General features: G+C 37.9%; 1 protein-coding gene across 1 annotated transcript; it reads left to right on the top strand.

Annotated features, from left to right (window-relative positions):
• Window positions 1–43,852: 43,852 nt before the first annotated feature.
• LOC111917495 (vacuolar-sorting receptor 6) lies at window positions 43,853–51,533 on the top strand. Its single transcript, XM_023913176.3, has 12 exons — window positions 43,853–44,465; window positions 48,338–49,033; window positions 49,391–49,479; window positions 49,684–49,753; window positions 49,827–49,910; window positions 50,036–50,112; window positions 50,191–50,272; window positions 50,455–50,537; window positions 50,634–50,697; window positions 50,774–50,902; window positions 50,995–51,098; window positions 51,406–51,533. Exons 1-12 carry the CDS (start codon window positions 44,144–44,146, stop codon window positions 51,523–51,525), a joined length of 1,920 nt encoding a protein of 639 aa, XP_023768944.1. The 5' UTR covers window positions 43,853–44,143; the 3' UTR covers window positions 51,526–51,533.
• The last annotated feature ends 20,556 nt before the right edge of the window (window positions 51,534–72,089 follow it).

The raw sequence follows: 72,089 nt of genomic DNA, 5'->3' as shown, positions 1-72,089 counted from the left end.
TGGAATTTCTCTTCTCATCGGGCCTTGCCGATCCTTCAAATTTCCTCTTTTCGCTAACCTTAACCTTGCTGGAAGCTCTTCCCTTAATCATGTCCTCCACAGATTTGGCAGCCCAGATAGTTGCTTCCAGAGTAGGTGCCTGACGCACTGGCACCACGTACTCCCATGGAAGTCCTTTTGCGTACTTGTCGATTTTCGTCAGCTCATCCGGAACAAGACGGAAGGCGAACTCCATATTCTCTATGAAGTTGTTGGTGTATTCATCAATAGACATGCTTCCTTTCTTCAAGGTAAGGAATTGGTTTTCTAGCTCGAGCAGATTTTTGGCTGAGCAGTACTTACGTTTGAATTGCACCAAAAACTAAACCCATGTCAGTTGCAGGGGCTCATTGGGGTTCAGAGTCTTCCCCAATGTATTCCACCAAGGTACAGCGCCTCCTCAGAACTGACACACTGCATAGGTGGTTTACAGCTTGCCTCTGCAACCGCACGTCATAAAGGCTAACTTCATTTCTAAGATCCAATCCATGACTCCGATTGGATTTTCCTTTCCAGTGAAAGTCGATGGCTTGCAAGTCAAAAAATCCTTGTACTTGCATCCGTTTCTCTCAACTACATCATCTTGGCCATTTCTCCTATTAACTAAAGGATCAGCTTGGCCCACTAACCTACTGTAGTTTCCTTCCTCCGATTGTTCGGGAATCGGCTCCTGTTGCACAATGGGCACGGTGGCTTCATCCCTATTCTCTTGCATCATCCACCTCATTTCTTCCATTTGTTCAGCTAACATAGCCCGCATCGTGGCTTGTACTCCAGCCATGGTGATTGGCTCAGGTGAATCTTCTACTACGACTGGTATTTGCTGTATCACTGGGGGTTGATCTCGGTTCCCATTTGCATTCACGTTTCCGCTACGGGTCCTTGCCATCTTGATCTATACACCGAATAAGGTGAATCTAGATCTTTATTTAGGATTGACATTTAAATCATCCTTATCACTCTGAAACGTTTATATGTTAGTTCTAATATCGTAGTTAAACACTTAGAAGCCTAAACACATAAGGTTTCGAGATCCGGTCGGCAATACACCATAGATCCGAACAAATAACAGCATATCAGGCACAAACATTTAACACATAGGCACAATTCCTAAAATAAGCTAGTGCTCACACCTCATAATCATCTCTTAGCACTCTAAGTTTAAGTCTAGAAATAAATCCATATTCCTAGCTCGCTTAAACTAATTCTCTGATACCAACTGTGACATCCTCATTTTCACGGCCATAAAAGACCGATATTTTTTTTATGCTTTATAAAAATTAGAGTGCTTTTTTTAATAAAAATGTTGCAGAGTTTGTTCCCAGTAAAACATGATAAATACATTATCAAAGCATTTCCGAAGAAATGTATTATTATTCATTTTAAAACATTTGGGATGTCATCGTCAATACAGAAACATAAGCATAAACAGAACTTACATTCATTATCACTAGTGATTTATATCTCCTTTAATCTCTCAGTGTAATGTGACTTCATATCAACACCTATGATATAAATAAACATAGTGGATCATGTTGGGAAACCTGGTGAGTACATAGGGTTTTCAACCCACAATAATATAATTATTATGTTTAATCGTCAAATAGTTAACCCAATTACCCATCCCCATTATCTTCTTTACTCTTAAGGGTCTACCCTAAGAATCAACTACTCCTCGTTCATTCATTCCTAAGGATCATCCTAAGGAATCAGCACGAAATCCATCGTTGCCAGGGTTTACTCAACGAACACTAAATCCATAGCTGCCAGGGTTTGCTCAATGGGCACTAAATCCATAGCTTCCAGGGCTATTTCGTTTATTGACAGTATCCACTCGCAATACATGTCAATGGGTTTTTAGATGTAACGCCCGCGTTTCCTGGATAGGCATTTTCGTTGATGTAATAGTCTAGGTTAACCCTTGTAATTCTTTTTGAAGTATTAATGATGAAATATTTGAGTATTATGTGAATTATGTGTTTATTTTCTTAATTAGTATAATTTAATGAATTAAGAATAAAATGAGCGTTAAAATTTAAGTGTAAAATAAACTCGATATCTTTGCATAAGGTTGTAGTGGCCGAAACGAGGTTTCCGAATATATATAGAGCGCCCAAATCTGACTTCGTATGAGGAAGTTATGATTTTCTGAAGTTTCGACTTGGCAGTATGCAGCCCGAATACTCGATTTGAGATCGAGCGGTTTTTAGCCGAAACAATCTAAACGAGAATCGAAGATCTCGTTGTTAGTAGCGAAACGATGAAAAGTTAGGCGAGAACAGACGTCAGACGAAGAAGTTATGAATTTATAACGAAGTTTTCCTGTCCGGGCCTACTAAAAATAAATAATAAAAAATAAAATTCAAAATTAGCCGATGGATTCTAAATGAAAGTTATAGAGTATGGTCTCACCTACGCGTGGATATAAAGAACGTCCAAAACGGAGCTCGTATGCGAAAGTTACGCAATTTAGAAGTTTGACGAGTCAAATTACGCTTACGCCGAGCGTAATTTGACTACGCCCAGCGTACTCAGAAGGGTGCAAGTTGCCTGACCAATACTCGAGTGCCACCAAATGACGCATGCAATGACGTCGAAGTACGCCCAGCATAATTGGAAATTACGCCCAGCGTAATCCCAGACCCAGCAGCCTATAAATAGAAATCGAGATCAGCCATTTTCTCTTGTTCAAACTCTTTCTTCTCTCTAGTTTTTGCCTCAATTTGCTTGCCAATCATATCCCGAAGCCCCGGTATACGAGTAATCACATCGTCATGTGAACAAACTTAGAACCCAGTACGACTCCCGAAAACAGATCACCCTATAGTTTAAACACCCACGGAGATGCAAGAACAATACGAACAACTTAGCAAACTACACAGAAATAGAATTAGAAGACTAGGTTTCTCACCTTCGAGAACCCCGGTCAGATTCTTCCAGAGATCGATGGATCGCATCGTATGTGCCTCGGATATCGAGGATTCCGTCAAGATTTTCATAGAAATCGTTATCTCTGCCTCGCATAGACAAAATGAGTGATCACACGTAAGGAAAGAATCTACTTTCAGGAATGGACCTGAGATCCGAATATCACCAGTTCGATGTGTTAGGGAAGGATGTCTGGAAGACTATCTTCCGAATTCGATGCAGACGCTTCGAGTCCGTAGTGATACCTTTCGGATAGGACCAGTACGCTCATGGTTTTCATGAGAGAAATGATTAGGGTTACGTCTTTCTTACTTGGATCGATTCGTTATTTCTCCATGAAATGACTTACTTATCTACCCTCGTAGTAAGAAGAAACCCCATGAAAACATTTCCTATAGAGGAACTTTTAGCAAAGTTCTCTAGGCACGAGATTTGGAAATTGAAGAGTCAAATTTCTAGGACACACTGTTAGTAATGTGGGAAATTTTGAGTACTCTTTGAATTTGCCAAAACAATTGAGCATTCATCGACACCAGAGAAGCCGACAGCTTTCACCAAATTCTAGGTCTTACCGACCTACCGCCTTAGTTCATTTAGAACTCCTCGCAAGCTACAGAAACTCGTACGACTTTGACCCAACAAGGGGTGGCCTTTGACTGGGAAGTTACGCAAGAAAAGGAACCTTTGAGATTCCGAGTGGGTGACCAAGTTCTTTAGGCTAACTCACTCTGAGAATGGCTTAATACGCTTCGTAAAGCATGGAAAGCTAAGTCCAAATTTGACAGGACCTCCGAGATTCTTATCAGAATCTGTCCTGTGCCTCGCACAAACTAGACCTACTCCGCGAACTCAGTAACGTACTTTCTACTCTTTGCATCTCGATCGAGAAACCATACCTTTCCGTTAGGACTCTTACAAGTCCACTCCTCGAGATCCTTGCCTTCGTATCAGAACCGTAGTGACCCTCGACCGAGAGGTCAGGCGGACGAAGCAACGCCGTCGCCAGTTAGTGAAGGTTCGTTGGCATGCCAACCGAGAGCCCGATTTCACTTAGGTGCGCTAGAACAAATCGATTAGGAAGTTCCTCCTCACGACTCGATCATTCGTGCATACTTCCTTGCCTAAATTCTAATTTCGGGACGAAATTCCCTTTAACAGGGGGATGATGTGACAACCCGAAAATTTCCATTCTAATCAAACCATTTCAATCCAATAGAAGTAGAGCAGTTACAGTGAAAATTCAGACTTATGGAATAAGTTTGGCAGTTTTCAGGGTTTTACACCTAAGGAGTTATTAGGAGAGTGGTTGCACTAGGATTTTGTGCAACACTGTAATTCCATTACTCTAGGTCATTAGAATCCATTCCGAGAATAGAAATATTTTCTGCCAAAAATCTCAGGACTATAAATAGAATTCTGAACCAAATTGGTTCATTAGTTGAATTCCATTTAGAGAAAAGCCAATTTCTCTCTCACGGATCTTCAGGTTTTTATCCCAGATTGTGAGTCTACTTCCCTAAATGTGTTTTAATACTTGTTATAGGCTTTATAACATTGTTTACATGTCCAAAACACAAGATCCGGGAGTTTACCGCCCAAGAACGTTCTTGGGGAGTAAACTCCAAATCAAAGCCTAAAGGCCACCTACTCCCATTTCCGTGTTAGGCATCTAACTAAGGACTTTATGAATGATCATTTGAGGCTAGAAGCAAATCAAAACCAAGTAGTTTGAGGAGTTTACGGCCAAGGAACCACCTCTTGGGCCGTAAACTCCAAGTAAAGGGCACAAATGAGTGCCTAGTGTTCCTTTAGCCTTAGAACAAGAACCTAGAAGCCTTAAACTCATGTTTTAGACCCACAAAACATTTAGAAACCAACTTTGGAAGGGAGTTTACGGCCAAGATGCTCCTTAGGCCGTAAACTCCAAGATTTAGGGTCAAAATCCCTTCAAACTCTTCCTAAGGCTTAGTCTTCATGTTAGGAAAATACCTTAATGTGTTTAGGACCTAGAAAACTCATGAAAAGCATAAGTGTTGAAGAGTTTACGGCCAAGAGTATTTCTTGGGCCGTAAACTCCTTTAAAGGGGTTAAAGGACACCCTAGACACTTCCTTAGGCCAAGAGACTTTTAGGGCAAGTACCTAGATGAGTTTTGGGCTAGTTAAAATTCTTATAACCTCATGTGTGAGGGAGTTTACGGCCCAAAGAGTTCTATGGCCGTAAACTCCATCAAATGGTCCCATTTAGTGCCATAAACCTTCCTTAAGCCAATGGTTGAACCTAGACTTATTCCTAGAAATGTTGGAGACTTGACAGAACAATAAGAACCCTCCCAAGGGAGTTTACGGCCGTAAACTCCAAGGGAAAAGGGTCTTTGGGCCGTAAACTCCCCAAAGGAGTCAATGTGGTGCCCAAACACTTGTATAGCCTTGAAACAATTCCCCTCTAAGGTTGTAGTACTTCCAAACTCCATTTCATGGCTTGGTTGAGAGTTTACGGCCAGGAGCTTACTCCCCTGGGCCATAAACTCTAATGAATATGGTCTTTTGACCTTAAACTTCCGTTAGGGGCATTGCACTTCTTTGTTGCAACCCATTAGCCTCCTAGCACTTGACCAAAAGTGTTGTCCTCGCGCTTAAATGTTTATACTTGTATAATTAGTGATTTAATCTCTAATTATTTATATACATATGTCTTCATATGTAATTAGGATCATTGTGTGTGTCTAAGTCATCACTTGACACCAAGCACTTGTCCGATCCTTCCGTACGATAACAGCCCGTTCAATTCCAGTCACATACTGCAGGTGAGTTCATACCCCTTAACTAATGTTTTAAACTATTTTAAATGTTTTATGGGGGGGATACAAGTAGAATCATGCTACTTTTTATGTCAATCACATGTGATTAGTAAGTAGGATTATATTACTTATTACATCAATCACATGTGATTAATATACAACATTCAATAGTTTTGGCTACTCATTAGCCGTTTTACCAAACAGTTTCCTTCAAATGATTTTTATAAACATTTTATATGTTTCAAACTACTTATTACACTGTACATCTTACTCTGTACATTTCCTTTCAAACTTATTTACAACTGTGTTTCAAACTACTTATTACACTGTACTTCTTACTTTGTTTATCATATTTCAGACTCATTTACAACTGTGTTTCAAACAAATGTTGCCTTATACTTATATTGTTTTATCAAACTTATGCCTTCAATTGTTTTATAGATTGACACCAAGTCGATCTTTCCTTAAACTAATATTTGTGTTTCAAATGTTTTACCAAACTTATTTATGCTTTTATATTATAAATTGCATGCCTCTATATGTATAGTTATATAAGAAATGTTTAAAAGACTTAGGAAGACTATCCACCCTATTTCCTTTTCGCGCCTTGAGATGTGGTCTGGTGGGACATTGGGTATTCGTCCGAAAGTCGTTTAAAGATTAGTTATATATCATGTGTACATATAAAGTCATAAAAGGTCCTTCCAGTTCATCTTATGCCCTTGGGTAGCAAGGGTATACATCCACGTCCATACGTACCACTTAGATTGCTAGTAAGCTACCACATGGGTAGTTCAGGAAGATACTAGAACCATTACTAGAGCGAGATATCATACAATGAGTCAGTTCATTCATGAGTCAATACTTTCTAGAACATTACTGTACATTACATGTACAACTATACTAGGACGAGAACACATACATCTATACTAGAACGTTTACATTACTATACTTGCTAGATAGAGAGAACACACATTACAGCTAGCACACGTTGAACATTATAGTAAACTTACTATACTTGCTAGATAGGGAGAACACACATTACAGCTAGCACACGTAGAACCTTACCGTACTCTACTATAATATTTACATTATTATACTTATAGGAGTACTTGTGCATAGATATATCAGTAGGAGTCCTATTACATTTTATATGTATCGACTCTGTTATCAAATCCTCATTCCTACCTTTAACTTGTGATACAATCACATATTCGACGAGATAGAATGGATTTATTATCCTAGTGCCATAGGATACGAGTTGGGGGATTGACCATTCCTAAAATCTCTGTTAGCTACAGAGGTAAAAGCATATCCACGGATGTCAAATGGTTGGTACCATTACAGGTATACGATTAAGGGATTAACTATTCCTATACCCAGCTGTTAGCAACAGAGGTAAGAGTACGTCTACGGATGGCTTAAAGTTAACGTTAACAGTTACCCTAGTACCAAAGGGTATGATTCAGGTTAGTTATATTATTACCTATATTTTGTGACTCATTCACATAACCAATGAGGTAAAATTATATTTAGGTATCCTATTACCAAAGGATACAATTTCTTATAATGATAATAATAGTAACGCAATTAGGTCTTGGTAGAAGACCACAAAGAGCACAGTTAAGTCTTAGTAGAAGACTCCTTTTGTTACTAATAGGAATCATAGGGATTTCTAGGGATTTTCAAACATTTTCAGTTGATCTACAAACATTTTCATACTTATATGAGCTTTTTTTCAAAACAATGTCAAGTCTTAAAAATTATAAGTTTTACAAATTAAGACACATTAATACTTATGATCTCACCAGCTTTAAAGCTGATACTCGCTTTCAAAATTACTTGTATCCTCAGGTCATCATAGACAGGTACCGATGCAAGGAGAAAGGAAGATGGAGCTTATTCATGACTTATCTTTCATTTTGATTTATGCTTTAGTGTATATCAAAATTTGACAGAATACAATTGTATAATAATTATTTTATTAATGCAATGGATGATGTTGTTGCTTGTTTACTACTTTACATTGTTGTTGATATTATACATGACGTCCTCCACCCCAGAACGTTTCCGCCGTTCTTGGTTTTGGGGTGTGACAGATTGGTATCAGAGCATTGTTTATAGTGAATTAAGTATATCAACCCATAAAAGATATAGTAACTATAAATACATAAGGGATTTAAAATACTCTGACCAAGAGTTTATACTTTAAATAGTAAAATATTTAAGTAAGTATACGTGCTGCATTCATACTAAAATCAATGTCATTAGGACAGTACAAAAGAATTACGATTGTTGGGCAACACAAGTGGGCTTAGAGACATATGGTCAAAACTGGGAAGATATAGCCTGATCACCTATATTGTCCGAGGGTTGACTAGCATGTGGCTAAGTTTAAGTGTGTGGTTGCAACAATGCTAAAATCTTACCAACCCTACCACAATGAGAACAATAGAACATAACAATAAATTTAAAATACTATAGGTGTATTTTGGTGTTACTATAAGTACCTTGTACTTGAGAATTAAAATGGGATCTTCATTACTAAGTTAATAGTTGCTAAGTGGATACACTGAATCTACATGTAATTAGGGTGTTATAGACTCAGAATTTGTGATAATTTTGCCTTACCCCTATTCTGTGTGAATAAGGAGTTAAGGTCACTTATTCGAAGGTCTATCCTGTTTAGATTACACATAGCTGGTATGCACTTCACAAATAGCGATGTAACTAATGAAGGTTTTCTACATAATTATCTAGATAGTTCGTCTAATAATTATCTTCTTACCCTAAATTCTCGCATAGAAATCATAACTGGACTCCATCCCCTTGACAACCAGTATCTTCCGAATGAAGTCATAGCTGGTTGGTTTGGAGAAGAACCAGAGAATGATCATCCTATTCCCTGGATGATCACCGTGATGAAGACTTTTCATATGATACTAACCCCGAGCCAGAGGTTGAGAACCTACCCCGAGCAGCTCCCGTTTCAATTCCTAACCCTCTTCCGGCTTTTCATGGCCCGACCCTGAGTAAGTGGAATGCTTGGAAACATAGAGCCAAGGACAAGATCAACCTATGCCATTTAATAGCGACCGAAGCTTTTATGACGTGAGCAATGTGTTGGATTAATGTCTAAGTCCATAACTATAATTGGTAAGACTTGACCCGACCCGGCATGGTCCATTTGGGTTGCATACCATCATGCACTTGAATGAGAGAAATAAGACACTTATGGTTATTAATATATTATAAGTTCTAGTATATTAATAATAAGAATAATAAGATTATTTAATTAGTATTGATCAAGAATTAATCTAGGATTAATTAAGTGATCAAAAGAAGACTAATTAAATATATGGGTTGATTGTGTAAATCATCCATACTTGTATAGTGGGCTAATGCTCCATGGATAATCAAGTTGGGCTAAAACCCATAGGATGGTCCATGGATGCTCCATGGTGTATTTGTACCCATGGATCCAAGGAAATGGAAAGCCATGACAATTAAGAGTTTACCCTAATTGTGTAACTATATAAGCATCTTATTATTGAGGAAAAATCGGCCACTAGTGTGTGTGAAGAAAGGGCTAGCCGATTTTGGTGAGTGTAGAATTCTCTCAAGTCATTCTAAGTGTTTTGATGATTGTGATTCCATTTGAGGTGTCACACTTGGGGCACTAAGCACTCAAACTTCATGAAGACTTTCTACATCAAGAGGTATGTATTCTATCTTGTTACATTCATTGTTTTGTATGCTAGATTAGGATAATACCTTGGAAGTTCTTATTTGCATGTATAATAGAGAAAACATAGATCCAAGGTTATTAGGGTTGCATGTACACTTAGGAAGTGTTAGAATGCTCAAAACCCAACAGTGGTATCAGAGCCACGGGTTGTTTTCTGTTATATTCATGCAGATATTTTATTTTCAAAGTTGAAAAAAAAAACCATGAAGTTTGTCAAATTTTAAGATAATTACTTGTTCTTGTGAAAAACTAATTATTTGTAAAATTTGAATAATTTGCTTTATGAGTTGAATTAGGTCAAATTTAATAAAAGATAAAATAATATGATTATTTTATTAGTTTTAAAAGTTTGATCTAAAGAGTTTTATTTTTTGAAACCTCCATAAGTTATGGATATGAAAAGGTTTTAAAAAAAATTGATTCAAAGTTTTTTTTTGGAGTTACAAAATTTGGTGTTAATGTTTTAAAGGATTCCATAACTTAAGAATAAGTTATGGATCACCAAAAGTTTTTTGTGTTACCTTGTTTTATGAGTAAATTTAGATTAATGAATAAAATTATGTGATAGTTGGTTTTAATCCAAATTAATCTAAGAATTGATTCTAAAATGTGTTTTTGTAACTTGTCCTCAAGTTATATGAAAAGTCACATTTAAGAATCACAAAACTCATAAAAATTGGCAAAGGTTACAAAAATGAAGAGTCTAGTTCTAATTAAATGGTTTTATGACTCCATAACTTGTCCTCAAGTTATGGAGGACCAAGAGTCTCTTCATTTAATAAAATAAAATAAAATAAAAAAAAAGGTGTAACCTTAATTAATTCCATAAGTTATAAAATAAAGAAAAGTTAATTCTTTTATTAGTTTAAAGTCTTCCATAACTTGTCCTCAAGTTATGGAACTTGAAGAGTTTTTGGATTAAAACTACTTTAAACACATAAGTTATGGAATTAATTAGTTTTGAATAGTTTCAAAACTTGCCCTCAAGTTTTGGAATTTGTAAAGTTTTCTCTTATGAATACTTTAATTCCAAGTTAGCCCTTAGAATTTTAAAAGTTAAAATTCAACCCTTATACTTTATAATATTATAAGTTAATAATATATATATATATGTATAAGAGTAAAGTCAGTCTTACCGCTAGTACGCCTCATTCACGAAGCCGGTCTATAAGGTGGGTATAAGGTTGTTGCCTATAAAATGGCAACTTAATGGGTGTCCACTCTCACCCACCGCTTGCTTGACTGGTGGAGGGTCGTTAGCCGAACGGGTTTGACAGGACTAGAATTCTCCCTTCATTAAAAGTATTAATGAAAAATACTAAGTAACTAAACTCTTAATAATACCCAATCTTAGTTACTTAGGAAAAATGTGAATAAGGTGCTAATCCATGAAATTACACTTTACACTTTGTCTAAGTCGTTAGTGGAGCGTGTGTGGTTAACCGGCACACTAACTTGGACTTAACAAGGTAGGTAAAGGGTGACTTAATATTTATCATAGTATCGATGGAGCGTGTGTGGTTAACCGACACATCGATTGAGGGGTAATTTATTAAGGGTACCAAGTGATTTGCATGGTTACTTCACACCTTGTTTTGTGATCCTCGGCATCCCAGTCACAAAACCTGAAGGGCACACTCGAGATTGAAACATGCCTTTGAAAAGTTCAATGAATCTCAAAGATCTAGGAGTTTCAAAACCAATTAAAACCTAATAATACATTTCGTTTATCTTGGTGGAAATTGGTGAATCGTCATTCACCTACCTTCAAATATTTTATAGCTTGGATTACGGCATACCTCTTCTAAGTTATAAAATAGTTTGTTGGGTCCTAGCCTTAATATTTCATATTGGGTGTCATATTAAGGACTTAAATCAACTATCTTGAATATCTCCCAAAAGATGTCTGTAATAGACACCTATGAACTTCCCAAATCTAGTGAAACAAGGTTTCCTAATGAAGATGATGTCCCATGGATATCATACTTCTTTCACCTCCTCCAACTATTCTCCCTAACCCACAAGTTCTTGAAAAGTTTAAGGTCACTCAAGCCCTATTGGCAAGGCAAGGTCTAGGTGTGGACACATCTTGGAGATGTAGTCACATATTGACACGCCGGGAGAGTTGGGTGTCAAAGTCTTGAGAAAGTTGGTGGTTCAACTACTTTCTAAGTCACATAGTGAGTTCTTTTGGAACACCTATGAAACAGACTATGACAGGACCCTTAATGATCTTATCTATTTGTTAAGATCAACTTTCTTAAAACTTGATGGACATTGACAATAGTGACACAGGAAATCCCGGAAAGCATTCTCTTCCCAATGGAAAGGGATCGGCCATAGTCAACTCGGTTGACCAAATGGTAAAGAGAAAAGCTAAGTCTGTGATAGTCCTGTGTGTCTTTATCAAAGGGTCCATATGTTTATATTGCCAAAGAAAGGGGCATTGGTTGCGAAGCTGCCAAAATTTACCTAAGGATGTTAAAGTCAATAAGTTTGACTCTACTTCAGGTAAAGTCCACTATCTAACTCTGTTAAGTTTCTATTCTGAGATTCTTGATACATGATGTGACTGGGTCACATGGTGATGTTTTAAGAATGAAAGAAAAGTGAAGAAACTTAAAGAAAGAATATGCTGAATCTGATGGCGTAGATGGATTTCTATCGCGTAGTTTGAAGATCGGATTCTTGAGCTACTTCTTAGGAGTTATGAGATATTGCTTAAGGAATAGATAACAACAAGTTTTCATATGGATTGTAAGGATAAGTTTTTCCGCAAAGTTTTAAAATAAAAAGAAAATTTTTGGTTTTATTTATTTTAAAATATCCTTACAATGGCATTTGGAAAGAAAAATTGTTGCTTATGTGATTCCATTAAGAGCAAGAGTGGAAATATGAAATTGATTCTTTCATTTGTGGTAATGTCTAAATTTACCAAATAAGGAAAGATTCTCATCATCCAAGTTTCATTTGGAACGGAACTTGGAATCATGCAAGTTGTATAGCATGATGAATGAGAACTTTCAAGTTTTGGAAAATTAAGACTAATTACTCGGCCACATGGATGTGTGAGTCAAGTAAAGGACTAAGGGATCGAGTACACATTCTTGTGCACTGATTAAGTCCACCACAAAAGATTGATAAGACTATTCGTCATAGTTTACTAAAGCTCAGTAAATACGATTATACTTACAAGCTTAAGTGTAACTCTGAGACATTGGAAAAGGTTCCAATGTATGGCAGGGCGAATAAGAAGAATCAAATTAGGCAGAAGGATAAAAGTTTCTCATATCTGAAAAGATGGGAGAGTACTTTAGTACCAGTTTTGTGATCATCTTAATGATTAAGAAACCATATCAAAATTAGTTCTCTAAGGAAATCTTAGTGCATTCTTATGACTAAGAAGAGGAACTTGAATTGTTGAAATGGTTAAATCAAGAAGATGAGTCATACTTCGTTCCAATACAAGTCTTAGAGTCATACTCCAAGATTGTCATTTGAGTGACATGTCTTAAAGAAGGTTTAAAACACTTGTCAAATGTAAGAGTAAAAGTTTTCTACTCTTGTACATTTGAAATTGGTAAGTTGTGATGTTTTGGATAAAACAAAGACCAACTTAGGCCAATTGGGTAAAGTGTTTTTCTTGATTAGAATCCGCACTATCTCTTGGATGTTTGACAAGGGAGTCTTATATGTCAAGAGGACAGTGGGAGTCTTAAAGGTCTTGAAAGTCTCAAGAAATAATCAAGAATAAAACCTGAAGTTCTTCACTAGCACACGACTTGAGGTTTATAACCTATCGTGTTGACATATCTGTGCCCATTCCAGTTAAAGTTGGCTTTGCATATGAGTTCTTAGAGTTCTCAGTTTGTTGCATAACAACTTGGAAGCAATGGCAGGCCCTTGAGCTGCCAGGTGGCAAGAAGTTAAGATTGAGTTCAATCCATATGGTTTTGGATTTGTCATTATCTTTGTCTTGTGATTATGGTTTGACAAATTCATATGGGTAGGAACTCATACACCATATAAATCTAAGTGTCATAAGGTTTCTCTCCGATTCATGAAAATGATGGTGAGGAAACGCTTTCACTAAGTAGATTTTATGAAGATATCAATTGTGTTATTTGCATTTTCAAAAGTCGTTAGTGGAGCGCGTGTGGTTAACCGGCACACTAACATGGACTTGTGAGAAATGGCAAATGCCTAAGCAATTGAGACCATGATTACGGTATCCCTTTTCATGGTTCTTGAAATTGCTTAGACACACAGGTGAGCTATCTACAGAAAGGGTGTATGAATCTAAATTTCAGACTGTCCAGCTGATTTCTGAGTACATGTCAAAGCTAGTGGGAGCATAAGTGTTATGCTAATAATCATCATGTTAGTGGGAGCATGATAATTATGATAAGTATTGCAAGTTAGCAATGTTAATTATAGAAAACAAAAGTTTCAATTGGGAAAAAGTTGTTTTGCTATAATTAAGGGAGAGGAAATTATGCTTCATCTCAAATCTATAAGCTTAGATCGTGAGGTTTTAATCATTTAGTCAAGGATATATATGAATTTCATGTTGGAATGGCTCAACATAAGGAAATTCTGTATATGGGTCCATTATTTGCGTTCTAAAATTCGATTATGATTACGGCATCCCTTTTCATAATCTGAATTATGAGAACTTGGCAAATTGAACTGGAAATATTATAGCAAAAGACTGGTTTAGTCTTTATGTAAGACATCATGAATCGTGTCCCATATGCTTCGGATATAGGATCGATTACATGTGCTATATTCATCCGTTCTAAAATTTTCCAAATGCCTGGGGCATTAAGAAGGGAAAAGGTTTAGAACTGGATATGACTAAAAGGATTAAACAATTGTCGAGGACAATCTAAGGTTTACCAAAGATTGGTTGCTCAAGGACAGTTGGAAGTATAGTGATAATTCTGGAAGGACCATATTGACATAGTCTGTAAGGAGGCAACTCCTATTTAGAAGTGATAAGTCAGAATGGAATCTGGAAATGTTTCAAAGTTAGAAATTTCAATCTGTGTAAGATTAAGGAAACTTAATGCAAGAAGGATATTTCCAAGGAGTTGATCTCCTTTGGAATGCTCTGTAATGATTGTTGTCAAGTCTTTATGACTTTGTGCATAATCATTACAAGAGTATCAATGCATATAAGTTTAGAATCTAACAGATTTCAGTAAATGGTATGAATTTGGAATTCTTGCATTTGCAGTAAGGATTTGGGAGTGTGAAAAGAGAATCATTAAAGTTATGTTCAATGGATCTAGTTCACAAAGTAAAGATCATAGACAAACATAGTATGCATACTTGGTGTGTGACATGACTAGTGTTTAAGAAAACATAGTGTACATGCTTGGAGCATGGGACAACTATTGTTTTAAATTCAAGAATAAAGTTGATAGCTGAAACAGTATACAATGAATAATGTGTAATCATATGGTGATAAATAAAAGGTGTTTTATTTATGTTCAAAGAGTTGATACCATATTGGATTCAATTATTATTGTGTTTCACTTTGCATGTTTTGACTTCCCGAATAAACTGGGTTATTCTTCCGGAATGACTAAGTTATTCAAACCATCCACAGTCGGTCATATGTTGGAAGTAGATATGAATTAAGACTGTCATGATGGGTTGTAGAGGTCTAAGGTGTTGGACAAGGCTACAACAATCATGAGTGCTCATAAGTTCTGAGTATTGGATTCAACCCGCGCTCATTGGAATCACTTCATGGATTTTATCACGAGTGATCATGAGACGATAATATCTTATATTCTTCAAACCTAGAGATATGAGTTGTTACTATGAGTTGATAGTACATTGATTGCACGAAACCGCATTTGGTAACTCTGTGCTATAAAACGTGCTTTTGTGTATGATTCAACAAGTAGTAGAACAAGACATATGAGTCGAAGTTTATCCGTTCCTTTTACCTTCGGGATAAAAGCGATATCTGTGGGCCCCTCGATGATTTGATGATGACAAATGGAAGTGCTCGGCCGGGCCAGGACTGATTTGATTTGTTCAATTAGTCAGTTGTCATAAATCGGAAATCAGGAAACAACAAATGGACAGAGAGAATGATTATAATCCATGTCTCAGTCCATATGATATCTAGAATGGAGGAATATATGATCCCTTATCTAATGGACAAGTCATTGACAAAGGTCAGAGTTCATCTACAAGGTCAGAGTTCGACAGAAGCTTTTGAGAGCTACGATTGCCAGTTGGTTCCTGAAGTCATACGCAATAATAGTTTTAGACTTATCCAAGTGGGAGACTGTTGGATTAATGTCTAAGTCCATAACTATAATTGGTAAGACTTGACCCGACCCGGCATGGTCCATTTGGGTTGCATACCATCATGCACTTGAATGAGAGAAATAAGACACTTATGGTTATTAATATATTATAAGTTCTAGTATATTAATAATAAGAATAATAAGATTATTTAATTAGTATTGATCAAGAATTAATCTAGGATTAATTAAGTGATCAAAAGAAGACTAATTAAATATATGGGTTGATTGTGTAAATCATCCATACTTGTATAGTGGGCTAATGCTCCATGGATAATCAAGTTGGGCTAAAACCCATAGGATGGTCCATGGATGCTCCATGGTGTATTTGTACCCATGGATCCAAGGAAATGGAAAGCCATGACAATTAAGAGTTTACCCTAATTGTGTAACTATATAAGCATCTTATTATTGAGGAAAAATCGGCCACTAGTGTGTGTGAAGAAAGGGCTAGCCGATTTTGGTGAGTGTAGAATTCTCTCAAGTCATTCTAAGTGTTTTGATGATTGTGATTCCATTTGAGGTGTCACACTTGGGGCACTAAGCACTCAAACTTCATGAAGACTTTCTACATCAAGAGGTATGTATTCTATCTTGTTACATTCATTGTTTTGTATGCTAGATTAGGATAATACCTTGGAAGTTCTTATTTGCATGTATAATAGAGAAAACATAGATCCAAGGTTATTAGGGTTGCATGTACACTTAGGAAGTGTTAGAATGCTCAAAACCCAACACAATGAGGGCTTAACAGATATAGTCTTGCCAATCTTGGTCCGCAGAGTGGCCTGAATTGAGATTCAAGACAGGACAGCCCTACGTCAGATTTCAGAAATAGTCGCCTAAGCTAGAATGCATACCCTCCACACCATTCATCTAGAGGATGCTCACGAGAGATCAGAGAGAAACCATGAAATCCTGCTGCAAGCACTGGCTAAATCACGAGCCGAAGTCATAGAACTCCGAGTACGCCAGATGGTGTTCGAAAGACACCTACTTGGCATGGAACGTCAATTGGTTGAACTAAGAGTTCACCAGAGGGATGACCGTCGCCCGTAGTAGACGCTTTACTTTATTTCCCTTATAAGAAGAAATCGTGTTTTTCTGTCTATGCCCGATGTGGTATTTTCTATGAAATTATCTTGTACCGTAAGTACTTTAGTTAGGTCTTTATGCTGTCAGGAACTATCTTCTGTAGATATGATGTAAGACCTTTACAAGGTCATTTTCCTGAATCTTTACATCGTGAATATCAAAGATATTGACAGCCGGCTAACTTCTGTGTCATTCTTCATTCAAGTACTTTTATCTTACTTTCATCGGAGTCTATCTGAATCATACTTTAGTCAAGACATTGGACTATGGTGATTTATCTCCAGAGGCATTTCCAAGTCTCTTTCAGTGGTTGGATCTTGTTATTCACCAACCCACGATACCTCAACTCGAACGACAAACATCTTGAGACCATTCTACGAACATACTACCATACCGTACTAGGACTGCATCATAGGGATATAGGTCAAACCTTAGCGAACATACTTTCATTCTTTACCAGGACTGCATCATAGGGATGTAGGTCAAACTTTCGAGATCATACCCTTACTCTTTTCATGAACAATCTAAGTACATCAGGGTCAACCAGAATCGCTCACAAATCCTTATCTTACGTGTTACAGGATCATGTCGTCATCCGGAAACAACCAACCAAGCAATGAGACCTCTACTTTTACCATGGACGCCGCTACCTTTCAAATGGCATTTACAGCTGTCGTAGTGGCTGCCGTAACCGCGGTCATTGCGCACCGTAGCACTATCAACACGGTCGATACTGCTGATGGGAATGAAGTTCCCAATCGTGATATCCATCCAGGGAGTCACCAAACAGTAACAGTCACAGGTTCGCAAAGCCAGAAAACAGAGAACAAGAAACGAAAGCGCCAAGCCCGGAAAGAACGCAAGAGAGCTCAAAAGCTGACTATACAACAGCAGCAAGTGGAAACCCCTGCCGTTCCCGTACCGTGCAGATCATATGAGGGAAAACTCCCGAAATGTGATAAGTGTAGTTTCCATCATCATGGGGCTTGCCATGAGATGCAATGTTGCAATTGCCTAAACATAGGACATCATGCTCGTGACTGTGGAGCACCGAAAAGACCCGTCACTCAAGTCCCTTTCATCGAGACTAACCATGCGCACAAGACGAGTTATAGCGCAGAACAATTCAAGAAGCAATTTTCGAGGGGGAGTAACGAGGAAGGCACTCGTGTCCACATAACACTAGCTAAGCACCGTAATCCCGTCACCAAAGCTAGTACTAGCCAGTCATGCCACCAATGTGGTGAGACAGGGCACTTCAAGAGAGATTGCCCGACAACGCAGAATTGTGGCGCAGATGGGAAGATTCTCAGGATCACAGCTGCAGGAGAGCCTGCTTCGGAACCACGTCAAATGTAACTTAGGCATTTTCGTTGTAACAGACTTATAAACTATCTAAGACTAATGCAACTAGAGTCTTACCTTTTGCGAGATCCTGTCTGTATAGGAATTCTCGTGCTGCGTATACTTGTCTTTTGTAATATATCTTATTCGCAGCAATAGTCTGGTGGTAAATCTAAAGTATTGTAACTCTGTTCATGGTTGCACGGTTGTCTCTTGTCTGTAAACGTCTTATGTTCAAATCTAATGTCTTTAAATTTCAGTATGATCCCGACATTATCATACGACTCGATTAAATTTGATCCTCGCGAAAACAGCTTCATACGTACATCCCTATCTTCTAGATCACTTTTCCAGCGAAGCCGTCATATCAGAACGCCGAAGTGCTCATTCCAGGAGTACCTCTTAGTTATTTTTTCTTTCCGAAGAAATCCCCGAAGTACTCATTCTAGGAGTACCTCTTAGTTATTTTTCTTTCCGAAGAAATCCCCGAAGTACTCATTCCAGGAGTACCTCTTAGATATTTTCTTTCCGAAGAAATCCCCGAAGTGCTCATTCCAGGAGTACCTCTTAGTTATTTTTCTTTCCGAAGAAATCCCCGAAGTACCACTCGTGCAGTACGTCAAGTTCAATCCAGGAATTCATGCGACTGATCTATCACTGAGGAAGGTATACATAAGAGTGTTATATAATCAAGGTTCTACAGGTTTAGAATTAATGATTCCGCCTTAACTCTTTTCCTCCTTGGGATGTGAGGGTAAGGAAGAATCAGTTATTGGACTACCTTTTCAATCTTAATTATATACGCCTAGTATACACGAAATTGTGATCGTGAAGCCCTGTATGAATTCTAAAATGGACTTCAGGACGGAGAAACTGCCTCAGTATACAAGTAATCACATCGTCATGTGAACAAACTTAGAACCCAGTACGACTCCCGAAAACAGATCACCCTATAGTTTAAACACCCACGGAGATGCAAGAACAATACGAACAACTTAGCGAACTACACAGAAATAGAATTAGAAGACTAGGTTTCTCACCTTCGAGAACCCCGGTCAGATTCTTCCAGAGATCGATGGATCGCATCGTATGTGCCTCGGATATCGAGGATTCCGTCAATATTTTCATAGAAATCGTTATCTCTGCCTCGCATAGACAAAATGAGTGATCACACGTAAGGAAAGAATCTACTTTCAGGAATGGACCTGAGATCCGAATATCACCAGTTCGATGTGTTAGGGAATGATGTCTGGAAGACTATCTTCCGAATTCGATGCGGACGCTTCGAGTCCGTAGTGATACCTTTCGGATAGGACCAGTACGCTCATGGTTTTCATGAGATAAATGATTAGGGTTACGTCTTTCTTACTTGGATCGATTCGTTATTTCTCCATGAAATGACTTACTTATCTACCCTCGTAGTAAGAAGAAACCACATGAAAACATTTCCTATAGAGGAACTTTTAGCAAAGTTCTCTAGGCACGAGATTTGGAAATTGAAGAGTCAAATTTCTAGGACACACTGTTAGTAATGTGGGAAATTTTGAGTACTCTTTGAATTTGCCAAAACAATTGAGCATTCATCGACACCAGAGAAGCCGACAGCTTTCACCAAATTCTAGGTCTTACCGACCTACCGCCTTAGTTCATTTAGAACTCCTCGCAAGCTACAGAAACTCGTACGACTTTGACCCAACAAGGGGTGGCCTTTGACTGGGAAGTTACGCAAGAAAAGGAACCTTTGAGATTCCGAGTGGGTGACCAAGTTCTTTAGGCTAACTCACTCTGAGAATGGCTTAATACGCTTCGTAAAGCGTGGAAAGCTAAGTCCAAATTTGACAGGACCTCCGAGATTCTTATCAGAATCTGTCCTGTGCCTCGCACAAACTAGACCTACTCCGCGAACTCAGTAACGTACTTTCTACTCTTTGCATCTCGATCGAGAAACCATACCTTTCCGTTAGGACTCTTACAAGTCCACTCGTCGAGATCCTTGCCTTCGTATCAGAACCGTAGTGACCCTCGACCGAGAGGTCAGGCGGACGAAGCAACGCCGTCGCTAGTTAGTGAAGGTTCGTTGGCATGCCAACCGAGAGCCCGATTTCACTTAGGTGCGCTAGAACAAATCGATTAGGAAGTTCCTCCTCACGACTCGATTATTCGTGCATACTTCATTGCCTAAATTCTAATTTCAGGACGAAATTCCCTTTAACAGGGGGATGATGTGACAACCCGAAAATTTCCATTCTAATCAAACCATTTCAATCCAATAGATGTAGAGCAGTTATAGTGAAAATTCAGACTTATGGAATAAGTTTGGCAGTTTTCAGGGTTTTACACCTAAGGAGTTATTAGGAGAGTGGTTGCACTAGGATTTTGTGCAACACTGTAATTCCATTACTCTAGGTCATTAGAATCCATTCCAAGAATAGAAATATTTTCTGCCAAAAATCTCAGGACTATAAATAGAATTCTGAACCAAATTGGTTCATTAGTTGAATTCCATTTAGAGAAAAGCCAATTTCTCTCTCACGGATCTTCGGGTTTTTATCCCAGATTGTGAGTCTACTTCCCTAAATGTGTTTTAATACTTGTTATAGGCTTTATAACATTGTTTACATGTCCAAAACACAAGATCCGGGAGTTTACCGCCCAAGAACGTTCTTGGGGAGTAAACTCCAAATCAAAGCCTAAAGGCCACCTAGTCCCATTTCCGTGTTAGGCATCTAACTAAGGACTTTATGAATGATCATTTGAGGCTAGAAGCAAATCAAAACCAAGTAGTTTGAGGAGTTTACGGCCAAGGAACCACCTCTTGGGCCGTAAACTCCAAGTAAAGGGCACAAATGAGTGCCTAGTGTTCCTTTAGCCTTAGAACAAGAACCTAGAAGCCTTAAACTCATGTTTTAGACCCACAAAACATTTAGAAACCAACTTTGGAAGGGAGTTTACGGCCAAGATGCTCCTTAGGCCGTAAACTCCAAGATTTAGGGTCAAAATCCCTTCAAACTCTTCCTAAGGCTTAGTCTTCATGTTAGGAAAATACCTTAATGTGTTTAGGACCTAGAAAACTCATGAAAAGCATAAGTGTTGAAGAGTTTACGGCCAAGAGTATTTCTTGGGCCGTAAACTCCTTTAAAGGGGTTAAAGGACACCCTAGACACTTCCTTAGGCCAAGAGACTTTTAGGGCAAGTACCTAGATGAGTTTTGGGCTAGTTAAACTTCTTATAACCTCATGTGTGAGGTAGTTTACGGCCCAAAGAGGTCTATGGCCGTAAACTCCATCAAATGGTCCCATTTAGTGCCATAAACCTTCCTTAAGCCAATGGTTGAATCCTAGACTTATTCCTAGAAATGTTGGAGACTTGACAGAACAATAAGAACCCTCCCAAGGGAGTTTACGGCCGTAAACTCCAAGGGAAAAGGGTCTTTGGGCCGTAAACTCCCCAAAGGAGTCAATGTGGTGCCCAAACACTTGTATAGCCTTGAAACAATTCCCCTCTAAGGTTGTAGTACTTCCAAACTCCATTTCATGGCTTGGTTGAGAGTTTACGGCCAGGAGCTTACTCCCCTGGGCCGTAAACTCTAATGAATATGGTCTTTTGACCTTAAACTTCCATTAGGGGCATTGCACTTCTTTGTTGCAACCCATTAGCCTCCTAGCACTTGACCAAAAGTGTTGTCCTCGCGCTTAAATGTTTATACTTGTATAATTAGTGATTTAATCTCTAATTATTTATATACATATGTCTTCATATGTAATTAGGATCATTGTGTGTGTCTAAGTCATCACTTGACACCAAGCACTTGTCCGATCCTTCCGTACGATAACAGTTCGTTCAATTCCAGTCACATACTGCAGGTGAGTTCATACCCCTTAACTAATGTTTTAAACTATTTTAAATGTTTTATGGGGGGGATACAAGTAGAATCATGCTACTTTTTATGTCAATCACATGTGATTAGTAAGTAGGATTATATTACTTATTACATCAATCACATGTGATTAATATACAGCATTCAATAGTTTTGGCTACTCATTAGCCGTTTTACCAAACAGTTTCCTTCAAATGATTTTTATAAACATTTTATATGTTTCAAACTACTTATTACACTGTACATCTTACTCTGTACATTTCCTTTCAAACTTATTTACAACTGTGTTTCAAACTACTTATTACACTGTACTTCTTACTCTGTTTATCATATTTCAGACTCATTTACAACTGTGTTTCAAACAAATGTTGCCTTATACTTATATTGTTTTATCAAACTTATGCCTTCAATTGTTTTATAGATTGACACCAAGTCGATCTTTCCTTAAACTAATATTTGTGTTTCAAATGTTTTACCAAACTTATTTATGCTTTTATATTATAAATTGCATGCCTCTATATGTATAGTTATATAAGAAATGTTTAAAAGACTTAGGAAGACTATCCACCCTATTTCCTTTTCGCGCCTTGAGATGTGGTCTGGTGGGACATTGGGTATTCGTCCGAAAGTCGTTTAAAGATTAGTTATATATCATGTGTACATATAAAGTCATAAAAGGTCCTTCCAGTTCATCTTATGCCCTTGGGTAGCAAGGGTATACATCCACGTCCATACGTACCACTTAGATTGCTAGTAAGCTACCACATGGGTAGTTCAGGAAGATACTAGAACCATTACTAGAGCGAGATATCATACAATGAGTCAGTTCATTCATGAGTCAATACTTTCTAGAACATTACTGTACATTACATGTACAACTATACTAGGACGAGAACACATACATCTATACTAGAACGTTTACATTACTATACTTGCTAGATAGAGAGAACACACATTACAGCTAGCACACGTTGAACATTACAGTACACTTACTATACTTGCTAGATAGGGAGAACACACATTACAGCTAGCACACGTAGAACCTTACCATACTCTACTATAATATTTACATTATTATACTTACAGGAGTACTTGTGCATAGATATATCAGTAGGAGTCCTATTACATTTTATATGTATCGACTCTGGTATCAAATCCTCATTCCTACCTTTAACTTGTGATACAATCACATATTCGACGAGATAGAATGGATTTATTATCCTAGTGCCATAGGATACGAGTTGGGGGATTGACCATTCCTAAAATCTCTGTTAGCTACAGAGGTAAAAGCACATCCACGGATGTCAAACGGTTGGTACCATTACAGGTATACGATTAAGGGATTAACTATTCCTATACCCAGCTGTTAGCAACAGAGGTAAGAGTACGTCTACGGATGGCTTAAAGTTAACGTTAACAGTTACCCTAGTACCAAAGGGTATGATTCAGGTTAGTTATATTATTACCTATATTTTGTGACTCATTCACATAACCAATGAGGTAAAATTATATTTAGGTATCCTATTACCAAAGGATACAATTTCTTATAATGATAATAATAGTAACACAATTAGGTCTTGGTAGAAGACCACAAAGAGCACAGTTAAGTCTTAGTAGAAGACTCCTTTTGTTACTAATAGGAATCATAGGGATTTCTAGGGATTTTCAAACATTTTCAGTTGATCTACAAACATTTTCATACTTATATGAGCTTTCTTTCAAAACAATGTCAAGTCTTAAAAATTATAAGTTTTACAAATTAAGACACATTAATACTTATGATCTCACCAGCTTTAAAGCTGATACTCGCTTTCAAAATTACTTGTATCCTCAGGTCATCATAGACAGGTACCGATGCAAGGAGAAAGGAAGATGGAGCTTATTCAAGACTTATCTTTCATTTTGATTTATGCTTTAGTGTATATCAAAATTTGACAGAATACAATTGTATAATAATTATTTTATTAATGCAATGGATGATGTTGTTGCTTGTTTACTACTTTACATTGTTGTTGATATTATACATGACATCCTCCGCCCCAGAACGTTTCCGCCGTTCTTGGTTTTGGGGTGTGACAGTCGGCGAGGAGTCCGATGTTTGTGAAGATCTTCCAGATCTATCGAAGTATACTACTTCTGCAAGCCGTAGTGTTGTCCAATTATCTTCTGATCAGGTGAGTGTCTAGTTACTTTCTTCTAACACATAATTATGAAGTATTTTATATAAAATACGTGTTATGTGTATATTTTGTTGTTATATGTGTGAATATATATTCTTTCTTCTATCTCATAGATCTGATTTATTCTCTATGAAATACGTGTTATGTGTATGTGCCTCATCTGTTATGTGGAATATGTATTGATTGAACATGCTTTACTGGTTTTAAACTATGTATAAAAATATATATTTTTTTTAGCTACTAATATGTTGGGTAGAACATGGGTAGATAGTTTATGTGTGATAAACAGATGAGAGGCCTCAATGTTGTTTTTGATTCAGTCATCTAGCGGAGTTTAGATGACGACCGCAAACTTTTCTAGACAGTCCTGAGGAACGCTAGCAGGTTCGCCACCTGTAGGTGTTAATGAAATTGGGTGTTCATTCGCTGTACTCCATCCCCCTCATGGTTGCCTTATTTGACATATATTGCCGGGAAACCCCCGAAAGCATGTGTTGTCGCTCCGATGAAATATTCTAAGACTAAGTCCCTTGTGTTAGTTGTTTTAGGGACGTAAAGTGAGAATAACGGGAATGAGTAATTGGGTTACTGTTGGTTGGTGGAATTAAATATAATTATTTATTGTGGGTTGAAAACCCTATATGCTCACCAGGCTCCCAAGCCTGACCCACTCAGCTTCATTTGTATTACAGGAAGTGGCGCAAGGGCATAAGATGGATGAATCATCAAGTTGTTTTGTTTACAAGTCTGTATATGTATATATTTGTTGAACGACTTGTAATGTTATCGTTTATGCTTTATGGTCTATATCGGAACATGACATCCCGAGTTTTGATTATATAATGAAAATACATTTCTTGATGAAATGCTTTGGTAACTATTATTTTATCATACTTTGTTTTTGGGAACAAATTCCGCAACTCTTTCAAATCAAAAGGATTTACTCTGAAATTATTCTAAAAGCATAAATGAAAATCGGTCTTTTCTGGCCGAGATTTTTGGTATGTCACAGTTGATATCAGAGCATTAGTTTAAGCGAACTAGGAATTTGTAGGATTTCTAGACTTAAACTTAAAATGCTAAGTGAAATTTTGAGATGTGTGTCTATGATATTTTAGACACGAGCACTAGTTTATTTTAGGAAAGTTGCCTAAAATGCTTTTATGTGCCAAATGTTATATGTTGCCATATATGATATTATTTGTTCGGATGTATGGTCTGTTGCCGACTGGATCTGGAAACCTTATGTGTGCTGGATTCTAAGCGTACATCTATGAATGTAGAACTAGCATGTAAACGTTTCAGAGTGATAAGGATGATTTTGAATATCTATCGTGAATGAGGATCTAATTTCACCTTATTCGGTGTGTAGATCAAAATGGTGAGAACAAGAAGTGGAGTTGGAAATGCTGATGAAAACAGGAATCAACCACCAGTGATTGAGCAAATACCTGTCGTAGCAGCAGCACCTGAGTCGATAACAATGGCTGGTGTACAATTGATGATTCAAATGATGTTGGATCGTCAAATGGAGGAGACTAGGCGGTTGCTTCAACAGAATCGTGAAGAACTGTCAATTCAAGTGGAAGGGCCCGAATTAAATGAAGGGCACTCGGAAGGTGGAAACTTCAGTGGGTCTGTTGGTCAAGCCAACCCACCGATAGTTTGGCAAAACAACCATGAAGGAAGGAATGATGGAATGGGATGCAAGTACAAGGACTTTCTAACTTGCAAACCATCGACCTTCATTGGAAAGGAGGACCTAATCGGAGTGATGGATTGGATCTCCGAAATGGAGTTAGCCTTCATGACTGGTGGCTGCAGAGGCAAGTTGCAGACCACGTTCGCAGTGCGTCAGTTCCGAGGTGGAGCCGTTCGTTAGTGGAACACTCTAGGGAAGACTTTAAGCCCTAATGAGCCACTGCAATTGTCATGGGCAGAGTTCTTGGCGCAGTTCAAGCGCAAGTTCTGCTCGGCTTAAAATTTGATGGAATTGGAGAACAAGTTTCTGACATTGACAAAGGGCAGCATGTCGGTCGACGATTACACTAATGCTTTCACCGACAAGATGGATTTTTCTTTGCGCATCGTTCCAGATGAGTTGATAAAGGTTGATCGGTATGCAAAGGGACTCTCATGGGAGTACGCAACGCCAGTTCGTCAGGCACCTACTCTAGAGGTAGCTATTTGGGCTGCCAAGTCTGTTGAGGACATGATCAAGGGAAGAACCGCCAACAAGGTTGAAGTTGGCGAGAAGAGAAAGTTTGAAGGAACCTCAGGTTCCAATAAGAAAAGCAAATTTTCAAAGTCTGATTCGAAAAAGTTTGGAGGAAAAGGAGGCGAAGCAAAATGGTGTGAGAAGTGCAAGAAAAAGTACTTTGGGAAATGTAGTGAGGATGTAACCTGCTACAAGTGGGGAAAAATTGGGCATTTTGCCAATGAGTGTCCGTCCAACAAAAGGATGTGTTTTGGTTGTAACGAGGAATGACACATTTTGAAAGACGATCCGAAGAAGAAGGAGGCAGCCAAGCCCAACATTCCACCAAAGCCGAAGGCGAGAGCCTTTCAGATGACACTTGAGGCTGCGAAAGATGAAGTTGATGTCGCTTCAGGTACCTTTCTCGTAAATGAATTACCTGCTCAAATTTTGTTTGATTCTGGAGCCAACTACTCCTTTATTTCGCATGAGTTTGGTAGAAAACTAGCTTTGCCTATTGATAGACTAGAAAATGCTTTATTAGTCGAAGTTGCTAGTGGCAAGTTTGTACCTATTAGCCATCGTATGAAAAACATCTTAATCGACCTTAATGGGAATAAGTTTCACGAGGAATTATTGCCTATCGAACTTAATGGTTTCAACATCGTTTCGGGAATGGATTGACTTAGTGCCAATGACGCCGAGATATTGTGCAGAAAGAAGATAGTAAAAGTAAACCCGCCAGGGAAAGAGTCATTTATGGTATATGGGGACAAATGTAGAGTGAATTCTGGAATCATTTCCCTAATGAAAGCCAAAAAGTGTTTAACCAAGGGGTGTACATCATATTTAGCATTCGTGATCGATGCTAAGAAGGAAAAGAAGGTGATGCAGAGTATACCAGTGGTGTGTGATTATCCGGAAGTATTTCCCGAAGATCTTCCTGGATCACCACCTGATAGACAAGTGGAGTTCAGAATAGACTTGCTACCAGTAACCACGCCAATAGCAAAAGCACCTTATCGATTAGCACCAATGGAGATGAAGGAGCTGATGATGCAACTTCAGGAGTTATTGGACAAAGGTTTCATTAGACCTAGTTCATCACCCTGGGGAGCTCCGGTGTTATTCGTGAAGAAGAAAGATGGAAGTATGAGTATGTGCATCGATTACAGAGAACTGAACAAGGCAACAATAAAGAATAGATACCCGTTGCCAAGGATTGATGACATGTTTGATCAATTGCAAGGTTCGAGCTATTTCTCGAAGATCGGTCTAAGGTCAGGATATCATCAGCTAAAAGTAAGAGAGCAAGATATCGAGAAGACTGCATTCAGAACTAGATATGGACACTATGAGTTCTTGGTTATGTCGTTTGGACTAACCAATGCTCCAGTAGCGTTCATGGATTTGATGAATAGGGTTTGTAATCCGTTCCTTGATAAATCTGTGATAGTGTTCATAGATGACATTCTGATTTACTCGAAAAGCCAAGAGGAGCATGGCAGAAACTTGCGAGAAGTGTTAGAAGTCTTGAAGAAGGAGAAACTGTATGCAAAATTCTCCAAATGTGATTTTTGGATTCGTGAAGTCCAATTCTTGGGTCATGTGGTCAACCAAGAAGGGATAATGGTTGATCCAGGAAAGATTGAAGCTGTGATGAAGTGGGAACAACCAAAAAGTCCCACGGAGATCCGAAGCTTTTTAGGATTAGTTGGATATTACCGAAGGTTTATCTAAGGCTTTTCTTCGATTGCTACTCCATTAACAACTTTGACCCACAAAGGAGCTACTTATGCTTGGAGTGATAAGCATAAAGAAGCATTCGAGAAGCTAAAGAAGAAGCTATGCGAGACACCAATACTTTCTCTACCCGATGGAGTTGAAGACTTCATTGTTTATAGCGATGTGTCTGGGTTGAATTGGGTTGTGTTTTGACCCAAAGAGAAAAGGTGATAGCATATGCGTCCCGACAGCTGAAGGAGCATGAAAAGAACTACCCTACTTATGATTTGGAGTTGGCAGCGGTAGTTTTTGCTCTGAAAATATGGAGGCATTACCTCTATGGCACGAAGTGTAGACTTTTCACTGATCATAAGAGTCTCCAATATCTCTTTAATCAGAAAGAGTTAAATATGAGGCAACGACGCTGGCTAGAGTTACTCAAGGACTATGACTATGAGATACTTTACCACCCCAGTAAAGCTAATGTTGTTGCTGATGCTCTTAGTCGGAAAGTCAATGTTGAGAGAAAAATGCCAAGAGCGTTGAGAATAGAAGTTGTCTCGATAATTGTGGAGAGTATAAATAAAGCTCAAGAAGAAGCTTTAGAGAAGAATGACCGAAAGGAAGAACGTTTGCGCAAAACGTTGGTGTTCGGTATAAACAGTCACGGAATGAAGGTGTTCCAAGATCGGATTTGGGTACCTAAGTCTAGAGGAATAAGAGATCTTCTGATGGAAGAAGCTGACAAGACCATGTACTCGATTCATCCTGGTAGCACTAAAATGTATGGGGACCTAAAACCCTACTACTGGTGGCCAACGATGAAGCTTGATGTTGCAAAGTATGTGGCCGAGTGTGTGACTTGTGTGAGAGTCAAGACACAACATCAGAAACCATACGGGAGTTTAGAACCTTTACCTGTGCCTATGGGTAAATGGGAAGACATTGCAATGGATTTTGTCACTAAACTACCCAGAACAAAGAATGGTCACGACATGATTTGGGTGGTCGTTGATCGATTCACTAAGAGTGCACACTTCATAGCAGCCAATGAGAAATGGTCTATGGATAAGCTTGCGAATTCTTACGTGAAGGATATTGTGAGGCTTCATGGTGTTCCGTTAACGATTGTGTCAGATCGTGACATTCGTTTCACCTCACAATTTTGGAAAAGTCTACAAGAGGAATTGGGTACCAAGTTGTGTTTAAGTACACCTTACCATCCACAAAATGATGGTCAGAGTGAAAGAACAATACAAACACTTGAAGATATGCTGAGAGCATGTACCCTGGAATTCCTAGGTAACTGGGATGAACATTTACCTTTGGTAGAATTTTCCTACAATAATAGTTTCCACTCGAGCATAAAGATGGCACCTTATCAAGCTTTGTACGGACAAAAGTGTCGTATGCCGTCGTGTTGGCTTGAGGCTGGGGAAAATCAGTTTATGGGTCCCGAGATGGGCCATCAAACCGCTGAAAAGTTGAAAATAATTAGAGAAAGAATGTTAGCAGCTCATGATCGTCAAAAGAGCTATGCTGACAAGAAGCGAAGACCGATGACTTTTGAGGTTGGAGATTCGGTTTTGCTTAAAGTCTCGCCGTGGAGAGGACTTATAAGATTTGGTAAAAGGGGAAAGTTGAGTCCAAGGTTTATTGGACCGTTTAAAGTTCTTCAGAGAATTGGGAACCAAGTTTACAAGTTCGAATTACCCGAAGAACTAAATGGAATTCATAACACTTTTCATGTGTGTTATTTGAGGAAGTTCACAGGAGAAGTTCCTGACATAATTCAAATTTCTGAATTGAGAATTGATGAAAACAAGAGGTTAATTGAAGAACCAAAGACAATTGTTGACCGAAAGAATAAGAAGCTTCGACGCAAGATGGTCGAATTAGTGCTTGTCCGTTGGAAACATTCGAATGGGCCAAATCTCACTTGGGAAACGGAGAGTGACATGTTGAGTCGCTATCCGCATTTGTTTGTTGATGTGTGATTCCGGGGACAAAATCATCCTAAGGGGGAGAGAATTGTAACGCCCGCGTTTCCAGGCTAGGCATTTTCGTTGATGTAATAGTCTAGGTTAACCCTTGTAACTCTTTTTAAAGTATTAATGATGAAATATTTGAGTATTATGTGAATTATGTGAATTATGTATTTATTTTCTTAATTATTATAATTTAACGAATTAAGAATAAAATGAGCGTCAAAATTTAAGTGTACAATAAACTCGATATCTTTGCATAAGGTTGTAGTGGCCGAAACGAGGTTTCTGAATATATATAGAGCTGTAACGACCGAAAAATACAACCAATTTTAAATTTTTCAAAAACAACTCGATTCCATTAAATCATTACAAAAAGGTTTTCAATACAAAACATTTAGCGTATTCCCATAATCACATTACTACAAAATCATGAGGAGCGGTACGGTCACGCCTTCGCCTTGTCACGGTCTCCTGAAGAACCTGAAAAACATAAAACCACAACTGTAAGCCCGAAAGCTTAGTGAGATATCCCCAAAATACCAACCACATATACCATACACGCATAACATGTCATAACATATCCGATCACAGAACAGCCATGCACTTCGGGTCTACTGTGTGACTGGTCCGCCGCACCGGCCAACAGTCCACCTGGTCCACCCTCCGAGTCTAGCCATAAACCTCGAGTCTGCAGTGTGATTGGTCCGCCCTCACCGGGCCTTCAATCCACCTGGTCCACTCTCCGAATGTATCCACATACAACGAGTCTGCAGTGTGATTGGTCCGCCCGCACCGGGCCTTCAATCCACCTGGTCCACTCTCTGAGTCTACAGTATGACTGGTCTGCCCGCACCGGGCCTTCAATCGGCCTGGTCCACTCTCCGAGCCTCGGTGCGTCTGGTCCGCCCTCTTGGGGCCTACAGCCTATCCGGACCGCTCGCTGGGCCTACGGGACAACCGGTCCGCCCTGGGTATCTTGGCCTACAGCACAAAGCAGGACCCGCCTCAACCCAACTCCAGTCCAAACAACCATGTGCACATGTACATACAATCACATAGAAATTCACAGTCAACAAGCAGATCAAATAGATCACATAACATATCATCATCCTAACCAGGATACCGACCTAACCGGTCACTAGCATAGCATCACCCTATCTCTCAGGATACCGATCTCAATCAGGTCTCTAACATATACCATCCTAGCTACCAGGATGCAAACATATCAAAGCAACAACATAACAACAACTACCCGGATCTCAATCCGATAAGGGCCGGCCTTGGTGCCGTAGACCCTGTTGATATAGTGAGCATAACTCACCTCGATTCTGTCGACTGAACAGATAACCCAAGCTGCTCCGATCACTGATACGATCTCCACCACTGGATAACCACCACGACACTGAACTCAAAACAATAACCAACAATTACCAAAATGCCCCTGGAAACCACTGGTCAACCTTCGGACAAGGTCAAAGTCAACCCCTGACTGACTCTACTCGTCGGGTTAACCCGATGACTCGCCGAGTCCCCAAGCTCAGAACTTCCCTCAATCCGCGACCTAACTCGCCGAGTCACCCCGAGACTCGCCGAGTCCAACAACTCTGAGTCCACTCGCACACAACTCACCGAGTCATCCCTTGACTCACCGATTCTCGACTCAACCAGAAAATATTGGGACTCTTCGACAAGACTCGCCGAGTCCAAGAACAGACTCACCGAGTTGTTCTTCCAACTCGTCGAGTTCCAGCTCATCTTCAAGCAACTCGTCGAGTCTACCCATGTGACTCGCCGAGTACCACCGGTCTGAATCCATACAGAAGCATTCCAGGACATGCAATTGATCCAAAACATAGATCTAGCCTCCTACAACCCATCCATCACGTAAAGTGGCAAACTTTACGTGAATCCAAAGAGATCTAGGCCTTTTCACTCTAGGGCTAGGGTTTGGGACATGATAGCTTCACTACACACTCAAACACAGGGACTTTCAGGCATTCCAACCCTTCTCCATTCCAGATCTGAGGTAGCAACCTCAGATCTAACCTCTAAACTCCAAAACACCAAAAGATAAGCTCCCCACAAACCCCAAAATGATGAATCCATAAGAGTAACAGCCCAAGGACGAGATATTACCTCAAAAGAACGCCCCAACTGCAATGGAACTCGAATCCAAGCAAAGCCCCTTGCTCCAAGCCTCCTACCCTTCAAGACTTCCTCAACAATTGCTTCTCCAAGCTTCCTAATGCAATATGATCACTCACACACGAAGGCTAAGGGTTTCTGGACTTGAGGATGAGTAAAGAGGCTGGGGGAATGAATGTTATGTTCTTTATATAGGGCTCAACCCCGAGAATTAGGGTTTTCTCCACTCAGCACCTACTCGCCGAGTCCACCTTACTGACTCGCCGAGTCGGCCACTTAACACGCGACCAAGTCGCGACCCTAGTCGCCGAGTCCATCCATGGACTCGCCGAGTTCCCCTTCCAATTTTTCTCTATTAGCCCTTCAACTATACTCTTGCTATTTCGGGATGTGACAATTCTCCCCCACTTAAATTAGGCTTCGTCCTTGAAGCCTATGGCAATTCAACTCCAAAATACTCCCACGACGCGCCACGTGGCCCTAACCGGACCAGGTTCCTCAAGGCATAACCATCGAACTCGAACTCACTTCCTCTTTCCTTGCGGTGTCCTGACCACCGTCTCAAACCGGGCACCGGCTGTACCCTTTGATAATCACACTCAACAATCGAGAATTATCCAAGATGCATCACTGCTCCAAATCACAACCATCACTCGACCCATATGAGCTAGAAGATAACCATGCACCACCGGATTCCCGATCCGAGTCCAACTCTAATCATTCTGCTAACAGAAAGACACATTCTTCAGAGCAACTCCCATTAGTTCTCCTCTTGCAATCACATACACATGCTGAACTAGCTCTAGCACCCTCAGGTTGGGAAAACCCGACACACTGATGATATCTCCAAACATCCCCCAGGATGAACCACTACTACGCACTCAACCCTTGATCAGAATCACACTGAGAGCCCAAGACTCTCTCCCTGCATCCCTTCCGAGCCTCTTGGCTCTACACCCGCGGAATTCCCTCCGCGACCTCAGCAGACATCCCAAACCGGATGTGACTCCATTCCACTACCGCAAACATGCTGCTCAATAACCATACTCGGATCACTCTAATCATAACTCTGATCTGCCGTTTTCACTTCCGTGAACTTGCACTCCCTCTTGGAGTTACACTCCTCTCTCATTCCTTACCAAGGAAATCCACTTGGCTGCCTTGTCACCACGACAAGTGCCACGGTTCTCACCCAACGCTGCACCACCCCTTTATAGCATAACCGCTATCCATGCAACACACATGCTCTGAATCTACTCGCAAGGACTCTCGAGTCCATGCACCATCTCCACTAATCAAGATCAATACCCGGGGCCATACCTCCTGATGCTAACACATCGCAACATACTCAATCCATCTCCTCAACCAGACTAGCAATACCTGCAGAGTCTTCAGCATGACTGGACCGCCTCACCAGGCCTTCAGCCAATCTGGACCACTCTTAGAACCTTCAGCCAATCTGGACCGCCCTCCCGGGCCTTCAGCCTGGCTGGACCATTTTCCGACTCGAGCCTTCGGCTTGACTAACATTCAACTAACATTCATCATCGAGCCTTCGGCTTGACTAACGCCCACCGGCCTTTAGTCTATCCGGACCGCTCAACTAACATTCATCATTCCGAGCTATATCTCCCGGAAATCCTCCCATGCATATTGTTCTAGCCCTTTAAGGGTTCTTAACTCTGTCTCAATCGCACATGCTCGATCCCGGCCTGCTCCCAGGCCCTCCACACTCGAATGCCCTAGGTCTGTATCCCGCCCGGCATGCCTGCCACTTACTCGTACCAGCCTATACTCTTGACTGACAGAACCACTGCTGAAACCCAAGCAGCTAAGCACCCTCAAATACTCATCGATCTCCCGGAGAATTCTCCAATTCTCCCCCACTTGTAGCACTGATTAACAACCACCGGTCGCCATCACCGACCTCCCAGAACAACTCTGCACAAAACCAACACTTACACGCGGACTGATTTACACAGGCATAAACAACCTTAACAAGATCCCACATCAACACTGATTAACCCGCTCGAAAGAAATTCAACCTGCACCTAACCACTCCTCAGAAGCAGATGCTACCCGGCCTTCAAACCAATGCCAGGTTTCCACTAATAACCCTCATGAATGATAACCAACGAAATTCCCAATACAATAACCCATAACCAAACCACAACCCTCAAAACGACGAATACCACATCGAAAACCACACAAAGATACCAGCACATAAACAATACACCACAATAATCACAAGATAACAAGATATCAAGAAAGAAACATACCCGCAGCTGCATCCGGCACTGCTCTGACCTCCTCTGCCACAAGCTGATAAGCACGACCCTGAGCCCTTGGGGGCTCCGCTCCATCCTGACCTCCACCCGTGATCCTCAAAGTGGCCGATGCTAGAGCCTGCACCGGTCCTGCAGCAAGCTGTGGACAGTTGACCCTCAAATGTCCAACCTGATGACAATGATAACAAATCCTCAAATCCCGAACCGGCGCTGACTGCCGACAATCCCTCACATAGTGCCCCTCCTTTCCACACTTGCGGCATGCACCACCGGACCTACAAACTTCGGTGTGACCCCTCCCACACTTCCCACAAGTGTGGCTGCTCAGATCCCCTACTCTAACATCAACGGTCTTGGACCGTTTCGGCGCCGGCTGCGACTGCACCGGAGCCTGCCTCAGCTCACGCAACTGCAACTCAATCTCTAACTCATGCCGCCTAGCGGCCTCCTGCAACTCCAACAAGGTCTCGCACCTCTGCGCAGACACAAACTGTCTGATGTCCCTCTTGAGCATGCTCAGATATCGAGACATCTGAGCCTGCTCCGAAGCGAACTTTGGGCAAAACATCGCCCTCTCAGTGAACATCCTGGTGATCTCAGTCACCGACTCCGAATCCTGCTTCAGCTCAAGGAACTCTTGAGCCAATCTCTCCCTCTCAACTCGCGGAACATAGCGAGTACTGAACATCTCCCTGAACTGATCCCATGAAACCGTAGCCCTCTGCGCATCTGAATATGACCCCGTGGTCAATCTCCACCAATCCTTCGCCCCGAGCCTCAACAGGTTCAGAGCACACCTCACCCTCTGATCAGCAGGGCATGAACACGTGAAGAAACACCCCTCCACGTCTGATAACCATCTCATAGCGACAATCGGGTCCTGAACTCCATCAAAGGTGGGAGGCTTCGTATTGTCGAAGTCCCGATACTGAAAGCCCCGACCAGCTCCTCCCCCTGCCGTTGCTACAGCTGCTATAGCCACCGCGGCAGCCGTCTCCGTGAGAGCCGCATAGCGCTCATCAAAATACTCAACCATGGCGGTCTTGATCGACCCAAACAGCTCCGGCAACTCAGCCCAGAACAACTCAGCAATCTCATCACGCAGGATCTCACGAATCCTCGCATCCAACTTGCACGTGCTCATCTGACCGATAACCTCGGGCGGTACTGACCCGCCCGGAACTCCCTCTCCTGCTCCCGATCCTAATCTGGATCCACTCTCATCATGCCTCGGAATCTCCATACTGAAAAAACACCACACAAAATCTCAGACTCTTCCCACTATCCTGGGATCAAACTCTCTCAACCCAACCCTAGAGATCATGGTTTCCCTGATACGCGTATGGGTCCTGTGCTTTCAGTAGTACGGGCCCATACTACCTTCCACACCTACCCATATTTGTATGAAGTACTACCACAACACCCTAGAGAAACATGCATAATAACTCTCAACCCTCACCACTAGAGGAACACTGAAAATCTCCCACAAGGAAACCCTAGGCTACAGGCATCACAAATCAGGCAACATTATCATGAAATCCTGAAGATCCCTAGCCTATCACTAGCATGCTGTTCTATCAAAGCTCAAAAACAAATAACATGCATGGTATTTTGGGGGTTACTTACTGGCTCCGGCTGATCGTACCTCCGCGTCCTCCTTTACTCATTTTGAAAACCATTTTAAACTCTCTTTTGAAAACTCTCCTCGATTTGAGACTGGAGTCACACGAGTGTTTCTCCAATTCACTCAAACCAAGGCTCTGATACCAACTTGTAACGACCGAAAAATACAACCAATTTAAATTTTTTCAAAAACAACTCGATTCCATTAAATCATTACAAAAAGGTTTTCAATACAAAACATTTAGCGTATTCCCAGAATCACATTACTACAAAATCATGAGGAGCGGTACGATCACGCCTTTGCCTGGCCACGGTCTCCTGAAGAACTTGAAAAACATAAAACCACAACTGTAAGCCCGAAGATATCCCCAAAATACCAACCACATATACCATACACGCATAACATGCCATAACATATCCGGTCACAGAACAGCCATGCACTTCGGGTCTACTGTGTGACTGGTCCGCCGCACCGGCCAACAGTCCACCTGGTCCACCCTCCGAGTCTAGCCATAAACCTCGAGTCTGCAGTGTGATTGGTCCGCCCTCACCGGGCCTTCAATCCACCTGGTCCACTCTCCGAATGTATCCACATACAACGAGTCTGCAGTGTGATTGGTCCGCCCGCACCGGGCCTTCAATCCACCTGGTCCACTCTCTGAGTCTACAGTATGACTGGTCTGCCCGCACCGGGCCTTTAGTCGGCCTGGTCCACTCTCCGAGCCTCGGCGCGTTTGGTCCGCCCTCTTGGGGCCTACAGCCTATCCGGACCGCTCGCTGGGCCTACGGGACAACCGGTCCGCCCTGGGTATCTTGGCCTACAGCACAAAGCAAGACCCGCCTCAACCCAACTCCAGTCCAAACAACCATGTGCACATGTACATACAATCACATAGAAATTCACAGTCAACAAGCAGATCAAATAGATCACATAACATATCATCATCCTAACCAGGATACCGACCTAACCGGTCACTAGCATAGCATCACCCTATCTCTCAGGATACCGATCTCAATCAGGTCTCTAACATATACCATCCTAGCTATCAGGATGCAAACATATCAAAGCAACAACATAACAACAACTACCCGGATCTCAATCCGATAAGGGCCGGCCTTGGTGCCGTAGACCATGTTGATATAGTGAGGATAACTCACCTCGATACTGCCGACTGAACAGATAACCCAAGCTGCTCCGATCACTGATACGATCTCCACCACTGGACAACCACCACGACACTGAACTCAAAACAATAACCAACAATTACCAAAATGCCCCTGGAAACCACTGGTGAACCTTCGGACAAGGTCAAAGTCAACCCCTGACTGACTCTACTCGCCGAGTCAACCCGATGACTCGCCGAGTCCCCAAGCTCAGAACTTCCCTCAATCCGCGACCTAACTCGCCGAGTCACCCCGAGACTCGCCGAGTCCAACAACTCTGAGTCCACTCACACACAACTCACCGAGTCATCCCTTGACTCACCGATTCTCGACTCAACCAGAAAATATTGGGACTCTTCGACAAGACTCGCCGAGTCTAAGGCTATCTTCAACCTACTCGCCGAGTTGTTCTTCCAACTCGTCGAGTTCCAGCTCATCTTCAAGCAACTCGTCGAGTCTACCCATGTGACTCGCCGAGTACCACCGGTCTGAATCCATACAGAAGCATTCCAGGACATGCAATTGATCCAAAACATAGATCTAGCCTCCTACAACCCATCCATCACGTAAAGTGGCAAACTTTACGTGAATCCAAAGAGATCTAGGCCTTTTCACTGTAGGGCTAGGGTTTGGGACATGATAGCTTCACTACACACTCAAACATAGGGACTTTCAGGCATTCCAACCCTTCTCCATTCCAGATCTGAGGTAGCAACCTCAGATCTAACCTCTAAACTCCAATACACCAAAAGATAAGCTCCCCACAAACCCCAAAATGATGAATCCATAAGAGTAACAGCCCAAGGACGAGATATTACCTCAAAAGAACGCCCCAACTACAATGGAACTCGAATCCAAGCAAAGCCCCTTGCTCCAAGCCTCCTACCCTTCAAGATTTCCTCAACAATTGCTTCTCCAAGCTTCCTAATGCAATATGATCACTCACACACGAAGGCTAAGGGTTTATGGACTTGAGGATGAGTAAAGAGGCTGGGGGAATGAATGTTATGTTCTTTATATAGGGCTCAACCCTGAGAATTAGGGTTTTCTCCACTCAGCGCCTACTCGCCGAGTCCACCTTACTGACCCACCGAGTCGGCCACTTAACACGCGACCAAGTCGCGACCCTACTCGCCGATTCCACCCATGGACTCACCGAGTTCCCTTCCAATTTTTCTCTATTAGCCCTTCAACTATACTCTTGCTATTTCGGGATGTTACAAGAGCGCCCAAATCTGACTTCGTATGAGGAAGTTATGATTTTCTGAAGTTTCGACTTGGCAGTATGCAGCCTGAATACTCGATTTGAGATCGAGCGGTTTTTTGCCGAAACAATCTAAACGAGAATCGAAGATCTCGTTGTTAGTAGCGAAACGATGAAAAGTTAGGCAAGAACGGACATCAAACGAAGAAGTTATGAATTTATAACGAAGTTTTCCTTTTCGGGCCTACTAAAAATAAATAATAAAAAATAAAAGTCAAAATTAGCCGATGGCGTCTAAATGAAAGTTGTAGAGTATGGTTTCACCTACGTGTGGATATAAAGAACAACGAAAACGAAGCTCGTATGCGAAAGTTATGCAATTTAGAAGTTTAACGAGTCAAATTACGCCGAGCGTAATTTGAGTACGCCCAACGTACTCAGAAGGGTGCAAGTTGCCTGACCAATACTCGAGTGCCACCAAATGACGCATGCAGTGACGTCAAAGTACGCCCAACGTAACCAAGTTACGCCCAACGTAATTGGAAATTACGCCCAGCGTAATCCTAGACCCAGCAGCCTATAAATAGAAACCGAGATCAACCATTTTCTCTTGTTCAAACTCTTTCTTCTCTCTAGTTTTTGCCTTGATTTGCGTGCCAATCATATCCCGAAGCCCCGGTATCATTCCCGAGCCCCGAAGCAAGATCCGAAGCCCCAAGGATCCCGAAGAGCGTTATTCCCGAGCCGAAGCTCTGCCCGCGAGGAGTCCGATTTTTGTGAAGATCCTCCAGATCTATCAAAGTATACTACTTCTGCAAGCCGTAGTGTTGTCCGATCATCTTCTGATCAGGTGAGTGTGTAGTCACTTTCTTCTAACGCATAATTATGAAGTATTTTATATAAAATACATGTTATGTGTATATTTTGTTTTTATATGTGTGAATGTATATTCTTTCTTCTATCTTATAGATCTGATTTATTCTCTATGAAATACGTGTTATGTATATGTGCCTCATCTATTATGTGGAATATGTATTGATTGAACATGCTATATTGGTTTTAAACTATGTATATAAATATATATATATTTATCTACTAATATGTTGGGTAGAACATGGGTAGATAGTTTATGTGTGATAAACAAATGAGAGGCCTCGGTGTTGTTTTTGATTCAGTCATCTAGCGGAGTTTAGATGACGACCACAAACTTTTCTAGACAGTCCTGTGGAACGCTAGCAGGTTCGCCACCTATAGGTGTTAATGAACTTGGGTGTTCATTCGCTGTACTCCATCCCCCTCATGGTTGCCTTATTTGACATATATTGTCGGGAAACCCCCGAATGCATGTGTTGTCACCCCGATGAAATATTCTAAGACTAGGTCCCTTGTGTTAGTTGTTTTAGGGACGTAAAGTGAGAATAACGGGAATGGGTAATTGGGTTACTGTTGGTTGGTGGAATTAAATATAATTATTTATTGTGGGTTGAAAACCCTATATGCTCACCAGGCTCCCAAGCCTGACCCACTCAGTTTTATTTGTATTACAGGAAGTGGCGCAAGGGCATAAGATGGATGAATCATCAAGTTGTTTTGTTTGCAAGTCTGTATATGTATATATTTGTTGAACGACTTGTAATGTTATCGTTTATGCTTTATGGTCTGTATCGGAACATAACATCCCGAGTTTTGATTATATAATGAAAATACATTTCTTGATGAAATGCTTTGGTAAATATTATTTTATCATACTTTGTTTTTGGGAACAAATTCCGCAACTCTTTCAAATCAAAAGGATTTACTCTGAAATTATTCTAAAAGCATAAATGAAAATCGGTCTTTTTTGGCCGAGATTTTGGGGATGTCACATTAGAGTACACCGGTGAACACATCGTCCACAACACCTACAGGTTGCAAGCCTGCTAGTGTTCCACTGGACTGTCTAGAATAGTCCGTGGTTGTCATCCATACTCTGCTGAATGACGGGGCCATCGTTTGGGAAAAGGCTTCTCACATCGTTCACCTCTCACCCTCACCTCGTGGTCTATAACACCTCTCAACTCATCGTCTAACTCATATTCCATCTATTATATCTACCCATGTTTTATCCCAACATTTTCGTAGGTATAAAATACATATATAGTTTATATCGTTTAAAACGTGTATAAAATCGTTTGGGAAAAGGCTACTTATTTGAAAACTTTTAACGATTATAAAAATATTTTTAGGAAATATTTTAGTTAAATTGAAATTACAATTTAGTTTTTGCATCTATCACTACAATTTATCACTTTTAATTATTTAAAAAATATTCTTTGGTTTTTTAAGTGGAACTGAAATTTATATTTAAGTTGACATTGCAATGTTATATTTAAAATAACAATTTAAGTATTTTGTCCAATCTGTTAAACATTTGTAGCTTTAAACTGATAATGGTTTACACACAACAACATATTAAATCTAATAATTTCAGTATAATATGTTAAAAGTTAAAGACATAACTTTATAAGTAGAAGTAATGATATTATTTTAAAATTGAAATTTAGTATATTTATGATTACACTTTAGGTTTGATATTTATTTAACCTTATTAACCAACTTATAATCATTATTAGGAAAACACTACAATTAATAACTTTTAACTATTTACAAAATATTCTTTGGGTTGTTTAAGTTAAATTAAAATTTATATTTAAGTTGACTTTATAATGTTATATTCAAATTAATAATTTATGTATTTTATACAAATTGTTCCAAAATTATATCTTTAAAATGATAATGATTTACATCCAACAATATATTAAAACTAATAAATTAAGTATAATATGTTAAATTTGAAAAACATCACTTAATAAGTAGAAGTAAAGATATTATTTTAATATTTAAATTTATTTTATATATGATTACACTTTAGGTTTGATATTTATTTAAACTTATTAACCAACTTATAATTATTATTAGAAAGAAATTGAAAAGTCATGGAAGTTTCAAATGAATGTAGTGAAAGGAAAAATGCATGAGAGTTTCAAATAAATGTGGTGAAAAGAAAAATGTTTCCTTTATAATATAATATGATATGATGATACGATGATATGATATGATATGATATGATATGATATATATATATATATATATATATATATATATATATATATATATATATATATATATATATATATATATATATATATATATATATATATAAGGTCCGGTTCCGGTGATGACTCTTTTTTCGGTGACGACACCTTAAAAATTGAAAAAAAAATACAAGTCATAAAATCGAACATAGTACTATATTGGAGAGAAAAGAAAATTGGAAAATATTTTTTAGATCATTAAAATTGAATCATGGATCATAAAAAGTGAATCGTGGATCATAAAAATGATTCACACTTCAGTTTTAATGATCCCAAATTTTTTTCCAATTTTTTTTCTCTTTAATATAGTACTATGCTCGATTTTATGATTTGTATTTTTTTTTTAAAATTTCAATTTTTTAAAAGTTGTCCTCACGAGTACTCATCGAAAAAAGAGTCCTCACATAATCCAAATTCTCTCTCTCTCTCTCTCTCTCTCTCTGTGTGTGTGTGTGTGTGTGTATATATATATATATATATATATATATATATATATATATATATAAATATATATATACTTGTTTATTGTATACTTGTGTCATAACAATTAGAACATCGATTAATCTAAAGTTGAGAAGATGAAAAGTTGAAAGAGAGATAATAGAATATTTCTAATCTCTATATTTATTAACAAACTTCAAACATACAAAAGATTATAAACAAGAAGGAAAACTAACAAGCCTCTATAACCAAGGTTGCAAAAAACGTTCGATGTTAGTTAGTCGGTGGACCGGGGTCAAAGGATTAATTGGCTAGACAGAGATTAATCGGGTACCATAAATTGGTAATTTGTTGAATTTTAAAAAAAAAAATATGACTAATATCATATCAAAGTTCATAAATACCACTAATAAGATAACAAAATAGGTTAATATGATTAATATAATACTAATCATGCCTCAAATAGTTTCCATTTAGATAAAACTTCTTCAAAATGTTAAAATTTCATCGTTTTATAATGTTTCACTCATTATGTATGCATGGATTAATCGGTAGGCGCCGTCTAATTGGTTAGGGATTAATTGGAGATTAATTGGGACCTAATCGGGATTTTTACAACAGTGTCTATAACTAATACATAACTAACCAACAACTCTCTAACAACTTCTAACTAATTATTGTTGACGTGTGCGGAGTCCACAGATGATTTTCGGTAGGAAGATTTTTAGTAAATATATCATCCATGACTAGGTTTTGGTCTTGTTATAATGCTACTCGGTTCGATTGTGAGTTAGTTCGGTTATTCGGCTCAAGGTCTTTACCTGGAATTTGGTCTTGTTGGGGTGGTACACGACCATCATGTAACCCATATTCAATGGTTTTTTGTTTCAAATAAGCAAGGTTACCGATATAACCTATAATATACAATCATAGTGATAGTTTTTTAAAAGATGAAAAGTTGAAGTACTGAATTGTGTAAAAAGTTGTTTAGTAACTAAATATGTAGACGGATATAATACATTACCCTCTCAAGTCATGATTTTAAAGTTTATTATTATATTGTATATATTTAAACTCCATGATATAAATTTATAAAAAGTAAATTAAACCATTACTTGAGACAATATTACCAAAATTTTCAATTATGATGTCTAATTTTATGATAACCATGTTCACTTATTGGCCATTATGGACCACCAAGTATTATATCCATTACCATGTTAACTCTGTTATTATTTAAAATCATTTGGCTATAGACGTTGGTATAATTTGAGGGATTCCAAACGATGTTTACCATACATGCATCATAGTTGGATCATCACTAGGTTGTATTGTCAATTACCCTTTATAAAGGTTATTCAACACATTGGATTTTTCTGATAACCAAACACTCTATATCATTAAATTTTGTTATAGTCATATAAAACCAAAGACAAGTTCATCTTTCACGTCAATTTACATCTCACAACGACTTGACTCGAGTCTTGAGTTGACTCCACATATGGTCTATGCATAAAATTTCAAAAAAGCAATTGTAACTTTCTTGAATATTCAAATTTTGCCTCGAATGTTGTGGACAATATATATATTTAGAGTGAAGCAAGGGGTAATAGAAAAGTTTTATACAAGTTAGAAAGTTGCAATCGAAGTAGTTGCGATTGACTCCTTCCACCACCTTTCAATCTTCCATCTCCCGTTTCCTTTACGCCATTAAACAACACCTGCAAAACTATTTTCTCTCCTTTTAAGTCTACTCTTGACTTCCCTTAACTTAATTTCCACAATAACCAATTCTACCATACACATAAATACCCTTCTCCTCTTCTTCTACATATCTTTTCACTTCTACATCGGATTCATTTCTAGTTTCTGAATCTCTTTGCTGGAATCGGAATCAGATGAAGATGGGGGTGGCGAAGGTAGGTTTGGAATTGATGATTATGATGATGATGATTATAGGGGTGATTATGAAAGAAACGGAAGGGAGATTTGTGGTTGAGAAGAGTAGTATAAGTGTTCTGTCGCCGATTGATCTCCGATCAAAGCATGATGCAGCGATTGGTAATTTTGGGGTGCCGGATTACGGTGGTTCTATGGTGGGTACGGTGGTTTATCCTCAGAAATCCGACTCTGTTTTTGGTTGTTCAAAGTTTGAAGGCGATAATCCTTTCAAATCGAAGTCTGCTTCAAGGCCCACTATTCTTCTGCTTGATCGTGGAGGTAAATCGATGTTTGAATTTTGCTTTAAGTTTTCTCATTCGTAGGATTGCATATTCCATATGAAAATTTAGTTTTATTTTTGTTAAATGAATATTTTTAATATTTTATTGTTTTATAATATTATATTAAGGTCAAACAAAATATTTAATTTGTTTTCTTAGATAGAATTATCACCACAAAGATAGTCAAAATAAACATGTTGGATAGGTTAGGTAATATGTTATATAGGTAAGGCGGGTTAGGTTAACAAATTGAATTTAATTTTCATAAATAAACAAAATACGTGTCATTAGAAAAAAAAATATTCATATGATGATTAATTTTTTTAATTCGTTAAGTAATATAGAAAGCTATAAATATTCAATTTATGGATATGCTTAGATGATCTATGCAATTTGACTCAGTTTTTAGTATACTTCTAGCAAATATATATATATATATATATATATATATATATATATATATATATATATATATATATATATATATATATATATATATATATATATATATATATATATATATATATATATAGGTTCAGGTTCATTTGAGACAATTCTAATTTTGTGAGACCGTGAGATCAAATCTAAAAATTTTGTGAGACCGTGAAACCAAATCTAAAAATAATTTTAAAATGCAAAATAAATGGAAAAATCCAAAAACTCTTTTTTTAAATATTATTTTCGGAACTTGAATTAACTAAAAAAAATCCCGTTTTTTTTTTTAAAATACGTGAAATATTCTAAATAGAATTTTACACTGACATATTCTAAAAAATAATTTTAAAATGCAAAATAAATGGAAAAATCTAAAAAAATTCTTTTTTTAAATATTATTTCGGAACTTGAATTAACTAAAAAAAATAAAAAAATGCGTCTCACAAAATTAGGCCGTTTCACATTATATATATATATATATATATATATATATATATATATATATATATATATATATATATATATATATATATATATATATATATATCTTAGCGAAAACTGTATATGACCCGAATATGTAAAGTGGTCCGATTTTCGGTTACTGGAATTTTTATTTTTCAGTTTTGTAGTTCTAGGTGGCTCTGGAATTAATCACATTGTAATACAAAAGAACTTAAATATAAAGTGAACTGAACCGAACTATATAGAAACCGGATATGCAAATTGGTTTTATTCTCGGTTCCTTGAATGTCCATTTTTGGTTTCGTTTTTTTCAACCGATCACATCCTTATTTTAGACTATAGTTAATAAAAATAATGTTTGATACAAATAACTAGTAAGGTAGTTGCAAAGTAAAAAATAGCATAAAAAGATATGTAATAGATAATTTAAAATTTAACAAATATATAATATATTATGTTATATTAAAGTAAATAACAAATAATAATATTTATTATTAAATAAAATTTATGTATCATATATCATATTCGCAATAAGTGTGCTTTTTAGATTCAGTTTCTCCTTTTAATAAATTGTGATATCGACACTTATTTTTTGTCTTTTTAGTTGCATTATGGTTTTTTATTTTGTTTTGTATTACAAAACATGGCTTTAAAAATTAAGTTGATAATTATGCAACGGATCCTATTCAATTAACAATGTAATAACTCTACGGTATAAAATCGTGATTTATGACAGAAACCATCAAATCAAAAAGATTATAAAAGCACATTCTACAACATACCACTATTTGAATCAAAGGTTTATTTTATGTTATATCACACAAAATAAAAACTTCATTTGTAATTAATAAATTTAAAATATAAAGATAAAAAAAGTTATGAAAAAAAAGTAAAATAAATTAATAATTTTTTTTTTATTAAAATAGAAAGTGAAGTTGTTTTTTCTAACATGTGCCCTAAGAGCACATATAAGAAGTATTAATTATGAAAAATATTACCATAATTAAATTCAAAATACATTTATTATGGAAATTATTAATATATTTTACATTTAATTATGGTAATATTTCTTATAACTAATGTATTTTACGTTTAATTATGATAATATTTTTCAATAATTAATACTTCTTGTATGTGCCCTTAGGGCACATATTAGAAAATCCCTTTATCTTTTATTGCTAAATTCTTATCAATTTTATCAACAATCATTCTAATGTTTTATAAAAACAATTTTAATGATTGTCTTGTAAACTTTAACTTTTAGTAAGACTCTGAATATTTAATATTTATTTAAATTTATCAGCAATATTTATTTAAATTTACCAGCGATAAAGAAAAGGGAATCCCTATGCTTTCATTTTATGGCCATTTTGATCCTAAAATGATTTGGTTAATTATTCTTTAAGTTTTGGTTGAGAGGCCATTTTGTAAAAAGAAATGACCTAAGTTGTAACCTTTTGCCAACCACAAAATCAATTTTATAAGAAAATACAATTATAAGGATTATCCACGAAAAACAAGATTGTACTAAAAGTGTAATTTCTACTAAATTATAATAAATTATAAAAGTATTCTAATTTAAACTATTTTTAATTTACTAAAGAGCTGAGCAGTAAACTGTGAATTTGGTTGGTCCAAAATTTTCAACTTTACGATCTATGTTAAATTTAAATTTTGATGTTTTATACTGGTCAAAAAAAAAAAAAAACATGAAACAATAAATCACCCTTCAATATTATTTTTAATTATTTTTTCGTTTTACTTTTATTATTATTATTGTTATTGAAAAGAATTAGGCACGACAATCCCCCACCTCCCTCTCTCTCTCTCTCTCTCTCTCTCTCTCTCTCTCTCTCTCTCTCTCTCTCTCTCTCTCTCATAAAACACCACCCAATTCATCTTCTCTAACATGTCTCTACCCCCACCTTAAACTGTCGCTCGCTGACATGCCACCTCCATCTTCTCCTCTCTCTTGAAATCTCGGGGAAGATTGTTAGGTTCAGAGAGAAGTTCAGGGTTTTCGATTTGCAACAAAAAAAGCTTTAAATCTGGATCAGATGGATCCTTTTAAACCCCAATCGCAACAAAATCGCCAATGGAGACACCGCCTTCCACCACCACCAATCTCTTTCCAGACGCTAGACCAAAACAAAGCAAAAAGTCGATGTGCCATCTCCTCTAATAGATTCAGATATGATAAGATTGAATTTCGTATTCATAAAATCTATTAGATTTATTTCAAAGTCAATTTCTAATCAAAAGAAAAGGAAAGAACAAGTGGATTCTAATACACTCAAGATCTTCTTCCATTGTTTTATCTATGAAGTTGTAATTTTCAATGACTTCGTTGATGTTAATGCTATGGAACATTATAGTTTTATCGTTGCCATATGTTTAATTGGCAAATTTCTATAAACAATTCACCAAATTACATAAACAATATCTCTCTTTAAAATACAGTATTTAGATATGTACGGAAAAAAAATCCCAAAGTAAGATAAGTTAAAATGTAAGTTCTTTTTTTTTTTTTTTTTTTTTTTTTTTTTTTTGGGAAAATTGCAAAAATAACAAGGTACTTACATATATTTTTTGTTACATATGATAGCATCGTAGCAACCTCCTTACATTTCCTTACCCAACAAAACAATATACAACTTGATACTTGTAAAATGTTCACAAAGTGCATGTTATCACCCATAAAAGGAAAATAAAACGATAATATGTTGACGTAAGTACATTGTTATGTGTAACAATTTATAAGTACATTGCTATAATTAGTTTAAATATTACTTTTATCGTAAAAAAAATGTAATTATATTGTTATTATTGGTAAAAAAATACAAGTACAATGTTATTATGGGTACATAATCAATGTCCATTGCCTATATCGATAAAAAAAAGTGTAAAGTACTTTAACATTGTTATTTCCTACAATTTTCCGTTGTTTATTTAATCTTATAACTTCAATCGCAGATTGCTATTTCGCCTTGAAGGCATGGAACGCACAACAAGCCGGTGCATCTGCAGTACTAGTAGCTGACAACACAGACGAACCCCTCATAACCATGGACTCACCGGAAGCAAGCTCAACCGCTGATGACTTCATAGACAAACTCACAATCCCATCCGCCTTAATCCAAAGATCCTTTGGTCAATCCTTAAAAGACGCCTTACAAAAATCCAACCAAGAAGTCCTACTAAAGTTAGACTGGTCAGAGTCCCTACCCCACCCTGACCATAGGGTGGAGTACGAACTATGGACCAATAGCAATGATGAGTGTGGGGCCCGTTGTGACCAACAAATGAATTTTATAAAAAATTTTAAAGGGCACGCGCAAATATTGGAAAGAGAAGGGTACACGATGTTTACGCCACATTATATAACATGGTTTTGTCCTAAACCATTTGTTTTGAGTGATCAGTGTAAGTCGCAATGTATTAATCACGGTCGTTATTGTGCACCGGATCCCGAGATGGACTTTGGTGAAGGGTATAATGGGAAAGATGTGGTGTTTGAGAATTTGAGACAGCTTTGTGTTCATAGAGTTGCTAATGAGACTAATAGGTCTTGGGTTTGGTGGGATTATGTGACTGATTTTCATATTAGGTGTTCTATGAAGAAAAAGAAGTATAGTAAAGAATGTGCTGAAGAAGTCATCAAATCACTTGGTAAGTTATAGTTTTTATTTTTTTCGCTGTGGTATGGTTATTACTTGGTTAAAGTTACAAATTTTGTCCTTTGAAGATTCTCTAATGGTTTTGTCCCTATGGTTTTATCTTGTTACACTTTTTGTCCCTCAAGTTGGCGTCCAAGTGAGGGACGAAAATTTTCTAAAACAAAACATTAGGGCCAAAAACGTTGAAATTATTTCAAATAAATGTAATCCGTTAGTTTGATCCGATCGTAATGATGAAAGCTATAATACACCGTTATCTATATTTACGGGTCTCATTTCATTCGAGATGTGCCCCATAAACAGGATTGATACCAATTTTTGTTTACAAAATTTTATAATGACTTCATAGGATTGTCTACTGAAAAGATACAAAAATGCATGGGTGATCCCGAAGCAGATGTTGAGAATGAAGTGCTAAACATTGAGCAAGAGTCGCAGGTTCTTTTTATTCAATTCAATAAAAAGTTAACTAGAACTTAAGGAGACAAGCTTCATTTTCTTGACTTTCTCATGTAGTCATGTAAATCGTTCTCTATGTATTATGCCTAAAATAAACTTGCATATACAATTTACCAAATTATGTCATGTCCTATTAAAAAGGATACAATACTCGATTCTTAGTTTGTTTTTGTTTATATCCAGCTTGGACGTGGTTCGCGTGGAGATGTAACAATCTTGCCAACTTTGGTCATTAATAACGTCCAATATAGAGGTATTTATTTTCAGTTTTCACCATTTTTCGGGATTGTGGGCTATGTTTAATGTTTTGATTTTATTTTCATAAGGGAAATTGGATAGAACCGGTGTACTTCGAGCAATATGTTCGGGATTTAAGGAGACCACCGATCCTCCTATATGTTTAAGCGGAGGTATAATTTCATTAGTACAGACAGTTCATTCAGTCCAAAAAAAGAAACAATATTTTTTCACATAATACTTACCCCAAGCATACATCATTCATCCAAACAACACTTATAGACCATATATGTTGTAGATCTTGAGACAAATGAGTGTCTTGAGAGGAATGGCGGTTGTTGGATTGACTCACAAAATGGCATAAGCGCTTGCAAGGTAAATATTACCGAAACGCCCACATATCCCCCAAAACGTTTTTTATTTCAAAAACTTTATGATATTTTGTGGTTTTAGGACACTTTTAGAGGAAGAGTATGCGAATGCCCTACGGTGAATGGCGTGCAATATCGAGGAGATGGATATACTTCTTGTGAAGGTATATATATATATATATATATATATATATATATATATATATATATATATATATATATATATATATATATATATATATATATATATATATATATATATATATATATATATATATATATATATATATATATTCTAACAATGGCTTACAACTTGTTTTGTAAATTTGAATGATTTGATTAACAGCCTTTGGAGCGGGGAGATGTACGGTTAACAATGGAGGATGTTGGTCGGATTTAAGGAATGGAAAGAAGTTTTCAGCTTGCTCCGTAGGGTTTCATTTCTTTGACATGACATATAGTTTTGTACTGTGTTTGATATGTACTAGACTGAAACACAAACTGAAGTCAATGTTTGCTTTGTAGGAGTCTAACATAACCGGTTGTAGTTGTCCACAAGGTTTTCGTGGAGATGGTCATACTTGTGAAGGTGAAATCTTTTGCTTACACCACCACATTTCGGTTCTTTTTGAAAACTTTGTCATAAATTTGTTGCAAATGTGCAGATATCAATGAATGCAAGGAAGGTATAGCTTGTCAATGTGATGGGTGTACGTGTAAGGACACATATGGTGGATACGAGTGTAAATGCAAGGGGGACAAACTGTATATCGCTGATCAAGACACGTGTATTGGTAAGAATTTAATACGGGGCCTACAAAATGAAAACAATGCTCTATGAAAATATGCAAACTCGTGGAATAAATTTTTAATTTGGATAATGCAGAACGGAAGGCTTCAAAGTTTGCTTGGTTCATTAGCTTGTTGGTACTAGGAGTGGTGGCGAGTGCGGGTTTAGCCGGTTACATTTTCTACAGATACAGACTAAGGGTATGTATACAGGACATGACATAACAGACTAAGAAGGATATGTATGCAATACATGACATAACATAACATAATAGAACAAACAAAACAAAACAAGTCGCACATGACTTAGAACTAGGACTCACATTGATGTCAACGTGACAAAACTTTATCCCACCCAAAAAAGTAAGACAAGCCTCATCATTGGAAATAGCGTTGTCATGTTCAGTCCAGTCTAGTCCTAGTCCTAGTCCTGAAACCGTGTTCTACAGTATTATAGATTTAAAAGGACTAATTGTATCGATGATTCCATGAATGTTTAATGGAACAGGCATACATGGATTCAGAGATCATGGCGATTATGTCTCAGTACATGCCACTAGACAATCAGCATCCAAATCAAGTGGTTATACATGAAAACGAACCTCTGCATCAAACATCCACCGTATAATCCATAAGGTAGATCGATTATCTGATTTCTAAAATCATGTTTTCCTTGGTTTCTTCTTACAAAAGCTTAACTTGTGATGAATGATAGAAGAAATACGGCATCCATGGGAGAATTTTCAGAGCACAAACGAAGACATGAAATATACGGATATACAGATAGTTAGTGAGATGTAAATGTGTTATTAAGAAGTCATACCAAATTTTTAAATGGAAACACCTGAAAATCCTATACATAATAATTACGATATTAAAACTCCATACTTTAGTCGATGATTTGAGAAAATTTCATTCACGAAAGAGTTCATGGAATTAAATTGTTTATAACAAAATACGACTGTTGTAAAAGAAAAGGAAATACCGATAAGATCATGAAAGAACCAATATGACATCGACAAATCTTGAAAATTTTATTATTGAACAATTTACATTTCAGGCTAGGATAATGAGATTTATAATTTTGGGCCAAACCATTTTTTTTTGCCCTTCAAATAAGTATATGGGCTTTCTTGTAAAGATTTTGATCCATATTCCAAAAAGGTAAAAAAATTAAGTATATTTTATAGAGTATAAAAATTAAGAGGGTGTTTGGATAAATGCATTTTTAGCTTAATTAACTTATTGTTTATTGCTTATTGTGGTGGGAATAAGCATTTTTTTAAAATGTGTTTGGATTAGTTTATTGCGGTGGGAATAAACAATAAGCAATAAGCATTTGAAGTGTTTGGCAAATAAAACAGCTTATATGAGTAAAATGACTAATAAGCAATAAGCAATAAGCAATAAGCATTACCCCCCTTGCTTATTAAAATCAGCTTATTTAGCTTATTCCCACCGCAATAAGCTAATTTTTTAAGCATCTTATCCAAACACTTAAATTAGCTTATTGTGGTGAAAATAAGCAATAAGCAATAAGCTGTCATTTTTTTCCCTATCCAAACACCCTCTAACTATCTAAAACACAAAAATAGTCGTATTATTTGTCTGTTTGGAATAGGACCAAAAAATTTTGTTATCAAACTGGTAACTAGATTTTGATGGATTTTGAAAACTAGAATTAAAAAAGAAGAAAAGAAAATCTTCTTTTGGAAGTTCAAGTTTAAAGATTTTACCCTATAACAAAAAGTTTATAATCCAAAAGTTATTTCATTTACCTATAAGTTCTGGGTGTTATATTTTATATAATTTCATATATCAAAAGCTTACCCTTATTTTTGTCGTATACTTGTACAAAAATAAAAACCACATAACTACCACCTATTTTCATCAGCCTATCAGTGGTAACAAAGTGGCAACAAGAAAAGTAATTTACTCCTATTAATAAATGTATTTAAGCATTTTTGGCCATAAAAAAGTCACCATCTTGCAACCAAATTTCTCACGAACCAAAATATTGGTGTTTATGATTATGAAGTTTTTCAATAGTTAGAAATAGAGGATTTTTCTTTCTTTATCAATATCGTTTCAAAGACACCCTACAAGGCAAAGAAAATGACACTAAATAATTTGTACATGAAGTGTATGAGTGATAACTTGCATGCGTAAGTAATACAATGAAGTGTCAATGACAATGAGTTGAGTTGCCCCCATTGGCCCATTCAGTTATTTCATAAGAATGCCAAAATTGACTTTCATAATATAGTCCAAATGAGTGTTTAAGCCTCTATAACTTATAGTTTAAGGTTAAATTATGGTTGTTAAATGCTATTCAATACTTACGATGTAACTTAAGGACATGTACATAATGCATCTTTAGATTTTAATAGCTTGGAATGCTTAATAATAGCATTACAGCATCCCGAAACTATTTTCGAAAACGCAAAGGTTGCATTTGCATATAACTCCTTACCAGTTACTTTTTACTGCTAATATTTTTGTGCAATAATAAATAAAACTATCGTACAAAATAAACACGTTCTTTTTTTTTTTTGTTAATAGTTTACAAAGTTTATGAAGAAAAATTTTAATGTTGATGGTTTTTGTGGACTCATTCTTCTTTTGTCCTATATATCATTAACAATATCCACTTTACCCATATATATATATATATATATATATATATATATATATATATATATATATATATATATATATATATATATATATATATATATATATATATATATATATATATATATATATATATATATATATATATATATATATATATATATATATATATATAAATAAAGGTTCAATTGAGAAAAAAAAGTTAAGAATAGAAAAATTAATCTCAGTCACACATTTATTTTGTCGTAAAAAACTTAAGTGTACGGGTGGAAATGACAAGCTATACAGGAGTGTGTTCAAACCAAACATGTTTACTTAAGTTATGCTAATCATTCTTTTAATATATACAAAAACATAGTTTTTTTAAGAAGTTATTTTTATCGAAAATTTATTTTAAATATATTAAAATTCATAATTTTTTATTCTTTATAAATAGACATCATATTAATATAGCTTTAAGATAAAATAACAATTTTTTTATAGGTTCAGCTCTCGTTATTCATAAGTGATAAACATATATTAGATTTTTATTATAGTACATTTGTTATTCACTTATGAATAAAACGTATGATTTTTTTATAGTTTAACTATTATTATTATTATTATTATTATTATTATTATTATTATTATATAACGAGAAATAAAGTTTTCTTATATAAAATTTATTTTTTACATCATCATTCTCTAAATTTTAAAAATCTGATTTTTTGGATAATAAATATATTAATTCGGACATTCTAAAAGAATGTGTTTATGATTATCTTGAAAAAAAAAACAGTAAATTTTGACAAAATACTATAAACATATATTATCAAGATTAATAATTTCTAATGAATACAAATTTTATATGAAAATAATTTTTATATCTTAAAATCAGTAATTACATTCATTCTTAACAAATACGACTATGAAAATGCATAAATGACATTCATTCTGAAAGAATACAAGTAATAATAGTTACCAATTACATTTATTCTTAAAGAACAAAAATGTGAATCCTTAAAAATCAAATAAAAACATTGAAATCTACATAAAACACTAATACGTTTTGATAGAATATTGATGTTAATCCACTCCGATTGGAAAAAAATGCTAATCCATTTTGAACGAATATTGAAGTGCTTCTTCATAATAGAAACACTTGTATCCTATCAAGCTTCTTCTTTAACAATGCATAACCAATCCAACACTGCAACAACCAACAACATGTTAGTAAAAAAATTCAAAACAAAAAAAATCCCAAAACATATTACACATTTTATGATTCAAAAAAAAAAAAAACATACCAATGAAAACCTAAAACCATTCTAACAACCTTGCTACATTCTGAGTGGTCTTGGGTGTATGTGTGTATATGTGTGTCATACTAACTTATAACCACTAACCATCCATTCAAAAAACATATTATAGTAGATTGATTTGATATACATTCTAATATAATCATAGATGAGTGAAAGTATGAGATTCCATTCCATTGAAATACTTGAAAAAAAAATAATTAAATAGTCAAAATCATAGTTAAGTGAAATTACAAAATACTAGCAAGTTTTGTGTTTGGTAATTCCCTGCTTAAGTTCACTTAGAATTCGGGATTCCATTCTTACAGAATTAGAATTCAAGATTCCATTCCGACAGAATTGCTGTCAAAAATGCAGAAATGCACCCTCGGACTCCTTCTTTTTCTAACGAAAATAGATTATAAAATATTACATAAATTCATTTATAAGTTCATTCACTTGTTCTTTTTCTCCACAACACCCTTTTAACCACTAAAATAATCGTACACATTGATTTTTATCATATAAGAAGAAGTAAATTTGATATGAAAATAGTGACAAACTACCTCCGCTTGATGTTGTAGTGATTGAATGTAGTTGATTATTTCATCAAGTACAAGTGCTTTTCCTATAACCTAATACAACAAAAAAGTGAATAATTAGTTTTACAATCATTCTTTTAATCTTTTGATGCCAAAATATCAAAGAAATTGGAATTCATGGTGCACCTTATTACACCCAGGGACCAAATATTGAAGAATTTTCATCCTTCCACTAATCTTTACTTGCAAAATATGCAATTTTCAGTCTCAGCTTCCCACACTAACCCGCACACTGAATTGCTTTATCACAGCCTGAAACAAAAAATATCTAGAATATTAACAAACTGATAGAAACCATCTACATTCTAGATGTAGATAAATGACATCAAGAGTTAAAGCAAAGCCCTGTGTAGGGAAACAAAGAAGGTACTAACATAGAAAAGAAAATAGTTAATGAAGGCTACCCTAGATTATCCACCAATACGAGTCCAACAACCGTTCAATCCACACATAGTCATCTCAACCATATCAAATCACACATGATCAGCAAGTTCGCTTCACCCCCAGTGAATACTATGAACCGAATTGTAGTCTTACATCACTTTCAACCCCAAACAGTCCTACGATCTATCCAAATACTATGAATGTTGTGACCCACTCAGAACCCTTCTCCCATTCCTGTGATGGTGTAAATCATCCTAGAGAATGCTACGAGCCAAGTTGTAGACTTCCAACACTCCCACAACAGCCTACCAACCTAGTGAATGCTACGCCTGCTCTGTAGTCTTACAACACTTCCAGTAACGTCCCAATTTCCAAGACTAAAAATTTCTTTTATAAAACAATACTTAAAACATATTTGTAAATCCATAACCAAATCAGAGTAACAATTTCCAAAACATATGTTCATTATCAGAGTAAAACATCCCAGGCTGCCTAATCTATGGCGTGTGCCATGCGATCACCCCGAGCTCTTTCCTCCGCTACCGGAACTACCTGAAACCAAAGCTGAAAACCGTAAGCATGATGTTTAGTGAGTTCCCCAACCTACCACATACCCTGCATAAACATATACAACATATACTGGGCCATGCCCGCTACATCGGGCATCGCCCACTACAACGGCCTCGCCGCTCCAGGCCCCGCCTGGCTTCGAGCCCCGCTCGGATACAGTTCTGTTTCACTTAGGCCTCGCTTGTCACTGGGCCTCGCCCGCTAACATACACTAACACATAAGCATATCACAACACATAAGCTAACATAAACTAATAAATCTTGTCCTGAGGCCTCGCCTATCTTGGGCCTCGCCCTTGTCCTGCTACTGATGAGTCATGGAACCCCGTCCACACTCCTACTGATAATGAGATACAGGCCTAGCCTACACTCACTCTTTCCCTGACTTGTGCCTCGCCCCTGTTCTGCTGCTAATGAGATGTGGAATACCGTCCACACTCTACTATTGGTAAGATACGGGACCTCGCCCACACTCACCTCCCTACCAGGAACATACATGTATCACGAAGACAACAAGTATAAACTATAATATAAACCATTCCTTGGGCACCCGATCGCTATCATTGGACCTTGGTCCTGAATATCATTCTAGCATATCGCGCCTAGGGCTAACCCCCAGGTTTTCCTACTCATAACTACATGGGTCGACATTGTGGCTGTAGACCCATTCACACAAAGGAAACCTCACTTGGTACTGCTGAACTTACTGGTAACCCCTCTGGATGCTGACCGACAAATCCCTGAACCGCTGCTCCACTAGCTCCCCGAGCTACCAATACCAAAACATATAACACTTAGCTTAAATGTTCTCCAAAGTCAACTAAGTCAACTCTGGTCAAAGTCAACCTTCCAGGTCAACCCTACTCGCCGAGTTCATTAGCTTAGAATCCTTTCATTCGCGACTCGACTCGCTGAGTCAGCCCCTGACTCGCCGAGTCTATTGATTTCCGAGTCCTGACCTGACCAACTCACTGAGTCCCCACTCAACTCACTGATCCGAGTCCTAACTTGAAGGGTTTGGGGTTTCGCGACTTGGCTCGCCGAGTCCAAGAACAGACTCGCCGAGTCCCAGGAAATCTTCAACAGACTCGCCGAGTTGTTCTTCCAACTCGCCGAGCTCCTGCCCAACTTCATCCAACTCGCTAAGTCCACCCATGTGACTCGCCGAGTCTCTCCAGTTCTTAATCCATTCAGTGGCTTTTCGAGCCATGCAGGGGCTCCAAATCATAGATCCATACCTCCAAAGTCTATCCCTCACGTAAAGGTGCAACCTTTACGTGTAGCTAAGGAGATCTAGGCCCAAAACACTCCAAACTCGGGTTTAGGCCAACCATGCTTCACCTACACCCCCAAGACTGATACCTTAAGACTCTCTAGGCCAGAATACATTTAGATCTGAAGTAGCAACTTCAGATTTGGGCTCTAACTCGAAATGGTTCAAGGACATGGCATAAAAGCCTCAAATCTCATAACAAAGGGAAAACTAGATGAAGAAGGGTGAAAATAACGACTTAATACCTTCAATAACTCTGAAAGGTGACCCAAATTCTGGATCTAAATCCAATCCTTGAAGCCCCAAAGATTCCTTCCCTCCTTCTTCCTTCAAATCACCCAAAAATGGCAAGAGACTTGAATATGCAACAATGGAGGCTAAGGGTTTTAGTTTCTGAATGAGAGAGGCTCCAAGGAACCCTAATGGAGAGAATAAGACGCTTAAATAGTGCCCAAAGTCCCGAATTTAGGGTTTCCTTCTTCAGACTGGACTCATCGAGTCTTATTTGCCGACTCGCCGAATCGGCTACTTAATCGATACCCCGGATCCCACTCCGACTCGCCGAGTTCCTCCCTGGACTCGACGAGTTGACCCTTTGACTTAGGGTTTTCCTTTCCTTTCTTGGTCTTTCTGATTATGGGTGTTACACTTCCACAGCTGCTTATCAATCTAGTGGATGCTACGGCTGCTCCGCAGTATTACAACACTTCCACAACTTCCTACAAACCTAGTGAATGCTACAGATTCTCCGCAATCTTACAACACTTCTGCAACTGCCTACCAACCTAGTGAGTGTTACGATTGCTCTGCAGTCTTACAACACTTTTCCATCTGCCTACCAATCTAGTGAATGATATAGCTGCTCTACAGTCTTACAACACTTCTATAATTGCTTACCAACCTAGTGAATGCTAAGGCTGCTTCGCAGTCTTACAAAAATTCCACAACTGCCTACCAACCTAGTGAATGATACGGTTACTCTGCAGTCTTACAACACTTCCACAACTGCATAGGCCCAACCCATGGTCTTGATAACTATGCACAAGTATACCTAACTAAAATCACTGTGAGCCAAACTCCTACGTACTGGACTCTATTAGTTGTTCGAGTCATACATCAAACCCCATGGCCTTCATAAGACAAGAAAAGTCAAAGAGGTCCTAACACAACCCTCGACCTGAACCTAGGCATGAATCTATAATGCGACACTACTGATGCTTCACACCATCGAACGAGACAATTTGAATCCATAACATTGCTCTGCTGCTTACCTATAACCAAAGAACATTATTCCTTGCTTAAACCCTGACCCTTACCGCCACTAGAACTGACCCTCTAGTTGTCTTAAGATATTACCCTATTAGCTGGCCATCCCAGTTAATCCTTAGTCAAACAATATATTATCTGCCCCACTTGATCAACCAGTCAAGGCTTCGCCAACGTAACGGTAGCTTGGTCTACACTCTCAACTTGACCTATCTTGGATTCTTCTTAAACGCTCGGAACTCTGGTGCTCCCTCAAGATATACCGATCTAAATCCTACTTCATGGGTATGAATTCTAAAATGGGTTGTGTAACATACACGTTCTGAAATTGTGTATTGTTATTATTAAAAGTGAATAAAATTGAGTGTTGAGTTCTAACAGCTAGTTTTTACTAGAAATGAAGTAAAACTATGTTTAGAATCACTCATAAAATATTGAAAGTCTTATGAGATTCCAATTAACAGCCAAATAATGAAAATTTAGCGAAAATATAAAATTTGAAATAAGTAAAATTTTATTATTTAATGTTGTAGAGAGTCTCGTTAGAAGTGTTTAGGCGAAAACCTCGTCGAAATCCGAGTTATAACGAAGAAGTTATGACCAATCGAAGATCCGCGACAAAACCGGCACGGCGCCGAATGACGTAAAAAGTGAGTTGTTGATAAACTACTTTTTAGCCTTAGTAATCTAAATGAAAGTCGTAGTATTCTTTAAACCGAGAAGTTCGATAAAAAGAACGCCAAAATCTGACTTCGTATGAGGAAGTTATGATTTTTCGAAGTTTCAGCTTAGCAGTAGACAGCTAAAAACTCGAATTTAAAAACTCGAATTTTAGATCGATTGATTTTTAGCCAACACAACCTAAACGAGAATTGAAGGTCTCGTCATTAGTAGTACAACGGTAAAAAGTCTGACGAAAACGGATGTCGGATGAAGAAGTTATGGATTTTTAACGGATTTTCCTGTCCCTGTCTGTTAAAATAATAATATTAAAATTAAGTCAAAATTAGCCAACTAAGTCTAAACGAAAGTTGTAGAGCATAATTTTAGCTAAACGTGCATATAAATAACGTCAAAAATGAAGTTCATATGCAAAAGTTATGAATTTCGGAAGATTTTGGCTCAAAATCCGAGAATTTCGGATAAACTCGCATCGATAAGCCTTATTCGGAACCAGCCACGTCACCTCGCATGAATAGTAGCCACTCTACCCGGATCCAACGGGTGTTTCCTTCCGATTTTTCCGAACCCGCGGCCCAACTAGCTTCCGACGCGCCTCGCACTCGTGTCACCCTTCCAAGCCTTGCACCTGGCCGCCTCGCATGCGCGACGTCTGGCCTCCGAACCGAGCTCCTGCTGCCGCGTGGCCTTCGCAAATGCTGACTCCTCCAGCCTCAGATCCGAACCCTCGCATCCTCACCCTATAAATACAAGGCTTGTGAGCCTTCTCGGGTAATTTTAAGAAATTGCTATTTTTCACCCAATTTTCAATATTTTTACTATTTTGACATCCCCCGAAGCCCCGATATCAATTTTAACACCCGAAACACGCCCCGAAGTGCCGTGAGGCCCGGAAAATTTATCTTTTCAGTTTTGAAGCTCTACCTTTTTAGAGCCCGGTTTTTAGCTAATTCTCCCGGTTTTCAATGAATAAAGCCATATTTGGAGCCGATATGCTGCTCAAATTACTATTTTAACCCCCGATTATTTTAAGGTGAGTTCAATATATAGGAACAATTGTATGTTATGTGTTATATGTGCTATGTGCTTTTCAGTGTTATTATTCTAAGTTATTTTTCCGTGTTATTTTTATTCGCTATTTTTAATAGCAAAGTTATACCTTTGAGCATGTGATCAGTGAAAGGACTTAAATTCATGGTGGTACTGGTATGTAGCCTCTAGCCATGTAGAACATGTCTCGTAAGAGAATGACTTCTATTCTATGGCATTGGCAGAAGGTTAGATAGGAATGGTATGTAGCCTCTGACCATGTAGAGCATGACTCCGTAAGAGAATGACCTATACTCTATGGTATTGGCAAATGGTTAGATAGGGCTATAAGCCTGAAATCTACCAAAATGTTAATCAGAAATTATATGTCTTCTGTGCCATTTGGGTCAAAGCTTTATTGATGCATATCAAGTATTGAAATCGTTATGTCTCATTGATCGTAAATCTTTGAATCAAATCTTGAGTTGATATTGAAAGACTGACATATGATACGCATATGCTATTGTTGTTCTTGTTCCCTTTTGCTTCTGTCATATTGGTATATATAAGGCATAAGATTATATTGTATCTATTTATTGAATTCACTAAGCGTTATCGCTTATCCCTCTCAATGTTTAACAATTGCAGGTGATGAGTATCCAATATAGTTTTATACTGCTGAAAGATTTAGAATAGTTAATACTATTTCTCTGTATTTTAATGTTCAAGTATGTATATGAATAGTAGATTCCTGGGTAAATATAAAATGTAATAAAACTTAGTCGGTTTGTATCCAATCTTTTGTAATCACTTTATTAATATAAAATATTGTTTTATAAATATTCATGTAGCATGTTTTGAGGAAGTAACTTAAGAATAATGTTGGAATAGTATGAAAGTTTGGGTCTTTCAGAAATATGAAAGTTGGGGTCTTTCAGATTGCACTTAGAACTATCCCCAATGGTCCCAAGTGATTATCCCCTACTTGGATTCATCTACACTCTAGTAACCTAATAACCACTGGATTTCCGAGCCATTCCTCAATCTCACTACCCAACCAACACCATTCCGAGTGTACTGGACTAAGATACCATGACCAAATAATACCGGGTGCCCATAGCCCAAACCAGATTAAGCATTTTACTACTCTCGATGAAAGATTGACGTATCCAAATCACCTTCCCTTGATACATATCCACGCCCTTGAACAACCCTACAATTAGAACAGATAGATAACCAATTTGATGCCCCACTTACAACCGAACTAAACCCGAGTCTTCTATGAACAATAATTCTACAATCCAACAATTGAGGGAAAATTTACCAAGAAGCCAATATATACCATAATAGAACATTTCGATAGGTTGCTACGTACACTATTCTTCAAATTTTACAACTCAAGACCTTCAAAGTATCCCAATAAATGACGTTGGACGAGAAATAATCAATGATCGAGAATGCGTTGACAACAACCCAATAATCCAATATTCTACCACAAAAACCTGTGCAGAACTACACCTACCAAACCCTGAAAGAACAAATGGACTACTACACACTTCGCCTCTATCATCAAGAATCTCATGCCGATGCACAAGAAAGAACTCTGATAGTCCATTCATAGCATCAGTTCTCTATCCAAGAACAAATGGACTACTACACACTTCGCATCTGGACCCCTAACCATCACTTCATCTCGAGAATTAATCATAAAAATAAAATGAATCATTCTCATAGTCGAGATACAACATAGAAAATGAAGGTTTCGTTTCCGATACACTTCTCCTGATAACCTAGAACAACCTGCTTGAACACGCTCTAACAGAACTCATAGAAGGCATACCCTTGTTCTTATCCTTTACAGTCTCTATGATAAATGAATCTGTTTCTACATATTAAATATCTCGAGGCAAGCATACCACAAGAATCCTCTTGTGTATTTCCACCCTCGTCGCAGATACCGCAACTATCTAGTTCCCCCACCGGGTTTTCCTCCAAATTCTAAATGCTCGCTATCTCTCCCCCCCCCCCCCCCCAACACTGAAAACTAGAAGAACATAATCCTGGTCATAGAAAATGACATCATAAGCGATCAACTGATCACTCAACCTTAAGATGCATATCCTCAAGCTGCTCATTCCAATCGCTCCTTTCTTGAGTCCCACGACTCAAGCTGACACTACCTCAAGCAAGGCCCCCAAGACCTCAATGTCAAATAACTCACCTAGGTCTACACCATTCAATCCCAAACTGACATGGCCATTAAGGCCCAAACAATCACTAGAACCGTCTTCATCCCAGACAACCGTAACCAAAAGGAGGATAAATAACAAAATGTTGCAACGGATTCATGGTGCCAAGACATGCTACTACCCTCAACCAGTTCCTTAGAGTTTTTGAGATTTTTCTTGATTCGAGTACGGATCCTATGCTTTTAGTAGTTTGTGCCCAATACTACTTTCCACATCTATCCGCAATTTCCACATGAACGATCCTGAATCCTCTAAGTATTCTTCTCAAACTGGTAACCTAGTGCCCGCTAAACAATGCATCCAAACCCACTAAAACACTTCATATGCTCTCCTAGGTTCCTTACCCACCCTTCCATCTCCTGCTGAAGGACCTCTACTAATGTCTGTAAACTACTTCATGAATACAATTACATGCAACAAAGCTTAGATAATCCTTCGACTAAAAGACTCAACCCTACAACGGTTAGACTCAAACGAGAGATGCGCAATAAGGCCAAGTCAACCACTCTAAGATTATTTAACCCTTACTACATGTAACTTAACATATTCATGAGATAACTAACTTACATCAATATGAGTCCTACAAAGCACAAAACAAGCAACATTCGAACATCAAGAACTAATAGCATTTCATAAATAGACAGTCCTATCTCAAAAGATCCAAAAGATCTCTAATCACGAGCATGTATCACTACCAACTCACACAACATGCATTAAGCATCTCTCCTAATTAGGCATCCTACCATGCAACACTGAGCATATTGTTAGCCCTAATCTAGCATGTAATTCTCATATACTCGTATCAAACATCAATCATAAAACATGTATGGGTATTTTGGGAAAAACTTAATTGAGCCCGGCTGATTGCACACATCGTACACCTTTTATCTTATTTTTTTTAGAAAATTGTTTTCTTTTAGAAAATTTTACCATTTCCTCACTTTGAGTTCAGGCACACCCGAGAGTATGCTCGAATCCCTTAAACTAAGCTTTTGATACCAATTTGTAACGTCACAAATTTCAATCCATTTTTTCATGTAAACATAAAAGTACTTATTCGATTTACAACAACAAAGATCAAGATAACACCATTTGATTCAAACATTTATCAGACTATCATTAAAAATTATCATGTGCGGAAATCTCCAATGGATGTGATGCAATTGATTCATGCCCCTATTTTAATATAAGAAAACCTGACACTTTTAAACCACAAACCGTAAGCACAAAGTTTAGTGAGTTTCCGAAAATACCACATATAACATATCATAAATAAATAACTATTAGTTATCAGCAACCGTGGAGACTACCCGAAGTCTCAGTGGAAAACAACACGCCCTGTGGGTTATCACCAACCCTGGAGACTACCCGAAGTCTCAATGGGCAAACAACACGACTTGTGGGTTATCAACAACCCTAGTGTGACAAACCAGAGAATACATCACCAACCACTGTTAGTATTTAACGATAGGATGTAAAAATGTAATAAGGACATCCTTATAATCACGCGATATATTTTAATATATTCAAATAATTACATCAACCATTAGGCTCAAAAAACAAATGCGCATAAAGTCGCGTCACTTTGAGAGCAAGTTAACATATTCAGACTCTATTGGTTACCACAATTTCAGAAATATAAATTTCGTAAGAATCCTACATAGTATGGGTGAGATATGAGATTTATGGTAAATAAATATCTATCGTACTTAAAAAGTTATAACGATAAAACTACAAGGAGATTGGTTGACTTTTGGAAAAATTCACCAAATAGGCAATCATAGTACTACATAAAGTAGGAATTATGAGGCACTGAATGTCTAAAACGAACGTCATATGAAGGATTCATGATTTTAATAAAATCATAACTGTAATAAAAAGATGTCGAAAAACAAAAGTCAAAACTAGACGAAATGACCGAAAAGAAAGTTGTAGAGAATGACGAGACCTACACGGATATATAAGAATCATTGAGAACAAAGTTCATATGCGAGAGTTATGAAATTTCAAAGTAGATTTTTTACTGTCGGGTGTGCTCGCACGTAGTATGTTGCATGCACTGACACATGATACGTTGAGATACAGGATGACGTGGCACGTTGAGATGAGGATGCATGGCAGTGTCGTACGGTTCACGTGCAATTGCACGACGCACAATGCATGACATACACTCCAAAACATGCTATAAATAGCAGTTTTCGATAGCTCACTTCCTCATCCCCATCTTTCGTCTTCTCTCTATATCGTTTCGCGTGTCCCCCCCCCCCCCCCCCCCCCCCCCGAGCATCTCTCTGATGGGTTTTGAGCATTCTAACACTTCCTAAGTGTACATGCAACCCTAATAACCTTGGATCTATGTTTGTCTAATTATCATGCAAAGTTGATTTCCAAGGCTATGATCCTATCTAGCATACATGGGGAACAGTTTTAACTTAAATAATAGATAAAACTACATACCTTGTTGTTGTAAATGTTCCTTGAAACCTTGTGAGCCTAGCACCCCAAGTGTGACGCCTCAAATGCTTCACACAACACTAAATGCTATGGAGTAAACTTGGAGAGAAAGTATAACACACTAAAATCGGCCATGCCCTATTGTTTCACTAGTAGTGCCGATTTTGGGAGAACACATGAGCTTTATATAGTGTTAACACATCTAGAGTTACACCATGTAAACCCTAATGTGTCATGACTCTTCATTTCCATGACCCATGGATTTGTAACTCCCATGGAGCCTCCATGGGGCATCCAATGGGTTTAACCCAACTTGATTGTCCATGGAGCCTCTTAGCCCACTATATAAGTTATGGATGATTTACATAATCAACCCATATATTTAATTAGTTATCTTTTGATCACTTAATTAATTCTAAAATTAATTCTTGATCAATCTAATTAAATAATATTATTAATATATTAGAACTTATAATATATTAATAACCACAAGTGTTATTTCTCTCATTTAGTCTATCCAATTGCATGGTGCCATGCAACCCAAATGGACCATGCCGGGTCGGGTCAAGTACATACCAGAAATAGTTATGGACTTAGACACCTTATCTAACAGTCTTCCACTTGGATAAGTTTAATAACTATAACTGCAAGTATGACTTCAGGAATCGATCGGCAGTCGTAGCTCTTTCAAGGTTTCTCGGAACTGAGAAGATGATGGTACGCCATTTCAGATAAGGGATCATATAATCCTCTGTTCTAGATATCAGCCGGACAAATACATGGAACATAGTCTTGCTTATTTCTCAGCAGTTTGTTTCCCGATTTCTGATTTGTTTGAAAAAGAACTTAATTGAACACATCAACTTAGTTCTGACCGGGCCCGGTACATAGGTCAAAACAAAATCTTCGAGGGGCCCAGATATCAGCTTCTAATCCAAGAAGGAACAGATAAACTTCGAATCATATGCTTGTTCTACTACTTGTTAAATTACACACAAACGCACGTTTTATAACATCGAGTTACCAATGCGGTTTCGTACGTTCAATGCATAACTAACTCATAGTTAACAAGTCATATCTCTAGGTTTGAAGACTTATATGATATTACCGTCTCGCGATCACTCGAGATAAATTCCATGAAGTGATACCAGTGAGTGTGGGTTGGATCCAATACTCAGAACTTATGAGCACTCATGAGTGTTGAGGCCATGTCCAACATCTTAGACCTCTACAACCAACTCATGACAGTCTTACTTCATATCTACTTCCAACATATGACTGACTGTGGATAATTTGAATAATATGTAAAACAACATAAATATTCTGGAAGTCAAAACATGCAAAAGAAATATAGTAAACGATTGACAAAAGATAGTAACACTTTACTCATAAATAAACACAACTTTTATTCATCATCAAATGTCAATTACATTTTACAAATTTCAAAATTATCTAACTACTAAAACTAATATCATCCATCAGCCCTATGCTCCTAGCATGCTGGAGATGCTTAACCCTACCCAGTCCCTTCGTGAGGGGATCTACCGAGTTCTCATCCGATGATACCCTCTTTGCCACGAGGAGTCCTTCTTCAATACAATGTCTGATGAAATGATATTTTCTGTCAATGTGTCTGGATCTCCCATGATCCCTTGGTTCCTTTTCTAAGGCAACTACATTTTCACTATCACAGAAAATCTCTGTAGGCTCCGATATAGCTCGTACAACTCCGAGGTCTCCAACGAAGTTCTTTAGCCACATAGCCTCTTTTGCCGCTTCGCTTGCCGCTATATACTCTGATTCGCAAGTTGAATCAGCCACTGTCTCCTGCTTGGAACTTTTCCAAGAGATTGCTCCTCCATTTAAGGTAAAGACCCAGCCCGACTGAGAGCGAAAATTATCCCTATCAGTCTGGAAGCTAGCATCACTATACCCTACAACTCTCAAGTCATCACTCCCACCGAGGGTAAGGACCCAGTCCTTAGTCCTCTGCAGGTACTTGAGAATGCTCTTTACCGCTTTCCAGTGAGCCTTACCAGGATTCCCCTGATACCTGCTAACCATGCTTAAAGCACAGGCTACATCAGGACGAGTACAGGTCATAACATACATGATCGAGCCTACTGCCGAAGCATAAGGTATCCGACTCATTTATGCTATCTCAACCTCAGTACTCGGGCTCTGAGTCTTACTCAGTCTAGTGTTACTCTGGATGGGTAACTCTCCTTTCTTGGAATCTTGCATGCTGAATCTCTTCAACACCTTGTCCAAGTATGTACTCTGACTAAGTCCAATTAGTCTTTTACTCCGGTTTCTCAAAATCCTTATCCCTAGAATATATGCAGCTTCTCCTAGGTCCTTCATAAAGAAACACTTCCCAAGCCAGGACTTAACTTCCTGCAGAGTTGGGATGTCATTTCCTATGAGTAGTATGTCATCCACATATAGTACCAAAATGCTAACTATACTCCCACTAGCTTTAACATATACACAAGATTCATCTTCACTCCTAGAAAAGCCAAATTCCTTGACTTTCTCATCAAAGCAAAGATTCCATCTGCGAGGTGCTTGCTTTAAGATGGATTTCTCAAGCTTACACACTCTATTAGGGTACTCAGTGCTGACAAAACCCTCTGGCTGATTCATGTAAACATCCTCAGCCAACTTTCCGTTAAGGAAAGCGGTTTTGACATCCATTTGCCATATTTCATAGTCATGAAATGCAGCTATGGCTAGCAATACCCTAATGGACTTGATCTTGGCTACTGGAGAAAAGGTCTCATCATAATCCACTCCAGGAGTTTGAGAGAAGCCCTTTGCAACCAGTCGAGCCTTATAAGTGTGTACATTACCATCCATGTCGGTCTTATTCTTGAAGATCCATTTGCACCCAACTGTCTTACGACCTGGTACATTCTCAACCAAGTCCCAGACCTGATTGTCATACATGGATTGTATCTCACTATCCATTGCCTCTTTCCATTTAGCAGACTCAGGGCCTGCCATGGCTTCCGCATAGCTGTTAGGTTCATCCAGACCTACTAGTGTCTCATCACCAATAAGTGTCTCACCTTCTGCAGTAATATGAAAACCATAGTAATGCTCAGGTACATTCCTAACCCTTGTGGAACGCCTCAGAGGTACAGCTGGAGGTATAATTGGATCAACAGGAGGTTCCTCCTCAAGTTGACTGCTAGGGTTTGAGGTTCCTTCACCACTTGACTCTTGAAGTTCTTCAAGGTCAATTAGCCTCCCACTGTCTCCTTGGCTTATGAACTCTCTCTCTCGAAAGACAGCCCTCCTTGCTACAAAGACCACATTCTCACTAGGTCTGTAGAAGAGGTAACCAAAGGATTTTTATGGGTAGCCGATGAAAATACACTTCTCGCTTCGAGGTTCGAGCTTGTCATGAGTCTCGCGTCTCACGAAAGCCTTGCAACCCCAAACTTTGATGTGGGCTAGACTAGGAACTTTTCCAGTCCACATCTCGTGAGGTGTTTTGGCAACCTTCTTTGTAGGGACTAGATTAAGGATATGGGTGGCAGTCTCTAAGGCATACCCCCAAAATGAGATTGGTAGCGTAGCTCGACTCATCATGGAACGAACCATGTCTAACAAGGTTCGATTACGACTCTCAGCCACACCATTCAACTGTGGTGTCCTGGGAGGTGTCAATTGTGAGACAATCCCACATTCCCTAAGATAATCGAGGAACTCAATACTAAGATACTCACCACCATGATCGGATCGAAGCATCTTAATGTTCTTGCCCAATTGATTCTCGACTTCCTGTTTAAATTCCTTAAACCTTTCAAAAGTCTCTGACTTATGCTTGATTAAGTAGACATATCCATATCTAATGTAATCATCTGTAAAAGTCACATAATAACGATTAGCATCCCTTGTGGCATGTTTGAAGGGTCCACACACATCTGTGTGTACAAGATCCAACAAACCTTCAGCCCTCTCACATGAACCAGTGAAGGTTGACTTTGTCATTTTTCCAAGTAAGCATGATTCGCAACTATCATCTGACTTTAGGTCAAATGACTCCAAGACTCCATCCTTTTGGAGTTGGCTTATGCGTTTCTTCCTTATATGTCCAATACGACAATGCCATAATGATGCTTTATCCAAGTTATTATCATTAGTAGAATCAATACACATTACATTATTTCCTAATTTATCTACAACAGACACAACTTCATACACACCATCACAAGGTAATGCTTTAAAATAAAACACATTATTATAGAAAGCATTTATTACACCAGTTTCATTATCAAAAGAAAAGGTAACACCTTGTTTATACAAAGCATGAAAGGAAATAACATTTCTTGCCATTTCTGGCGAATAACAACATTTATTCAAATCTAAAGTAAATCCACTACTAAGCAACAAAGTATAAACTCCAATCTTGGTGACAGGTGAAACTTTCCTGTTCGCCATGATCAAGTTTCCATGCTCCACATTCTCACTTATTCTTAGTCCCTGCATTTCAGAACAAATATGAATACCGCAACCAGTATCAAGGACCCAAGAGTTAGAATAGAGTGAATTATTATATGAGATAGTGTAAATACCTGCATGGTTGGGTTTAACTTTCCCATCCTTCAAATCTTGCTAGTACTTTGGGCAGTTACGCTTCCAGTGCGCCTTTTCGTGGCAGTAGAAGCATTCAGCCTCTTTGGGATCAGAAGAAGGTGTAACGAAACCTTTCTTGGTTCCGCTAGAAGAGGAGCCATCAAGGGTCTTACCCTTGGTACCCTTCGAAGGGTTCTTTCTCTTCTTCCCTCTACCTTTCCCGATTGCCAGGACAGGTCCTGAGTTTGGAGTAGTAGTAGGAGTGGTCACAACCGACTTACCTTTAAGACCTGATTCTGCGGTCTTTAGGAGTCCCTGAAGTTTGCTAAGTGTAACTTCCTCCTTCTTCATGTGGTATGTCATGCAAAATTGATCATAACACGAAGGTAAGGAGTGCAAAATAATATCTATTGCTAACTCCTCAGGGAAGTTCACATTCAACTTCATCAAACGATCCACATACCTTTGCATTTTCTGCATGTGGTTTGTGATGGGTTCACCATCGTTCATTCGGGTTGTGATCATAGAGGAGATGATTTCGTAGCGCTCTTGATGAGCACTCTGATGGTAGCGGTCCATCAAATCCTGGTGCATCTCAAAAGGATAGTAGTCCTCATAGGACTTTTGGAGCTCGGCTGTCATGGTGGCCATCATGATGCATGCCACTTTGGTAGCATCTCTTTCATGAACCTCATATTCAGCAAGCTCCTCAGGAGTAGCAGTTGGCTTCGGCACCTTGAGCTCCTTGTCAAGAACATATTCCTTGTTCTCGTAACGAGTGACCATCCTGATGTTTCTGATCCAATCAGTAAAGTTGGATCCATCAAAGATGGCTCTCCCACAAAGGTTCATGAGAGAGAAGGAGCCAGTAGGGTTTGAGCCAGGAGTAGAATTATTGGAAGACATCTGAAGAGAAGAAAGATAAGTTTAGTTTACATATTGGGATAGTCCTTAATAAAACACCCAAATGTAATATTAAGGCTAGGATCCAATCACAATATATTATAACCTAGAAGATGGATTCCGTAATCCAAGTTATAACATATTTGAAAAGTAGGTGAATGACGATTCACCAATTTCCACCATGAAAACGAAATACAAATTATTAGGTTTTATTTGGCTTTTAGAAATTCCTAGATTCTTTAAGATTCATTGAACTTTTCAATGGCATGTTTCAATCTCGAGTGTGCCCTTCATGTTTTGTGACTGGGATACCGAGGATCACAAAACAAGGTGTGAAGTAACCATGCAAATTACTTGGTACCCTTAATGTTTTTCACTTAATCGTAGTGCCGGTAAACCACACGCGCTCCTTCCGACCTCATGAAAAACCTTAAGTCACCCTTTGCCTTCCTTGTTAAGTCCAAGTTAGTGTGCCGGTAAACCACACACGCTCCACCAACGACTTAAACAAGGTGCAAAGTGTAATTTCATGGATTAGCACCTTATTCACATTTTTCCTAAAGTAACTAAGATTGGGAATTTATAAAACATTTAGTTACTTTATAATAATCATTATACTTTTAATGAGAATTTATAAGTCCTTATCTTACCCGTTCGGCTAACGACCCTCCACCGGTCAAGCAAGCGGTGGGTGAGAGTGGACACCCATTAAGTTGCCATTTTATAGGAAACAACCTTATACCCACCTTATAGACCGGCTTTGTGAACGAGGTGTACTAGCGGTAAAACGACTTTAATCTTATACATATATATATATATATATATATATATATATATATATATATATATATATTATTAATAACTTTATAATATTATAAGTATAAGGGTAGAATTTTAACTTTTAAAAAACTAAGGGTTGGAACTAAAGTTTTAATCAAGACTTTACTTGTTCCAAAACTTGAGGGCAAGTTTTGTAATCTTTCAAAACTTTTCATTTCTTGTAACTTATGAGTTAATTAGAGTATTAAAAATGAAGACTCTTCATTTCTTGTAACGAGGCGTACTAGCGGTAAAACGACTTTAATCTTATACATATCTTTCCTGCTCACTTAAGATTTAATGACTATAGGTCGGGAGCTAGCTGAAAATCTATCAGTATGTTGATGAATTATGTCTTATCTAACTCTTGTTGTGGGGAACTCCCCTGGTCAGTCGTGCTATTATTCATATTGTATTTATACGGTTTTACTTATGTGTGTGTGTATATATATATATATATATATATA

The sequence above is a fragment of the Lactuca sativa genome, chromosome 2 (assembly GCF_002870075.4).
Source record: "Lactuca sativa cultivar Salinas chromosome 2, Lsat_Salinas_v11, whole genome shotgun sequence".
NCBI lineage: Eukaryota > Viridiplantae > Streptophyta > Magnoliopsida > Asterales > Asteraceae > Lactuca > Lactuca sativa.
Note: the sequence above shows the minus strand (reverse complement) of the source record. Positions and strands in the feature narration are given on the sequence as shown.

Excerpts from the sequence above, each read along its gene's own strand:
- LOC111917495 (XM_023913176.3), top strand. The coding sequence starts at position 44,144 with ATGAAGATGGGGGTGGCGAAGGTAGGTTTGGAATTGATGATTATGATG. Across the intron at positions 50,538-50,633 it reads AGAAGTTTTCAGCTTGCTCC|GAGTCTAACATAACCGGTTG; the intron begins GTAGGGTTTCAT and ends TTTGCTTTGTAG. Across the intron at positions 50,698-50,773 it reads AGATGGTCATACTTGTGAAG|ATATCAATGAATGCAAGGAA; the intron begins GTGAAATCTTTT and ends GCAAATGTGCAG.